This window comes from Prosopis cineraria, unplaced genomic scaffold, assembly GCF_029017545.1.
Source record: "Prosopis cineraria cultivar Desert tree isolate PC_DT_omini unplaced genomic scaffold, ASM2901754v1 PC1, whole genome shotgun sequence".
In the NCBI taxonomy this organism is placed as follows: domain Eukaryota; kingdom Viridiplantae; phylum Streptophyta; class Magnoliopsida; order Fabales; family Fabaceae; genus Prosopis; species Prosopis cineraria.
In genome coordinates, this window is record NW_026555332.1 from 55868750 (window position 1) to 55939147 (window position 70398).

The 70398-nt window shown below is 32.7% G+C and overlaps 4 protein-coding genes and 1 long non-coding RNA gene across 6 annotated transcripts; 2 read left to right on the plus strand and 3 right to left on the minus strand.

The window, feature by feature from the left end:
- Positions 1 to 15535: 15535 nt before the first annotated feature.
- LOC129307288 (uncharacterized) lies at positions 15536 to 17333 on the minus strand. Its single transcript, XR_008592334.1, has 3 exons — positions 17226 to 17333; positions 16564 to 16652; positions 15536 to 15740 (listed from the first exon to the last, which is right to left on the minus strand). It is a non-coding gene; the product is annotated as an uncharacterized LOC129307288 (long non-coding RNA).
- A 7885-nt stretch (positions 17334 to 25218) lies between these two features.
- Positions 25219 to 31405, plus strand: LOC129309038 (uncharacterized). Its single transcript, XM_054950383.1, has 6 exons — positions 25219 to 25764; positions 26554 to 26753; positions 29932 to 30142; positions 30219 to 30304; positions 30391 to 30482; positions 30562 to 31405. Exons 1-6 carry the CDS (start codon positions 25471 to 25473, stop codon positions 30813 to 30815), a joined length of 1137 nt encoding a protein of 378 aa, XP_054806358.1. The 5' UTR covers positions 25219 to 25470; the 3' UTR covers positions 30816 to 31405.
- A 475-nt stretch (positions 31406 to 31880) lies between these two features.
- Positions 31881 to 34481, minus strand: LOC129319800 (protein DEHYDRATION-INDUCED 19 homolog 3-like). Its single transcript, XM_054964875.1, has 5 exons — positions 34205 to 34481; positions 33924 to 34066; positions 33367 to 33445; positions 32959 to 33220; positions 31881 to 32398 (listed from the first exon to the last, which is right to left on the minus strand). The coding sequence occupies exons 1-5, from the start codon at positions 34278 to 34280 to the stop codon at positions 32293 to 32295; spliced, it is 666 nt and encodes a 221-aa protein (XP_054820850.1). The 5' UTR covers positions 34281 to 34481; the 3' UTR covers positions 31881 to 32292.
- A 2976-nt stretch (positions 34482 to 37457) lies between these two features.
- Positions 37458 to 42791, plus strand: LOC129291137 (syntaxin-43-like). 2 transcript variants are annotated; one of them, XM_054928335.1, is made up of 8 exons: positions 37458 to 37850; positions 39550 to 39826; positions 40312 to 40401; positions 40705 to 40782; positions 41605 to 41682; positions 41759 to 41824; positions 41897 to 41977; positions 42107 to 42791. In XM_054928335.1, the coding sequence occupies exons 1-8, from the start codon at positions 37663 to 37665 to the stop codon at positions 42212 to 42214; spliced, it is 966 nt and encodes a 321-aa protein (XP_054784310.1). In that variant the 5' UTR covers positions 37458 to 37662; the 3' UTR covers positions 42215 to 42791. The 2 variants fall into 2 exon arrangements, with proteins under 2 accessions (XP_054784310.1, XP_054784319.1); XM_054928344.1 differs by having other exon boundaries at positions 37458 to 37776.
- Positions 42792 to 47946: 5155 nt separating this feature from the next.
- On the minus strand, positions 47947 to 49732 carry LOC129318835 (probable galacturonosyltransferase-like 7). Its single transcript, XM_054963811.1, has one exon. The coding sequence runs from the start codon at positions 49252 to 49254 to the stop codon at positions 48151 to 48153; it is 1104 nt and encodes a 367-aa protein (XP_054819786.1). The 5' UTR covers positions 49255 to 49732; the 3' UTR covers positions 47947 to 48150.
- Between the last annotated feature and the right edge of the window lie 20666 nt (positions 49733 to 70398).

Below are 70398 nucleotides of genomic sequence, written 5' to 3' on the forward strand. Positions count from 1 at the left end.
TTTTATCATTGTCCATAATTTTTTTGATCATTTATTGTAATTTTTTAACACCTTCTCTTTTCCCAAGGCACCAATTTAAATTTAAATTCATTATTGTTTTATCTCATGGTTTAACTTATCAATGCTAATAACTTCTTCTCACCCCTTACAATTCCCAATTAGATTTAAATTTATCTCAGCCTTTACGGTTTTAAATTTTACCTTTACAAATTACATTTACATTTTACAATTTACAATGTAATGCAGGATGTTTGAGTTTGCACTTTATATTATATAAAGCATGTCATTATTCTTGACAACAACAACTATACAATCAATCAATTAAACTTCAGGAGTTCATTTTGTTGTATTAAAAAGTTTACATCACTTTTTTTTTTTTTTACATAAGTCTATTTTAGTCAAAGGCCAACCAATTGAAGCATCTATTAGGCAAGGTAAACATATAATTTGTAGTTTCTATTCTCTCTTTTTATTATAATGAGATTGTTTTATGGTTATTGACTATAAAATGCATTATCAAAGTAGTCTTACTGTGACTGAGTTATTTGAAGACAATTTTTTGTTGTTGTAGCAATTTACTCTCTCAAATAATGAGGTTATCTCTTGAACATTTATCTTAGTACATTTTATTCTTTAACATTATGTAATATGGAGAAAAGTCATGGTTTTGTGGGTTTGACTAATAGTGGGATCATTTTTCAAATTAAAAACAAAAAAAATGTTGGAGGAAAGTCATGGTTATGTAGATTGGATTTCATTTTTAGATTAATACATTACTTTACTTTTTGTTTATCATTGAAGGTTTTGTATATCTAAGTATGGTGTATTTTAAGTATAATTAACTTTGAGTTTTTGCTCAGGTGAAGAATATTAATCTGGTTTCGATGGCTTGAATTTGTGGATATAGGTGTAGGAAAAAAAACCAATCTCTTAAATTTAATTATTAATTTAGTAAAGGTCCTAGCACGTTATGAAATTTAAAAAATAAATCATACTGTGTTTGAGTAAAACAAAATGTACTCTCCATAAATTATTAAGAGCATTGAGTGGACACAAGAGAGGGCCGCTCTTTTAGTTTAATCTAATCCTTTTATTATTTTCAATTGTCAATTTTTGTACTCTTATCTTATTGTTTCCCGTCCACTTATAATTTTGTTCTTTCTAATAAATATTCACTTCTTCACCTTTGTCAATGCATGTCATTTTTACATTTATGTTTCCAATGCGTTAATTTTCAAGCCTCCAATGCTCAATATGATCAATCATCATTCAAATTTTTAAAAGTTCTTTTTTGTTGAGAGAACTTCAAGATAGATTGGTCAATATGATACTTAATGAACAAAATGTTGATCATATCTTGGAATTCTCACCCTACTTAGATGCAAGGAAGGAGGTCTATTACTTCATTCTGGACAAGCTTCCCCCATTTTTTGTAATTATTATTGCAATACTTTGGAGTATAGGTTTCCCCCCTTTTTGTCTTGAATATGACCATTGTTTTTTTATATGCAATTCTTTGCCTACACACTTTATTTCTTATGTACAGATTATCAGAGACAATTGAAATGAGAAATCATACAATTGAAATAAAGAAGGTTTAGACTTGAAGAACCCTATTCCTGGATTTCTAATGGAGAGCTTCATTCTCCATGTTTGATGTGTGACATATCTTTATGATGTAAATTTAAGATTTTATTTCCTGTAAATGTATTTGTGTGCCATTTTATGTTAATTATAATATATCACACCAAATTCAATGTTAAAATTGTATCACGTTTTTAATTATGCATTAAAATTAAAATAATTTAACAGAACTAAAAATTCAACAATTATTAGTTAAAGACGAGTGTAATTTGATGTATAAAAAGAAATTTGAATTTGAATTTATTTTTTTTGATGAAATTGAATTTGAATGTTATGCGAGCTATCTAAGAAATTTATATTTTCAAATATACGTTGTAAGGGGATACAAATAATTTTTTTGGGAGGAAAAGGGGAAATTATTTTTAAAGTTGTAGTTGCTAATATTAAATTATTTATGTGAAAAGAGAAAATTCAAAACCCTTTGAAAATGGTAAAGTCTGATTTAATTCCTCTCATGCCTATTGTAAATATGATGTAATAATATCAACAATAAGAAAATATAGGGAGAAGTCAAATAAAAGAGGAAATAGTGGAAGAAGAAGAAGAATAACAAATGTACAAAAGAAATATGATATAAATAATGACTGGAAAAATACGGGCACAATAACTATTAAAAATTCAATCTCAAAAAAATATCCACAAAAGATGTGAATTTGGATGGAGATTAAAATGACAATTTGACATAGAAACATGTAAAAGAAGATAGATAAAGTTTCTCTAAATAATATTTAATAATTTATAATTCATTTCATTTAATTACTGATATCAAAATTTTCTCGATACCCAATATTAATCAGATTTTCTCAATCCCCAATCATCATTCATTCTCATTCCCTTCCTTTTGTTCAAAGTTATATTATTATAATTAACTAATGTATTTGGAGATTCGTGTCTTTTCAATTATTCAGTTTAAATGAAAAGACATGTATTATTATAATTAATTAATGTATCCAAACTCGTTTTTCAGCATCTGAATGAGCCAGATTTAGAAGCCTTTTTATACAAAAATTCTTCAATTTTTTAAAAAACTCGAGCATAAAAATAGAGGTATAAATAGGTAGCTCCACAAGCTTGGTCTATAATCTTAATTCTATTGATACACATGGCTCACGAGATAATAAATCTTATAATAGAATATATATTTTAATTTTTTAATACACACATACAAGGTAACAAATTATAAAATTTAATAAATTATTATATAGATAAGTGTAGTTTAAAATTTTAAAGTAATTTTACTTACTTATTTCTTTTGTATTTTATTTACCCCCTGATTTTATTTATAGGGCAGGAAGGGTATTTGCTTTTCTCATATTTATAGGACATCTCTTGATTCTTGTACCCTTTTTTATCATTTTACTCATATTAAATGCTAGGAAGGTTATTAAATGCTGGGACATTTAATTTTAAATTATGTACATTTAATAGAGATAAATTTAAAAATTATTAAATTTTTAGATATAGTTAATGAAGTTAAAAGTTTTTCTTGATTATGATAAAAAATATTGGAAGTGACTTATAAATAGAACCGAAAAGAAATATTTTTCTTATTAAATTATAAGATACTTTTAGATAAAATCTAACATATCAATAAATCTCATTAAATACACTTAAACACTTTTTAAAAAAATATAAATTTTTAAAACTATACTTTATTTAATATATATTGAAAAGATAGAGTGACATCAATTAAATAGAGAGATAAAGAGTAATGTTAAAATAAACCTGTTTAATAAAATCTTAATATTCTCAAAGCATCATATATTTTGGAACATCAAATCTCTCTCAAAGTGTTTTACAATTTGATATGGAGAGAGTATTAAAAAATTTCAACTTTCTATTTTTTAAAAATTGAACTCATTAAAAATCTTGGGAGAATGCCAAGTGAGAACCTTATAAGAATGTTAATATCAAATTAAAAACTCCAATACTAAAACAAAATAGGAGGAGTACTGAAATTTGAGAATATCAGTATTAAAAAGTTTTAATTTGATATTAATATTTTTACAAGGTCTTTATTTGTCATTCTTCCTAAAATATTTTCTCCACTTTATTTCTTTATATTATAACTAAGGGTTAGTTAATTTTCTGTGTATGGTATAAAATCCAGTTAATTTTTAAGGCTAAAATATATTTTTAATCTTTTAACTTTATATAAGATTTTATTTTAATCTCTTAATTTTATAAAGTATATTTATAATCCTTTAATTCTATCATTATTGTTTTCATCACAATTTTTTATAATTAAACTTTTAAATATTAACAAAACATTATCAAATATTGACATAATACATTTAGTGTTTTTTAAAATAATAATAATTGGCACACAAAAATAACCATGTGAAACTAGTGGTAATAGGGTTAAGGGATTGAAAACATACTTTATAAAATTAAGAAACTACATTAAAATTTTGTATAAAATTAGAGAATAAAACATACTTTAATCTAATTTTTAAAAACAAATGCTCCATGAAACAGAGAGTATATGGTTAATTTTGTTGGAAATTCCTGCCGACTACCACTAACGATGATTGTGCATAAATATTGAGTTTAAAAATCTAAGAACGATCAAATTGTAAACACGAATAAAAATTCAATTTCAAATTTATTATTTATTTATTGAGTTGGTGATGACCTATTTTTTGGAAATGGGAAGGACCACAATAGAAGCCATGCAAAAACAACACTTAAGTCATATTAATTCTAAAAAAAAAAAACTAGTATCCTCTAAAGATAGTTCCTCTAAAATCTTGATATCTAAACTATCTCTAAGGGATGTCAAGTAAGTCAATATGCACAATTGTTGGCTTTCTCTATAAGTGTGGTTAAAGGTGTGTCGCGCCCAAATCGTGATCTTTCCGAGAAGGAAAATTAATAAATGTAAGAGTCACCATCAAAATTTTAAAAGAATAATTTTAAAAATATTTAAAAAATAAGATGATTTATAATAACCAGAACAAGGGTCGAGAGTCGATTATTTATGAAAAAGGTATTAGGTACACCATATTACCCATTCATGAGAATGATTACCCAAGTTAACTGAACAAAATTAATGTGGCCTTAAATGAAATTTAATTACTCTTAATTAATAGAAAAGGAAAAAAGAAGAAAATTGTAATTAAAAAATATTACTTATTTACAAGTTAGACTTAACATTGGATAAAACTTTGAGGCCTACGTATCCTTTAGATGGATCAAAGGCTATATAGTTTGAGGATAAAAATATGTGTCAATTTGTTAGTATTTTTTTTAAATTTTTTTAATTGGATTGGTACATTTAATTAAAAAAACTTGTTCCCTTATTTGAGGAATGCTTTAAAAAATAGAATAAAATTTCTACAAATATTTATAAAATCTCATACAAAAATTAATTTATTTTAAACCTGTGGAGATTTCAAAATCTTACACAGTATATAAATTATTTTTTAACCTATTTATATTATAAAAAAAAGGCTCATTTTTTTAAAAAAAAACATGGATGAAACAAATCAATTAGGCACAACAATTGGTGTGCTTGTGGTAGCCCATTGCCACACACAGCATGCCAATCAACTAGTTACTTATGAATATTCTAAAAATTTCACACGATATGAACTTTTTTAAAAAATATGAAAGTCTCAAATCAAGTATTGGTGTAGTGTCTGTTAAAGGAGTGTCTAATAATATAGGTAATTCTAAAAAAAAGGATCAAACCTTTGGAGATTTACCATTTGTAGCAACTTAGGTGATTATTCCAACCATCTTCACTTTATAAACACAAGAAATAACCAATCAATACATGTGCTTGAGTGTATGTGTTTGTGTGTGCTTAGAAACCATATATGTGGTTTTATGTCTTTCTATAAGTGTGTATAAATCGCAGCTAGTGAAAAGAGATGAAAAGGAATAAAAGGAGAATAAGGAAATAAAAGGCTTCACCAACAGACACACACCCATACATGTGTAAAGAAGATATCATGTTTTTGGGGAATGAAATACAAGAAAGAACAAAAGTTAAAAAAAAGAGGGCAAAGAAGAGACAAAACACACTAAAAGTAAATGAAAGAAAAGAATGACACGTCTAAACTTTCTTTAGCTGCTAACATTGAGATTCATATATGAACCACAATTACAAAGGCATCAACTTCCTTAGGGTGTCTCAAATAATAACAAAAAAGGTGTGAAGGAGGAAAAAAAACAAAAAGAATGAAGCAAAATATATATGCAGATGGTATTTCTATAAATTCACAAAATAAGAAAATTTATGATTCATAAGAATGTGTCCAGATTCAAAGAAAAAAAACAAAACAAAACTTTACTCTATAAAGCACTTCTTCCTTTTTCTAATCCCATATTACCATGCCAAGAGAAGAGAGAAAATGATTATCTCTACCTTTATTAAGCAAAATCTCTCCTTTATCTTCTCAAATTCTACTCTCTCTCTTTTTTTTCTGCCTCTCTTTTTCTGCCACCATTCTTTTGATCTTCACCTTTTCACAGATGAAAATTAAGGCTTTCATTTTTAATGATTGAATTCCATAAAATCACAATTTGTGATTAATTTTATTTAACTTTTACTATTCTAAATCAAGTTGCACAAATTTGGGAATTGAATTTCTATTTGACTTTCTCTCATTAAAAACTCATATCAAGGCAACAATTTAGGAATTTTTATTTAATTTCAATTTTTATTATTTTATTTAAAAAGGTTTTTCAATCTTTTTTTGTTTATTCATTCATTTTTTGTAGGAGCCCGGACAAAATGGGGTGTTCACAGTGATCGGCTAGTCTCTCATTATAACATCTCTAATCTTCTTGATTGTTTCTAAAAAAAGGTGGTTGTCATTATAATCACGATGAATGAGAGAAAGAACTTTTAAAGAGTCAGCATAAGCATTGACTTTTAAGAAGTTGCTAGTCCAGTGCAGGTTGAGTCTGTTTAAGATACCCAAAAGTTTAGCGACAATGTTGGGATAGTGGCCAAGATATTTAGAGAAGCCTTTTATCCAGTTTCCTTTTTCATCACGGATGATGCCACCACAAGTAGCAACCCCATTTATGCTAATGGATCCATTAGTGTCTAGTCTAACATAACTAGGTTCTAGGGGTTGACGCAGTCTGATATTGCCATTGACGAAATATCCTAATTGTATGCTGAACTGCTAATGCAAGGCAAGGTAGTTATTATGTTATCTTATTTAATTTAATTGAAATATTGTAAATTAAATTGAATTTGAAGTTCTCTTTTGTGCGTCCATGTTCCTTCAGTTTTAGTTTTTGGTGGTTACACAAATGCTGCAGGATAGAAGAGCAGTCCTGTAAGGAAAAAGAAAGAAAGAGTTTATTTTAGAGTTTTTAACTAATCCCATCCATGCTTCTTTAGATTTAGCACAATCACAGAGGATATGGATTAAAGAATCTAGAGACTTGCAACTAAAAGGGAAAGTTTCTTGTAAGGACTAGAGTCATTGAATTTGATGAATTTTGTATAGAGATGATCCCAAGCATCTTTTAAAAGAAAGGATTTAATTTTTTTTCATGTGTGGGCCATTTTCATACCATAGACCAAATTTCATGCTTAACATCACTAGAATTCTTATTAAGGGCTTTATAAGTAGACTTAACGAAGAAACTGCCATCACAAAGAAGAGTGTCATTATCTCCCTAAGGAATATATTTTTTGCTAAATTATGCATTACAAATTATGCATTATAAATTATGCATAATTACATATAATGTTAAAAACAAAAAACTTTAAAAGAACATAAAAAGTGGAATATCATTATCATATATGATATATTAGTTTCAAGGAAAAAATATCAAAAATATATAAAAGATCATATTTTTAATATATTCTTTTACATATTCCATAAATGAATTTTATTCAAAATATATGACAATCCATGGTCTATAATAATGAAAAATACTCCCTCTGATTTTTATTATAGAATACTTTCAATCATTTTACGTATCTTAAAAAAATTAATTTTTTTATTGATATCATAAAAAAAGATGTACTTTTATTTTTATCATTGGCTTTAAATCATAACACAACTACATTAAATATCTTTATGTTAATCAATAAAGGGTGGAATTAAAAAAAGTGATTTGATTATTATAAAATATTTTATATTTTAGAGTAAGTATTGCTTCTAGAAAATGCATTACAAATAGGACTAGGGAGAGTATATAATAAATAATTAAAACTGAAATATCATATAAAGCTAGTAGGTGAAAAATGCAATTTTGCCAAATAAATAAAAAAATTAAAAAAAATGTTTTCAAAAGTCAATTCCTCTGATCTCAATGATAACCATCAAGTCTTGAACCTTGTTGCTTCTTTTTCTTTCTCTCTCTCCCCATCTTAGACCTCATTCATCTCCTCCTCCTTCATCACTCACTCACTCACTCTCTCTCTCTCTCTCTCTCTCAACTAGCTCTCCTGTTGTGAATGTGAAGGAGGAAAGGTTGGGGGGCCAAGGCCCCCTCCAGCTATAATGTAGGTCCATTCTTACATGTAGAACTAAACATGTGATCTAATGCTAGTAAGGTCAAGTACTGTGTATTAATGTTATTGAGTCATAAGCTTATTGGCCTATCTTTTATATAGATAATAAATTTTATTCTTCAATCTTTGGCTACCTTTCTAGTACGCCTGGGATGGCATCACTTTTATGTTTTGGCATTCTGCCAACATCAAAGTTAGTACTTCGTTTCCTGTGGCAGCCTCATCCAAGATGAAAAAGGCAATTGGATTAAAGGCTTCTCCAAATACCATAGTTACCACCCAAGTACGACAGCAGAGCTTATGAATATCTTAGAAGGACTTAGCATTTGTTAGGCAAAAATTTTTGATAACATTAATGTCTACTCTGACTCTACAGATCATCCACTTACTGCAACTATCAACAAAATTAGAGATCTTGTTATGAGAGACTAGACAGCCACTTTTGATCACGTTTTTAAATAAGCAAATAAATGTGTGGATTAGTTGGCTTACCAAGCTCTTATCGGAAGTCCTAAAGTTCACATTTTTTGATACTCTGCCTCTTGATTGTATATATTTTTGTACGCTGATATGAGACATTATATCACATAAAACAGTTTTCCCGTGGCCTACTAATCAAAAAAACAAATTGAGTACTTCGTGTGAAATGGTATTTGTCAACTCAAAGACCCAATCACATGCACACAACCTTCGACACAAGGGAAGATAAAAAAGATCTAGATTTGATGAATATCCTAAATATATATTTACCTATTGAGTATTTTATATGGTGCAATAATGATAATTTTATTTAATTGAAAAATTTTGTCAATTATTTTGTCATGTAATAATTCAAAAATATCAAATTTTAAGTTTTTAGATGAGATAAGTGAGGAATGTTCTGATCGTCTTGATTGTTTGAATTTTTTAAGGGACATATATATTAATAATTTTTAAGTATCAATGAAATTTAACTGTTATAAATGATATACTCATTAAATAAGTATATTTAGGAAACTCACTAAATTCACATCCAAAAAATAAAATATATTTCTAGAGTGATGTAACAAATATCAACCATTAATTATCTATCAAGCATGATGTAAGTGAATTTGATATACTCTTAAAGGTATTTTAAGTAGAAAGTTATTAATTTCTATTACAATTTCATGAAGTACCTTGTATGTGTGTTGCCAGAAACATGAAATATCATTGAAAATGGAAGGGTTTACAAAAGACAAATTAAGTACAACAAACAAAATATAAACAAGAGAAACAATACCAAAAAAAAACTAAACCCAATGCAAAATGTCACGAAGAAAGAAAAGAAACAACACCATAAAACCATCTCAAATCTCATCATAGAACTAGAATGCAAGAAATGCCACGACTACTATGAAAACTCCAAGAGATTGAAAGTCATGTTGAAAAGCAAGGATAGGGGTTCACAAAACCATTCTAACAATCTCATCTCTATGTAAACGATAACTGCTATGCACTTAGTAATTTTACCACCTCCATGCATCAGATTATGCACAAATAGGAGAACCAAAACCACCACTACCAATAACAACAAACTAGCTACTAGCGGCACAAAAAAGGAACCCTTATTCATAAACCACCACATATTGAATTAATAACCTGTACCATTTTAAAATTTAATCCCAAGGTCAAAGTAATTAATTAAGTGGTTGGATTAATTAATCAAGGTAATTAGGGAGTTGTTATCAGGGTTTAGGTGGTTATTTAGGCTTATTTGACCCTTTAATGTGTTTATAATAAGGCTTGAGAGGTTATTGGGCCAAGTTAGGGCCCAAATATTGATCTTAAGTAAAGCTACCCATTTTGGGCAATTTGCCCTTTCTCATAGTTGGGTAAGCTACAGCCTTTAGAGTGATTTAAATGGGTCGTTTAAGAGTCATTTAATGCTTCAACACCTAGGTTTTTATGGTTAACAGCTTCAAATGTCATTGATGAGGTTTAGAGTTAATCTACTCTTAAATAATCAAGTTTAAACCAATGAGGCTAGTTAATAGTAGTCATTAAGCTTAATGAAAGTTAAATAAATTGATAGAAGTTAGTTATGGGACATTTTTTATTAGAGCCCTCTTATGTTCTTTTGATTTAATACCAAATGTGTAAGTGTATGGTTAAGTTATGATTGTTAAATGAATTGGTATGCTGAGGAGTTAAGTATGCATGGTTTGATTGTGTTTTATATTCATTATGGTTGTAATGTCTTGTGGCTAGTTACAAAAGGGAGACACTTAGTTGATAAGTTGTAAATGTGATAAGCATGTTATAACCTGAAGTGTTCCTAGATCCTCATTTGGTGCCGGATAGAGTTGTAATCGGAGCCATTAGTTAGAATTCTTAATTGTATGTATGTAGGCGCTTGGATTACCTTAATCAAAGGTTTATGCAATATATTAGGTGGTTTGAAAGTTAATATTTTATGTTGCTCAATTTTGTGTTGTTGGGAGGTTTCTGCTATGACAAATGCATTCCTAGTTACGGCAAATGTATTGCATGGTATGGGCCATGGCGAAGAAGGTTGTCGGCAAACACCTTAGCCATAATGAATTGTCTCTTTTTCGGGTTAGCCACAGCGGATGCACCCAAACTTCTATGACACCTAAACTTCTATGACACCTATTTTACCTTTGTTTGAATTTGTTTTAAATGCTCAACCAAATTTCCATGCTTATGAAAACTCTTATACTCTAATGTTAAGTGCCTTCAAGAATGGATTCTTTTAAGTGCACTTTTGAATAATTTTTGAGATCCCAATCTTCTAAAATAGCGTAAGGACTTGGTTTAATTAATCGTAGTCACGATTGATCCTTAATTGTAAGGGTTGTTTAATTAATTTAGTTTAGCATTGGTTAATGATGAAAGTCATTACATTAGCCCAAGCCAAGACCCTTAACAACAAACCCAAATCATTAAGATCTATTCAAAAAAAATCTCATACCCCTTAGCTCATGAGAAGAAATCAAAAACTCATGATTAATTATTGCACAAATCATCAGTCTTTTGGATAAATAACTCCTACCTCACCGATGCCAATCGAACCCTCATTCTTTCAATAACTCGGATCAAAGGAAAAAACAACTCAAACCAACAAAAAAACTAATCACACACTCACCTACTCTGGATGCCTTTCTCTTGGCAAAAACTGGCAAGAAAAGTGTTGAAAGAACAAATGTCACCAAAGAAAAAACTCCCATTGATGGAAAGAGAAAAGCTGCTACAAAGGAACCTTATAAGAGGAAAATTATATATGGCCATTCAATCGTGATTGATAACTTGCCATGCATATTGATATATTAGGATTTTTAAAACGTGATTAATATCTAAAACAAAGGTAGTAAATACACTTCCGCTCTAAATATTCTGATACTTCTTTCAATCAAGTGATCAAGCAGCTTGCCAATCATAAAGTCGCATTGGATCCTAAGTAATCTAGGTTAGGCCACTCTTATTATTAATTAGATTTTACAACTTGGGTGATAAATGGAAACATTTAAAACTAATAGAGCTATCACGAATGTATGCACGGAGGAAGGGGGTGCTTTCCCCAATTTCATTCGTCTCTTAGAAATTTTTTTATTTTACTTGTAAAAAAAATATAAAAATTAGTATTAGCCCTCTATATCTTAAGCAATTTTCAATTTTACCCCCGTGGATTTGTTTCTGGGTTCTTTTGGGAACTACGCTAAAATAAGTTAATAGAAGTTGGATATTAGGTAATTATTAACTTGATAATTTTATAGAAAGTAATAGCGCTTAAAAGATGTAAAATAAATTTGCATAAGCAATTACAAATAAATAATTATAACATTAAAATCATAATTAATTATAATTTTTATTCTCTATGAGATGTAGTCTGATATTAGAAATAAATAACAACTTATTATATAAAGGGAAAATCACATTCAGCCCTCTCCCAAAGAAATTAATCACCTATAAGAATTAATGCAGAATAAATTGTTATTAAAATGAGAATGTAACTTATTTTTTCTCAAATAAAACTTATTGTTTGTCTTTATCTGTGATTAATTTTTTTAAAACATGGCTAGATGTGATTCTCCCTTATATAAAATACATGAATGTTTTATATTATTTTATAATTTGTTACTTTCAATTATATTTCAATATTAAATAATAATTTATTTTATTTCACAAATTATTATCACAGTAATTTTTTTTTAAAAAAATAAAACTCATGTTTTGTTTTTAAATCCGTTTATTTCGAATTGTATGCTTATTACAAATGTCAGTTGACATTCATATTGATTTATCACGACACTCAAATGGGGGGTTTTTTTAACTTTAAATGTAATCTTGATTTTAATTTTTAATGTTATTCATTAATTACAAGTATAACCTTGCTTAAATTATTTTGATGTGTATGGCAAAAAATCTTTTATGCTATTCGAGAACTCCCCCCCCTTTATTTTCTGCCACCATAAATATAATTATTCATGTTTTGTTCTCATTTATCATATAGTCTTTCCTATTTTTATAGAGTCTTATTTAATTCAAAATATAAAATATTAAGTAGTTTTTGTAATTTTTTTCTCAGATATTTCATTTGTTATTCCTTTCAAAAATAATTTATTGAGTTTTTAATAGTCATCCTTAAGTCACCTAGGGCATTAGCCAGGTTATGATTAAAAAGAGTTGTAATTTTTTAAAAATTAAAATCTTAACTAATTTTATTTTAAAGCTATGAGATAGCTATAAGTATAATTAATTTTAAAATTTAATCCTTGGATGTGTGTATGGGCAACATTGTTTGGGAGATAATAACTCTTTAAACAATGTCCATGTGTCTTAAAGAATTAATATCATAATTGTCAGCCACAAAAATATTTTAAGAAATAAAAAAACTCTATTGGTCCAAGGTGCAATCAGTTATAAATATAAATGCAATAAACCCATTATCCTTATAGTTTGCAAAACTAGCTCCTCTTCTTATCTGTAAAGTTTGGAATAGTTTATTATCTAATGTTGGATGGAAGGTTGAGAAAGGAAATAAAATATCTTTTTGATATAAGTGGTCACCGCTTCTTAAGCCTCTCATCAATTATGCCCTCCCTAAAGTTGATTCTATCCTTCATGCTAGTCTGGAATAGTTTATTAGCAAGTAATATTTTGACAAGGGAGTCATATACTCACCATTGTCATTGTTTGTAAATAGTTTTACATGCGTAAAATCACATTTCACAATATATAAAGTTATCAAATTTCAAGTAACAATTAACATATCTACTCACAAATAGTTAGGCAATGTAATTAATAGTATAAATTATCCTGTTACCTCAACCTTTTGTTACACAAAATGGCTACCATGATTCAACATTAGCTCCATACACTCTATATGCATACTAAAGCTCGAGCAACAGTCAATCTACACAATCAAGCAATAATTTTCAACTATCACTCTGAACAACCTTAAAATCAATAGGTTCCAAGTACCCATAACTCTCAAATTTCTTATTTAATAACATCAAACCTTCCAAAACACTCTAACAATCCTATTTAGCATCCAAATATATTAAAATCATTATTCAACCATCCACATTGTCTAAAAACTTTCAACTTATACCTAGGGTTCGACCAAACCCTCAACAAAAATTTTAAATCACTATAAAACCTATAAACTTAAGATTATAAGCTTGATTTAACTCCTTAAGAGCTTAAATAAATCAATAGGTTCGTCCATTACCTAAGAAAATTGAATACAAGCCTCAACTATACCTTAAAGCATCAAAATTCATATAAAAGGGAGAGTGGGAGGAAAGTAGAGCTTACCTAAGGTGTAGAAGCCTAATGTGCCTCCAAGATGCCCTTAAGATTGTGCCCTAACTGCCCTTAGGTCTCCCCTGCCTCTCTCCCATTCTCCCTTCTTCCTTTCCTCTAGTTTCAATTTGTTTTTTACGAGTTTGATAAAAGCTAATTTTGTATGTGTGCTACAGTGCATGGCATAGAGAGCCCAACCATAATTTAAACTTTCTTCCATGCCATGGCCCATTTAAACTTCGACCTAGCCTTCTTCTAAGGCTATCTAAGGATCCAAAAACCATATTAATCTCCCAAAAACACCATCAAGCAATAATTTATCTAATTTAACAAAAAGACCCTTGAAAATACTGATAATTCTCAATTTGGATGTAACACTAGCCTTGAGTGTTATCCAAAAATCACATAATTCAAACAAACTAAGTGTGGTTAAGGAGTTGATCCTCTAACCAACTTAAGAAATAAATCATTTAAAACCTTAAAAATAATTATAGGTTCTACCTATAGCGCACGGAAGCAAGTTAGACGAAAATGGAATAAAAAGATGCTGTCATGACAGTAATTTATTGCTGTCATGACAGCCCTCCTGGGCCAACTTCCAGGAGGCGGTGTTCCGTCATTTGACCTCCGATTGAAGTGATTTTAAAGCTCACACGTCACATTCAAAGGGTACTATAAGTGTACCAAATTTCAAAAAGATCCAACGGTCGGATTAAAAATTAGATATGTTAAAAGATTGACTATTTTTGCTGTCATGACAGCTAAAAAGCTGTCATGACAGCACTTCCGGACCAACTTCCGGAGTGCACCATTTCATCATCTGACCTCCGATCGGAGTGATTCCAAAGCCCACATGTCACTTTTAAAGAATACTATTAGCATACTAAATTTTGAAAAGATCCAACGGACGGATTGAATTTTGTGCAGGTTACAAAATCAACACTGTAGCTGTCATGACAGCAATTTAATGCTGTCATGACAGCACCTCCAGACCAAATTCCGGAGTGCGTCGTTTCTCCGTCCGATATCCGATCGACGTGATTCCAAAGCCCACACGAAGCTTATAAAAGGTTTTACTTGTGACCCAAATTTTAGAGAAATCCAACGGTCGGATTAAGATTTGGACACCCGGATGCAAAAGTGCAGCTTTTTGGTAAAAACCATTTTCAAAATTGTCCAAATCCCATCCTAATGGTCACAAACCTGTGAAAACACTTTGGACACGTCAAATAAGATTAAAAACACTTGATAGAACATTCAAATAATGGAAAACCCCCATATATCAAAATTTGACCACCCGGGTGCCATTTCCTAAAATGGATCCCAAAATGTACAAATCATACAAGAGTGGTCACAAATCAATCCAAATACCATGTATTTATATAAATACATATGCTAAACATTTTCACTTGGCTCAGAGCTCCTTGTGGGGCCCACGCACCCCTCTCTATCCAAGCTGTATGTTTTCCCATAGCACACCATTTGCAATGCAACCACTTTGCATTTGCTTATAAAATCACATATATATCAAAATAAAGATCTGCTTGTAATAGAAACTTGGTCTACTAAGTAAATCCATCAAAACCACACACCATAACCAAGTTTCCTAGCCACAAGTCTGCAAACAGACAAAAATTCATACACAAGCACACAATCCACACATATTCACACACACACACATAATCATATCCTACTGGCACCCTAATCTTAAATACATTACAATATATTTGCTCAAAAGAAAGGGGTTGCAGTTCTTTACAAATCACAAGCAAACCCTAGCTTTGCTCTTTTCCCCGTCCACCACTGGATCCTTCGCCTGGACCTAGAATATTGAAAAGAAAGGGGTGAGACAACCACAGTCTCAGTAACAGTGAAATCTATATTGATTATTACAAAGTAAGCCATAATCAAATAAATGAATAATAAATTCAACATAGTATATAATTTAGCCATTTAAAATGCATGAATGCATGACCTAGGCCGGTATGGCCTTTCATGACCAACAGAATGCCCCCTGGCACTCTTTAACTCGCAGGTAAACCTTATACCTACTTGTACCTCCACAGGCACAAAACATAATCTAAGGCATGATCTAATCCACCGAACCGCCTATGCCCCTTCGACGTGAATCCTGAGCAGTCAAAGCTAACTCCCTCCCAGAGCCAGCCCGACTTACTCTCCATGTGAGGGCTACCTTGGCCTAGGCACTCAACCTCACACTTCATATGTCGGATTCCCTCCCCCACTGAGAGGTGTCGAACACTCAATACACTAACCACTTTAGTGCACTGAGCCCACAATACGTAAGACAACACTGAGTACTGACAGTGTGCCATAGAATATCAAAAATCCACACCTTCTCATTGGTGAACTCCCACCGAGATCATGCCTTTTACTCTTGTCTACCTTTCCTGAGTATTGACCATTCAACACTCTAAAGTAGTATAATATTTATAAATCTCATTTCCATAAAAACATTGTTATTAAACAATTAGAAAACATATTTGCACTGTAATCAAAGTAGTACCCCATAACCCCTTATAAAGCACATTTAATCTTTTAAAACATGTAATGCATGATAACTAGTAATATTTATTCAAAAATAGCTAAAACAAAGTAATAAGAAATATAAATTCCCCTGTTACCTCAACCCTTTGGTACTAAAAGGGTTCCCCTTGTACAAAATAGGGCTCGGCTTGTTCCTTACTTCTCAATAAGTTCCACCAACAATTTTCTACAACATATAAGTGATCCACATCACTTATCATGACAAATAGTATTAATGAAGACTATAACTTATACCACACAACTTAGGTCAATGAGTCATAATCCACCCTAATGGTCCATATATTAAACCAACCATTCACATAGTATCACTTAACCACCAAAACCATTTATTAGCCATCACTAGGCTAATTTTCAATTTATATAATTTTTTTAATCAATTAAAAACCTTTACTTAGTGCCACCAACTTTCACCATTAGCCCTTATAATGAAAACCAAACCTTAATTTAAATCTTATTGGGCTCAAATAGCAAAATTATAACTAAATCAATAGGCTTAAACCATTGAAGAGCAAAAACCCAATTTCTCAGGATTTATTTTGTGTCCAAAACACCTCTTTTCATCTAATTATCCACTCAAAATATTAGATCACTATATAGAAACTCAAAACATGCTCCCTAGGATCCAAAGAAACAAAAGCTTACAAGAATAAAGCCTTTGGAATCAAAATCCAAAAATCTCCTCTTCTAAAAATTGAAGAAAATCAAGAGAAAGAGAAGAGGATTGAAGTAGGGAGTTTACCTATCGTGTAGCCGAGCTCGCAACGGTCACAAAGACTCCTAGATCCGAGCCTAACTCCCTCTCTTTCTCCTTCCTTCTTCCTCTCTCTCTCTCTCTCACGTGTTTCCTTTCTTTCCTTGTTTTCTTTTCTGCGTTCTGGTGTGGTTTTTCATCTTATAAAAGCTGATTTAAAAGTTTGGGGAAAATTACAAGAAATGGCCCAACATTTTTTATTATTGCACAAAAGCCCGGGTCAACTTTGGTAATTTTTCCCATAGTTAAAAATCAAATAAAACTAAACTTTTGCTTAGTAAAATTCAAACTCTGGACCTCTATCAAATTATTCTAAATTTTAATTTAATTATAGATATTTTATTTTATTTTTATTTATTTTTTTAAATAAATTTGAGTCTTAAAATTTTTAGGATGTTACATTGGACACTTAGGATGTTACATTGGGATCCTAAGAAAACCTTTAAAAATTTCATTTGAGCTCAAACTATATTTTAAAACCAATAAAATGAGATAATGGAAGCATGGGAATCATCAACATCACTTAAAAATATTATTAAACTAAAACTAGAAAAAATTTTAGAAATTGGCCTCGTTTGCCATGGCACAAGTATTGCTCACCGCTACAGATAGCACAAAGAGCCAAGGCTTTTACTAGTCATTGAGCTAGGGTGTGACCATCCTATGTCATAGCACACATCTATTGTCACGACAGCACTCCAGGCTAACTTTTGAAGTGCACCAAATGTAATATTATGAATTTTATTAGGCCTAAAATAGTAAGAAAGTAAATATATATATATATATAATAACTAAAGTAATTAAATTTAATAAATGTTTGAAAATAAGAAACTAACTTATAAATATATATAATATTAAAATTCAGATAATTTTGTTAAGTTTTAAAAGATATAAGATCCTTCTAGAATTATCTTTAAAGATAGTATAAAAATGATAATTATTATTAAAAAAGAAAATTAAGTTTATGTTTGTAAACTAGTGAGTCTATATTTATAATGTAACATCCTGAATTTCTTAGTCTTGTGATTAATTATTAACCGAGGGTAAAGTGGTAATATTCTTATCCTATAAATTATTTGTTATAAAAAATTAAAAAAAATTAATTAATTATTAAAAAATTGGCCCCCTTAAATTTGGAGGCTGGTTCTGCCCCTGTCGACACGCCATCACTTGAGAACACCAAACATTGATACAAGCAATCTCGTGTTTCTTAAAATTTTACTGATACGCTGAGGTGGAGTTGGCGAGTTTAAATTCAGTATGGTTCTAAAGTGCAAAACAAAGTGGCAAACACTTCAATCTTTTATCCTTCTTTGTACGAGGTTGCTCCTACTTTCGCAAAGAGCTTACTTTTTTCTTTTTTGAAAGCTTGGAATCTCAATCCCTTGATATGCAATCTTTTTAATATTTTAGGCTTAGCCCTCTCTTGTGTGTTACATAAAAAGACACAGATGAAAGAAGATTCATCCATGAAATGAAACAAGAATAACATCATTGCGAGTCTGTTTATTAAAAATTAAAAATAAGTAATTTTAAATAGTTGGGAGATTGTATAAACAGATATTTAATTTATAAATTTTTTATAAAAAACAGACATTATTTTATGTTAGGTTATATTAATAAAAAAGTATTTATTAGTTAACTATTTTAGATTTTATGGTATCTTTCTTAATTTCTGTTTTATAAAAATAATTTATTATTTTAAATTTTATGATATTGTCATTGTCTCATAGTTATTTTCAAAAGCTACTCAAAAGAACTTATAAAAATAATCAAAAATATTTTTTTAGATTATTATTATTATTAAAATTTTAAACAAATATAATAAAATATTATAAAATATTTTTTCTCAAAAAAATAAACAATTTATTTATGAAATAAGATAAAACAATCGAGCCCTTGATCTTATTTATAAGTAATATTATTAACTTTTCATCACAAATTTCTTTTTTATCTTCTATTAAACGATGATGATAGAACATATGTTATTAAAACGTAGATATTTAAGAGAGACAAAATTAAAAATTTATTAATTTTTTAAACATATATAATAATTAATAATTTTTTAAGGTTTCCTTAATTTCATATTAATATTGAAAGTAATTTATAAATAAAATTAAAAAATATCCTTTCATGTGATCATTTATACAGGAATGATGTGAAATTAATATAAGCAAATGACATTAATTGTTCCAATTTATCATGGTCGGGGAATTTATTGCTAAAATTAATTTGTACTATTGGATTTATATCCACTCGTAGTTTGAGGACGCAAGTTTGGAAATGCAGCGGTGATCCGTTTCAAAGCAGAGAACAAAGATGAAACAATAGATTTGGCTGTTCCTGGGAGCCTTGCTCCGCAATACATGCATAAGCCTTAGAGTTGAAAATAAAAGTTGGGTCTGGAAGACTGGGCCTACAAGTCTTGTTTAAATAAGGGTTCGGACTTTAAAAATAAATTTTTTTTAAAGTAATCGGGCTTGGCCTTGATAAACCCTGTAAAATAGAACTGGGGGCCGGGCTGCCCTTTAAGGCCTGTTATATTATTTTTATTATTATTTTTTTTAGTAAAACACGTGTTTGAAATCAATGACCTGCTAACTTAATCCTACATACATTATATTATTATTAATTTTAATTTATTCTAAAATTAATTTAATATAATTTAATAAATATCAGTGTATAGTATAAAATTTATGATATTTTTAATTTTTCTATAATTAGTATATTTGTATATTTATAAAAAAATGAACTATTTTCTAAATGAAGATTTAAATTTTATTACTAGACTTCTAATGTATGTTATTTAATTTCTAAAAAATTATGATGATTTTAATTTTTTAAATTTTAAAATATTTTAATTTATTTATAATGTTTAATTTTATTTTAATTTTTTTATTTTTTAAAAAAGGGCTTACAGGCCTGGCCTTGAGCCCTGAGTATAAGGGTCGGGCTTGAAAAATAAGGGTCAAAATGAGAAATCGGGCTTTAGGGCTTAGGCCTTGAAGGGCCGAGCCCATAAGGATTGGGTCCGCCCGTATTCCCAGCTCTAATAAGCCTGTATAAAGAATTGACCTAACATGATTTAAGTTTTATTTAAAGTCTGATTTTTTTTTTATAAAAAAGATTGAGTACAATAACTTATGGTCTAATCTAGTCTTAGTACCCGAAGCTGAATAGGACAGGACTGATCTAGTAGGACTACGACATTGGTCTCAGTCTTGTTTAGTATTTCACTTTGTTTTTTTTTTCTTTTTCATATATAAGAAATACCAATTTATTTCAACATAATAAATTCAATTAACATTATAAAATTACTTATAATCATATAAAATTTATCATAACAACAATTATAAATCCACAATAATCTTCAATAACAACAACAAGTATTTCAATTATAACACAAATGATTCAAATTAAACAACCTTTTAACATATTTAAAGTTCATTACACCAAATTAACAATAAATTTTATCAATAAAAAGAGAAGACTAAGATTGGTCAATGCTGAAATTTTACTTAATATTTATAACTTCACAAGTATAAAATATAAAAAATTACTAATTATTATTATAAATTAACTTATTGTAATAATAATTAATAATTTAATTATAATTATATTAAATAAATTTATAGGACTGAATTGAATCAAATGATTTAGATGTTTGATCTCTTATCCAATCTAACCTAAAAAAAAAAGTATGACATTTTTAGTTTTAAAAGACTAAAGTTTATCTAAATTAAATAAGATTGAATTTATCTCAAATTAAATTGGATCAGATTGAAATTTTTTTGCCCAGCCCTAATCTTGCATGCCGTCGGGCCTCATAAGTATATAACGTCTCTTTGGTTGGGAAGCCATCTTTGATGTTCACCAAAACCGATATATAACATATTTAATATGATTAAAAATATGTGATGGCTTGGCCCAGAAGCTTTTAATTGAAACCGAAAAGTATTGCAGCTACTCCATCAAACCTCCGGAGACTTGTTTTCGTTTGCCCATTGCCAGTTACAATGATGCTGCTGCAATGGCCTTTTTTAAAAAAAAAAAACAATTCCTCGATTTTTTAATCTGCTGTTAATTTACCATAGCACCCTTAAAACTTTCAAATTTCATCGTTTGCCCCCTGTTTCTTAATCTTATATGGTTATATTTCAAACACCAGCCAGGGTTCATTTCTTTCTTACATCACGATTTAGTCATCTTACTTTATTCTCTGTATTTATTTGATAATCAATTGTTAATTTATATTATTGTTTAGTATTACAAGACTTGTTTTTGAAGATGTTATGCATCAATATTAAGAGCAGTTCATGTGCTTGTCTAAAATTACTCCCGACAAGTTAAACATTAGTGGACCCTGTTAATTTGGTTAATTATCAGCTGAGAGAGTTAATTATACTTAATAATTAGTGTATTTGAAAAGTTCGAATGCTTTACCAATATTAGGCATTAGCTTGGTCAGCTAGCGTGAGTTAGTTAAAATTATAATGATAAACAAAAAAAGAGGGATGTTATTTGTTCGCACTTAAATTGTAAATTTAGAGGTACATGCTCAACTTAATTTAATCGGCTTTTAAAATAATTAAAAACAAATATTCATGAAGCTTTAGTTATTAAGTCAATATTGTGTTTTGGCCATTACCTCTAGACTCCACCTGTGATGCTTGAATTATGAAAGTGCTTTCTAAATTAAAAAAAAATGAAAATTATGGGGCTTGAACATCAAGTTATGACCATCTATAAATAGTGGCGCCCTCTCTTATCAAAGATAATTATCATCATTAACAAAGTGCTAGTCAAATCTCAAACCCCACGTCTACTACTTTATTTTCCTTTTTATCATATAGTTTTAGTCTTTATTTTTCTGTTATATGGTCGACATAGCTCGCCACTTCTTTCTTTAGTTAATGTATCCTTGCTTCCTTGCATTTATATTAATTCTCACATTAAGGTGAATTGTGGTAAGAGAACCCAGATTCCTTGCATTTGATTAGAAGTCAAATTCTTTCATTATTTTGAGACCCTGCATCTATGGCACGCCTTGTGACACTCTCTTTTTTTGTCGGACAATCTTTTGGCACTCTTGTGGGAGTCGTGTCAGCGAAATGCCTAGAACGCATATGGATCAATATGTTGTTGGAAGGATGGACATAAGTCTTATAACTCAAAGAACGTGGCTGCGCACGCAGAACATGAAGTACATGCCTCTTGCACTCTAGTAACTGTGGGGTGATAGGCAACACTTTCTCAAGGAATGCCTTACCTACTAGCTCAGGACAAGAGTCTCAAATCCTCTCGCTCAAGCAAACCTCCTATTATTGTGTCTAATGATGTCGTGGCTTTATCTTTAACCATGATATAGAACCGTATCGATAAGTAAGCAACGACCTCACAAGCACTGATAGAGGAATTCAAGAGACAACATCTAAAAAAGCCAGCCAGAGCTCTATTGCAAACTTTAAAGGATGGGTTAAAAAACATCCCCACTATGTTGTCTAGACTGTCACAAGAATAAGCTCTAACTGACTCGCATGTTCAGAGGATAAACGGACTCGAGGGGCAGTTTTCTAACGTGCCCTTCAACTAGAAGATCAACAATAATAACCACTATAACATCTCTCAAAAGAGAAATGGTAGGTCTAATTCAATGATAGGCCTGTTCGACAGTTATGGAGGCTAAAGGACAAGACATTATGAGGAAGAATAGCCACGCCACCAAGACGCCTTTCATGAAACTCTTCAAAAGTGGCACCACTCAGCCAATGCTCTCAACAAGTCTCTCCAAGAAATGGAAAGAGATCTCAAGGCTAGAGCTGAGCTTATGAGTCAAGTCACCATTGAAAGCTTAGGGGAAGTTTGTATGAGCTCACCAAGAGGACTCTATTGCTAAGTCTTTAGGCCATTTTTTAGGCCAAGGAGAAGTAGACAACTTTACCTAAGATGTGGGAAGAAACTCGAAAGTCTATAAAAAACTTAGGGAACAATATCCAAGGGCTCTCAAAAAGAGATAAGCAAGGTCCTAGGCTAATAGTTTTTGCAACCCTGGTACCTAGACTATCAATTTTGAAACCATAGGGCCTGGCTTGTCACATTTGTTAAGTCCTGGGGTGTCATTTTTTATGGCCTTAGTACTTAAGCTATCATTACTTATAGCCCCTAGTCTATCAAACTCAAATGGCTTTTATAAAAATGAGTCATATTTTGATAGATTAAATCTCAAGATGCCAATCTCATAAGGGCCATATTCACAAAGATTGGATCCTAAGCTGCCAATCTTGCAAGAACTAACTCCATGAGAGCTCTCTCCCCAAGGTCAAGCCTCGCAACAACTAGATTTTATAGAACCAGCCTTGAGATCTCAAAACTTAAAAGGCCGATTCCAAAATTAGCTCTTGAGATCCTAAACCTTGAGAAACCTGATCTTAAGCCAGATCATATGGCCCCTAATCCTCAACTATAACAGTGTCCTCCAAGGAAAGTACTAGATCAACTATCAATCAGGATAGGAATGAGATGATCCTTCAAGACATACTATACTTGAAAGTGAGACCAATGGAAATATTCATACAAAATTGGCCTATGAAGGCTCTGGCTTATTTGTATGCAAGGAGCATTGTTTGCACCCAATTGTGAATTTGGAGGCTTAAACTCAACTCAACTTAATCAACCTTGAAATAATTAAAAATGAATAATCATGAAGCCATATCCACTAAGTCAAGATTGAGCCTAGGCTATTATCTCCACACTCCACCCATGATGCTTGAATTATAAAACTAGGGAAAGTGACAACAATGAAAGAAGTACTTCCTAAATTCAAGAAAAGTGGTGCTCATAGGACTTGGGCACTAAGATAAGACTATCTATAAATAGATGAGCCCGCTCGCATCAAAGATAATTATCATCGTTAACAAATTATTAGTTAAATTTTCAGACTCTACGTCTATTACTTTATTTTATCTTTTATCATGTAGCTTTAGTCTTTGCTTTTTTGTTGTATGGTCGGTGTAGCTCCCCACATCTTTTTTTAATTAATGTAGCTATGCTTCCCTGCATTTACATTAATTCTTTTCACTTCGCATTCTTACATCAAGTGAATTATATTAAGGGAGTCTGGGTTCCTTGCATTTGATTACAAGTCAAGTTATTCCATCCTTTTGAAAGCCTGAGTCTCCAGTATGCCTTGCAACACCCCCTTTTTGCCGAACAAGAATGAAAAAAGAACTCCAAACATATATGTTAGAGTATTTAAAGATTTTAATATAATCTCACAATCAATTATTGAAAATTTAATTAAAAAAATGATGAAGTTACAAGATGAATCAACCAACATCAAATGCTTTCTAATAATGCATTAATTTCCCGTGGTGTTATAACACAATGACACCAGTACTCTTCCTATAATAAGGAGGATTGTGTTCGAGCCAAGTTGCATAGGGTGCGTGAATTTTCGTCCTATCAAAAAAGAGTGTAAATATAAGTAGATGAGTTGGTTTTATTGGGCAGTTGTTCCCTAAAAAGAAATAATAATGCATTAATTTAAAAAATTCTCATAACGTGAAAAAAGTAAAAGTAACATCATCTTTCCTGAATTTTAAGATCATATTGGTAAGATGGAACTAAAAGTAATTAGCCTAATTATATACTTCCACACCATCTATGTATAATTTTTTAATAATAGGTTCTCATCCACAATACTTGAAATAATCAGTGTCTTTCGATTCAAAGGATTGTTTGCAAGTGAATAGGTTCAATGTGGTAAAAGTTTGGACTTTTTACTGATTGGCTGTATATCTAATCCAATCCAAGTAGCAAGCCTCAAAAAACGGAAGTAATCAAATGAGAGGGATAGATGCGTCAATTTAAAGTCCAAGGGCATATCGGTCACTCGGTGGTAAAATGTCACGAAATAAGTTCAAAACCCACATGATTTAAGGGGGTAGCGGAATTCTTCTAAAACATAAATTAAACACTGGTCTTCTCCTCATCGTCCCTTTCCTCAGACTACATAAAGACTCTTCTCCCTCTCCCAAATCCAAACCTCCCAACACAACACACAGAGCTTCATCTCCAGCTTCAATGGCTGTCTATCCTTCTCCCTCCCTCACTTGACCCTAAAACACCTTCTACACCCGGTGATTCTGTTTCTCAATTTTCACTCTGAAAACAATTTATAATTTAATCTCGCCTTTGACTATCAGTGATTGTGCTGTTCTTGTTAATTCCAATAATGTCTAACTCCGGAGGCTCTGCCTTGGCTCGAACTCGCGGTGTGGACCGCTTCTACAACCCGCCGGCTGTTCGGAGAAATCAGCAGTTGGCACAGCAACTGCAAAGACCATTAAAGTCCGATGCCCGAGTCGGTTCAGTGGAGAAGGAGACGCCTACCAACTCTGACGAGTCGACATTGTCGAGACCCAACTCCCTTGGCTCGTCTTCGCCACCCGAAACTGTTAATTTGACTAACTTGGATCGTTTCATGTCATCAGTCACTCCCTTCGTTCACGCTCAAATCTTATCTGAGGTACAAATTCAATCTTTGGTCGGCTAAAACTCACGAACAAGCAAAAAAAATTGGACTTTGTTTCGTAACAACTGAGACTCTGACCCCTTCTGTACGAAGCTCTTGACATTTTAAATATCTGCTAGAATATATCCTCCGAATCGTGTTCTTCAGGCTGCTTCGCATATAACTGTTCTAATGACTTGACTCGGAAATTAAATGACGAGGATGAAATGATAGTTTTTGTTTTTGAGAAGTGCTAAATTGATTTTGTCTGCTTTCAAATGCAATGTTAAGGAGAGAGGCAACCGGCTGCAGCCTTCCATTGGTGGTATGACATAGCGCGAGAAAATTTTAGGGGGAGAGAGAGAGAGTCGTACTATTTGATTTACTGTCTAGATGTTGGTTCCACCAATAGTGCTAATCCCATCAATGAAAGCCTTGAATCATAATTCTCTTGAAGTATATGCTTGTAACTTGAAGCAGACTGCCAAGCCTTGATGGTTGAATTCCTTTAATTGTTTGATCCCGATTAAATTATGCTGAGATGATAATTTAATACATCTGTATAAATCCTGAGTCAATGTTGCGAAACAGGAGCAGATAAAACTTTTCAGTAGTTGTTTCCGTCCTGCTGCTTTCAATAAGTTGCTAGGCTTTAGTTGTTTGTTTGACTGTGCGCCCATGCTGCTATAAGATATCACAGTTCTCTCTCCCTCTCTCTCTCTCTCTATATATATATATATATATAATTCCCCCCCAAGGATTTCATTTTTTATGTTGTTAACTGGTGGTGTTTGTGTTGCACAGCCCAAACAAAAAGGATGGGAGACTTCAGAAGTTGATGGTAATTGTTACTTTTGCCTTGGGGATCTTTGGGAATCTTTTAGGGAATGGAGTGCTTACGGAGTAGAAGTGCCGTTGTTAATAAATGGAAATGAATCTGTCAAGCAGTATTATGTTCCATACTTGTCAGGCATTCAATTATACGTTGATCTACATGTGCCCAGGTCAGTCCCTTTTGTATGTCCTCTGTCTATATCTTTTCATATGGATTAAAAAATGGTTAATTTTATAAATCTGTACTGACAAGGTTTTCCTCTATAAGTTGGTTTTTGACCTTTCTTCCTAACTTATTTTGCATCTGCATCAGCATCTGTTACAATTGTATTAGAATTAATCTTTGTTTATTTCCTACTTCAATTTGGACCATTTCTTACATGGTGAAACTTATCATTTAGTTTTTCTATGCCAATGCTATGTCTTGTGATGGTGTGCTAGAGGAATGCATATTATTATCAAGTGACGTTTGCTGATGTTGATCTTCCTATGGCCAGATGCTGTTACTGTTTTGTTGGTCTAAATATCATCTGTAGGTACATATTGTCAACTTTTGCTAAGTATCAACTGTAGGCACGCATTGTTAACTTTTGGTAACCACAATGAAGCAGTTACTGCAAGACAAGGGGTTTCAGGTTAGATGAAGGTGCAAGGCATATTAGGACCCGACAGTTAACAATTGTGGTGGTCAAGGCATAATCTTAACTTACAGGTATAGAGCTTTTGATATCTGATAGAGATGGTGAAAACCATTCTTTGCTGATCCAAAGTTGGTTATGGTAACTTATGGACAATTATTATCAATAATTGGGATTGCAAAGAAGCATGATAATGATACTTTCGATTTCTTAGGGTTTTTGGTTGTTTAAGAGTTATGAGATGGCTTATATATAGAGAGAGAGGAATGTTAGATGGGTTGTTTGATGCATGGAAAAGATGCGGGCTTCGATTTAGATCTTGCATTAAATGCAGGGCCAATGTACTGTTAGGTATATTGATTTATGCATTAATTCCTAAAGAGGAGGAAGTTACATGTGCCAAGTACAAAAACTGTATGTGTGCTTGAGGGGACATGCGATTACCTATAACGATGCCTTCTTGCTCGTTAAATAATGAAATATATTGGTGGTCCATAATGGATTTATACAACTTAAATGGGATTAGATGGAAAGTCGAGCTAAAGACAAAAGACTAAAGTTGGTCAAAGGGTAGGCAAAATTTTGTTGGAAAGGTACATGAAGAACTAAAGTAGTGAGAAATTTATTTCAGAAGGCACTATTGTCCTAGCTTGAGGTTAGCTCACACAAAGCACCATTGTCCAATCTAGTTTGACTATTGCTCATTGTTGTTCCTTGCATGAGAGGTGTCAAATTCTTTTTGGGTAGACATTTTTCTGTCTAAGGTGGGGATGCTATGTATTGCAGAGTTCTAAAGCAACTGGCTTGGGAGGTTGGGTACAACCATGGCAGTTTAGAGACCTGTGTTATCGTGAAATCATTCTATCAGTCATCAATTGAATGCTTGCCTAGGTTCAACCTGATCTCAAGTCTTTCTTTTAGGCCAACTTCATATAGACAAGGTAAATGGCTTTGGGAGGTTCTCTCACCGAGGACAAAATACTCAAGCGTGGGCCAGGAGCCTCAGGTGATAAGTGGACTAAAGGACCCTGTAACAGACATTTGAAGTTGACTGGCTCTCTGTTTAAGGGTTCAAGGAATTGTTAGGTTAAGGTGCTCTGGCTCCCCATCTTAATTGCGCGAGTATTTGGAATGCCCAAGTACGTTTGAGGTGAAGGAAAATTTTTTATACTCTTTGCTCTTCTTGAGAACATCTTCAAACCATAAAGGCAGCACCTTGGGGTAACCCCAAGGTATGCACTTAGGAATGTAGTTATTCTGCCGCTGTTGTTCCATGTGTGAAATTATATTAGGATTGAGGAGGTTAATAACATTCAACATGGGGAATATAATACTGCAATAAATTTCAAAACTATTATCACATGTATTTTACCATTTGCGAAGGACTGTTGACATTTCATTTCAAGTTTAACTTTATTGCTGCATGTACTCTAGTCAAGGGCTCTTGCTTTAAAAGCATGTTTGTGAAGCAATTAGTTATGCTTTGCAGTGCTCTAAACATTCCTAATCAAGTTGATACCCTGAAATCCCCATCCTAACATTCAAGCTCATTGATGAAACTCTTATTTTTTGGTTACTAAAAGGTTTATTAGATTTCTTGAAGCAGAGATGATAATCTATTGGTTGGTAAGGCCGCCTTTTGTGATATTTTAGAAAAACCAATCCTAAATAAGTGCTGAGAGGATAGAGTAATAACCTTTCCTTGGTTAAGTTTCTCGAGTTGGAAGTTTGATTAATTGGTCATTCATTGTGTACGCTCGAGGCCTAATGGACCCACTCGTAGGTGGAATAGGTAGTCTTTTTTTTTTTGGATGAATTCTAGATATGGCCTTCTATATTGTCAGTGCATATGGAAAATTAATGCTTATTTCTTGGAGGAAGTGGTATGTTTAGCTTAAGACATATCCATGATACAAGCTGGCCTTTGGAAAAATGTAGCAGCATTTATAAAGCGATGGTATAAAGAAGGTGCCGAAAGAGATTACATGCCAGGTTCTTAAACTACTGGGAGATTTAACTGAGATTGGTACTCAAGCAGTTATAATTTTAACGTAGCTATTTCAATATGCTTGTGCTTCTGCTGGGATAAACATGAGGGATGGAGTGACAGGTGATTAATTACTTAGCTTTGCATGCTTGAGTCTTAATGGATGTCAGAGTCAGAAAGTGCTGGCTACTGATGTTTCCGAATGGAGTTCACGTCCTCATGGTACTACCAAGGTGTGAAAGTCTACCTAACTTGACTTGTTAAGACACTGACCATCATATACAATATGAAATTAGTTCATGCCCACGTCATCCATTCATATTTGTTATTACCATATCTCATGTGCTGCATATTTATGCTAGTTTTTGCTTGTCAGTCTCTGGAAAGAGATGATTAAAGAGAAGAGAAATGTTCATCTTATTTGCTTTGATAAAATGGGATCTCATGCATCTTGTTTTGTAAATCATGTATGGTTCTCTCATATTTTATCTATATTTGTATTTATCCCAAGTCAACCTGTGATGTAAAAATTTCTTTGTGATTTTGTGATATCACTGGTACTCTTTTGTACTGAGGTAAATAATTGGATTTTTGTTTCCGGTGTACATCCTGAATGTCCCTCCCCACTTTTACTTTGAAATTAAAATGTCAACTTGCCGTCTTTGTAGTTGTTATGATGTATTGCTGTTTCACATGTAAAATAATGGAATTGACCTGGACCAGGAAGCCTTGTGAGGTCCGTGTTGATGGAGCTTCAAATTACTCTAACCTGATGAATGTTAATTCTGAGCGATTTAGTGGAATAACTTTAAGAGATAAGCCTCTGATGGCTTCTTCTAGTGATGAAACTGAGGTCTGCAACTCACCAGGGTTGCTTGTATTTGAATTCTTTGACTGGGAGCAACCCCACTTTCGCCCACCTATCTTTGACAAGGCAAGTTCATTCATGTAAGATCTGCATGTGGAATTTTCGTTCTGATTTGACACATGATTTCGTTTGTTTTGTTCAGGTTGGTAGCCTTGCCTCTCAATTTCCAGATCTAAAGAAATACAGGAGTTCTGACCTACTGCCTTCTAGTTGGTTTTCTGTGGCTTGGTAAGTGTCAAAATGTTCTTCTGTTCTCTTTTTGCGGTTCTTCCATTGATTTGTTCTCTGACTTGATGAATTAAACTTGGATTCAGGTATCCAATCTATAGAATACCAGTTGGTTCAACTCTAAAAAGTTTGGATGCGTCTTTCCTGACCTTCCATACCTTATCAACTCACCCTAGAAGTAAGTCTGTAAGTCTATCTCATTCTGCCAGATACACAATGAATGATTGAAGTCTGATTTATTTGTATCTTTCAAACAGGCAAAAGGGAGCCGCAATTTTGTGTTTCTCGTGGGGAGAAGGTTCATGGTGTTGGTGCATCTTTAAAGATTTCTCTTCCTTCTTTTGCCCTGGCCTCCTACAAACTGAGGGGTTCAATTTTGTCTCCAAATGGAGACTCTGAATGGCAGCAAGCTAACTCCCTGGTGCAGGCTGCTGACAATTGGCTTCAGAGTTTGAGGGCCAGACATCTTGATTATCAGTTCTTTGTTAGTCATAGCTCTCGGTGGAGATGATCAGGACAGGAGTCTAAATTTTTCTGTCAGAATGAGGAGTGTTGATAGTCTGCTTTGCTCCTCATCATCTTACTAACCACCTTGATTCAACCTCACCTCAATAATTATTTCAGGTTTCGCCATAGAAGTTGCAGTATACCATACAGGACTGAAGATGGCAGTTGCTGATTTGACCATTTTAGATTGATGTGTATAAACAAGTGAATGGAAGGCTCGTAGGCAATAGGAATCAGCATGCTTTGTGGGGAAAGCGTGATAGAACTGCCGTAGGTATATTAAAATTATGCGCCCCGCTTTTTATATTGTTTGGGGTTCCTCAAACTTCCATAGTCCGGGTGTAAGGATAAATCCGTCTATCTCCTCAATTTGGGTATTTTTTATTTTTTCCCTTTTTCATGTGACAATTTAGCAAAGGTGGTTTTTAGTTTAGATAAGCTACTGTCGAGAATTTCGAGTGTACATCATTAATTAGTCCTTTGAAGCTCCTATTGAGTTATCACGCTGCTGCTTGTCCCCCCCGGGGGGGGGGGGGGCTAATGCATGCTCTGCTTTGTTTGCCTCGTTAGTCAATTCATCCAAAGGTTACTATATTTCTTAATATTACAACGTAAAACTACGACTTAGCAGTTGGCGCACTGGAGCAGGGATTGCATTTATAACTTGAGATGTTATTCCTATATCAGTCAGTATACAATAAATTGCCGACTGCTATAAGAAACCAAAACATTTACCCAACTAGTATAGTATTAAATTAATTAACCCTCCTTGTGAGCTTTGATTTACTGCCGGGAAATCCAAGAAGATCGCAACAAAATAGAATACCACGAAAACGGTGCAATTCATAACAGACATGAACGCAAAAAATCTCAGCAGCATCGAGATTAGAAGAAAGCGGTGCAATTCAGTGAATGGCCATACTGATGACCCGGACTCCTCAGGATAAGGCATTCTCTCACTCTACACTCGAGCACTTGTTAGGTCGCTGTCGCAGTTGCCACAGAACACCTCTCACTTTTCAGCCTACCTCAGTCCGTTTCCCACAATAAGAGTAAACCTTGTCAGGGATGAAGTAGAATAGGACTTGGAGTTGTTCTGAGCTATAAAATTACATTGCCTCCAATGACGGTACATTTAATTCCTAATTTCTGAAGTAGTACCATATAGACAGTACATTTAATTCCTATTTTCCTATATACCTTAGCTCCCTATATACCTTAACTTGTACAACAAAAATACAGAATTATTGTATAGACTTGCTACTAAAATTATTAAACTAACCCAATGGAGACCTGACAACTAGACATCAAACTATGTCACCAAGGTGCATTCTTTACAACCGAACTTTGGTAGACCATCAGATCGAAAAAAAATTATATGGTAGACCAAGTTTGTGTTAATTTGTCAGGGGGAAAATATGATCAACCATCATTTTCATTATAGAAACTGGCTGCTGCTTTGATTGCCTTGATTGTCTTGATCAGAAGTCGGAGTCTAGGATAGTGGACACAAAAAGTTCTTGTACAAATGCACTTCGCTGTGCTTTCCCTATCTGGTCTTCGTCAGTAAAGGATTGTTGAACATCTCTGCATTCATCACAAGTATTAATAGACCATGCTACATATCTTCAGGGGAAAAAAGATAAAAATTATCCGAATTAACATCTAACACAAAAGCCCCCCCTCGCTCTTCTGCTTCCCCTGCAATAAAATGAAATAAAGACAATAGAACCCGAGAACCCCACATCCGTTTTTAGGGACTTGCATATTAAGCGAATCTTGTTTCGGCACAAATCATCATACTTGCAAGTTCACTCCTCACTAGTATATTTTGATTAATTTCAAACTACGAAGATTTATAGAAACATTTGTACCCAACTGGATCAAAGGAGCTATCGGTGACCTCATAGGAAGTGCCCTTTTTCACCTCTTTTAAACTACTTCAGTGTGATGAGTAGTATCACAAATTCAACATTTTTTTTTAATTTTATCAATAATCAAATAATAACTCCTGCATTTAAAAGTAATTGTTCCTTCCACGAAGCCACAATGACATCAAGCAACTAATTAATTTAAATTTCTTAATAGATGTTAAGTGAAACGAGGAATGCAGCATGATCACAGTCAACCGTAAGAATTCAGCAAACCTTGCTGGCACTGACTCTCCTGAGTCTACTTCTTCTATGCTTTCTTTGCTTGAAGCAGGCTGCAGATTTTCACGTTCATCCAAAGCAGATGAACAGTAAAGAAATGATAGCAATTGATCACATGCTGTCTTTGAGGTAGAAATCTCACAAGATGAACCAATAGAAAAAGACTGCCAACATCCATCTCCATCCATTAGATCTTTACTAGAAAGGGAAAGGGCTCCATAGGGCTCGAATTTAGGGTATCCAGATTTGAATTGACTGTGATCTCCAGTGAAGGAACTTTTAACACAATTGTATCCCAAGGAAGGCAATAAGTGAAACATCAAAGGACATATATTAAAATAAGAAGACAAAAGGCAAAAAAAAAAAACGAAACAATTTCTAGCAGCCAGCACAGAAAGGATATCTTAAGTATGTTTCCATGTTGTGCTGATATGTGTTCAACCAAATTCGTGCCCACCCATGTAACGCAGAGAGGACAAATCTGCAAAACACAAATGAAATCAGACATTAGCAAGTGCAATAAAAGAATATGTATTAGTACTTCGATCGAGCAGGTTAAACAGATGAATCAATTGTATTAAATATTGATGCACTTCTAGTAACTAAATTTGCTAGTTTGTGGAAGCTATTGTTGAAGCAGCCTCGGGTAGATTGTAGATTAGATTCATGGGTTAATTTCCTAATCAGGTTTTTCAGCCAAGGTCTTTTGAGTAATCACGCTATTTAGATATGTTGCTCTTTTACCGTGATTCACATTCAATACTTATAATTCATAAATACAATTGCATTATAATATGCCAGTTCTCTGAAAAAAGCAGCCAAACCATCAAAAAGACAATAAGATACGGAAAAGAAAGTGGTAATGAGATCAATCTGGTTCCCCAAAAAAAAAAAAAAAATCAGCAAACGCCAATAAAAAAAAATAAATTTATCGACCCTTTGAGATGAGATACGCATACCCCGGTCTTCGCTTCGACCGAATGATCCTCCTCAATATGACAACACAGTTCCAGAAGATCAAAATCCTCTCCACAAAATAGGCACGGATATGCGGTCTTCAGCTCGCCGTCACCATCTACTTCCTCGAAATCGACACAGGTTTCTGCTTCAATATCCACAAATAAATAAAGAACGCAAAGACACATAAAACTCATTATTTTATATGTATCACATATTCATATAAAAAGGGATTATATGATCAAAGATAAGTGAAAAAACAGAATGGAAACTACAGAATCACCGAAATGGGACTTTAGCTTCGAGCGGTAGCTTCCCGATGCAGTAGATAGGACAGGACTCCAAGCTTGGTCTTCCATGGAATTGTAGTCAGTACTTTTTGTAACGAAGGCCGTTGACGAAGTCACGAGAAAGTCTGGAGATGTGAGCTATGGATGGATTCCTTTTCAGAGCTGGCGAGGTGGAGTTTATATACTGAAAAAGGGCGAAAAAGTGGACGGAAACAGCCAGGGATTTTCTGATTGCTCGTGGATCCTTAGCCAACAAGATTTGCCCCGGCCCCGCCCCCCACCCTTTTCATTCCGACTGCAAATTCATATCCATAGCTTTATATTTTCAAAATTAAAATTATAATTTAGTTACATTCTGTAAATTAGTGTTATTTCATTATTTGCTCCTCGTTAAAATTATATCTTAATTTTTTAGTGAGTCACATTATATATACACTATAAATATGAATATTATCATCAATTTATCACTTCTTTCAATCTAAAGGATAAGGAAAAACAAATCATAATTCCCCATTGGAAGCATTCATGCTGAAAATATTTGAAGGAGACTTTCTTGTGAGTGTGTTGCGGGCTTGTCTTTAAAAGCTCTAAATATAATAATGATATGCATGACAAGTGGGATTTAGTTCTAAAGTGTTGTAATATGCTTTGTTGTTAATGGATGGTGGATCTTGGATTCATCCCAAGAGAGGATAATGTTGTAGCTGATTATCTAACAAAATAGGCTCTCAAGTTAGCCTCTAGTCTTCACTTTCTTCCGTTGAAGGAGCTCAATTCACTTCGTGTTTAATTTGTAATCTATTATCTTTACTTTCTTCGATTATAAAAAAAAAGAATAAGAAAAAATTAGAAGAATAAGTTGTAAATTACTTGTCTATAATTAATTCAACATTTTAAGACATAATTATTATTAATTCAATCTTTTAAAATTTAATTGCTATTTTTGAAAAAACTAGTGTATTTTATTTTAAGCATACGTAATAGATATTTTTTTGTTGTTACTCATTCAAAAGTAGAATGGAATAGTAGTTGGGAATTTGAAATTGTTTACATGCTCTGACTACTATATATTCAGTTTAAAGTAAAAGAAAAAAAAGATTTTAACAAAAAAAATAAAAGTTCTTTAAAAAAAAGAGAGAGAGGAAAGGAGAGGGAAGGAATCCCTTCTCAAACATCCCACCCCCCACTTTGAAAGAGAGGGAAGGGCTCCTCTTCTTTTCGCCAAACAAAAGAACGAAAGCTCTCTCATTATTTTATTAGAATGAGAGAAGAAAAATTGTATCTCTCCTCTCATCCAACCAAATAAAAATGTAACATGGAAAAACATATATGAAATTTATTAAGAAAAAACTTATATATTTATTCTTACATATTTAAATTGCTTAATTTTAATTAAACTAAAAATGTGGTTTTTTATAGATTATATATTTTATAACAAATTTTTATTATTTTTTGGCCCACCAATTTTTTATTACTTTTTATGATTTGATTGTATAAAAGGTAAGGATATAAATTTGGCCATTGACTATTTTTTTAGGAGCATTGTATAGCTTATATATTATAAGATAATGTAAAATAAATTATCAACTTTAAAAAATAAAGCATCCAGCACCCTTCATAAATTTTTATTTAACGGGAGTTAACTTCTCATATGAGGTCTACAAATTTTTGATTGAAATAACATGTGACATTCTACCTCAGTAAATAAAAGTACAAATATAGTCATTAGCTATTTTTCAATGAGCACTTAGCAGCGTCTATTATAAAAACAGACCATCCAGCACATTTTCATCAATTTTGACTAAACAAAATCTATTTTCAAACTTATAAGATCCACAACACGTTAATCTCTCTTATATTCTTATCTTCACTTTCAACCTCAGCTTGAGAATAATAGGTTCGAAGAAGAAGAAGAAGACAATGTTTTGTTTAAATTTTGATGGCAATTCTTATATGGGATCCATAAGTTTTAAATTGAAACAACATGTGACACTTCATCCTGGCAAATAAAAGGTACAAATCTAGTCAATAACTATTTTTCGAGAAGTACCTTGTAGCCCTTATTATAAAAATGGGCCATCTAGCACTTTCCTATCAATTTTGACTAAATGTAATTTATTTTTAGACTTATAGGACTCATAATGCATTAATCTCTCTAATATTTTTACCTTCATTTTCAGCCTCACCTCGAGAATAATAGGTTCAGAGAAGAAGAAGAAGAGGAAGAAGATAAAGTTTTGTTTAAATTTCTATAGTAATTCAAGCGAAGTAGCAGTTTGAATTGTGATGCCACTACGTATCAAAGAAGCTTGATTCAATTGCTTCATTTTTTATAAAAATAGTTAGTAGTTAAATTAAATTTGAATTAAGCTTTTTTGATGCATGGTGGCATTGCATTTCAACTATTAATTGGCTTGAATTATCATAGAAATTTAAATAAAACTTTGTTTTCTTCCTTTTCTTTTATTTTGTTAACATCATCCACGTGAATGTTTTCATATAATAACTATTTGAACTTTTTCTTCTTGAGTTAAGACCAAAAATAAATGCAAGAAGATTGAAAATTGACACTACGTGGATCCCATAAATATGAAAATAAATGGTATTTGGTCAAAATTGATGAAAAAGTATTAGATGGTCCATTTTTTTATAGTAAAAATTATCCAATACTCTTCAAAAAATAGTTCACAACTAAATTTGTACCTTTACTTACAGAGGTGGAGTGCCATATGTCGTTTTAGCCAAAAATTTACGGGCCCACATAAGAAGTTAACATTCATTAGATAAAAATTAATGGAGGTTATTGAATGTTTCATTTTTAAAAGTTAGGAATTTATTTTACATCACCTTATAATATAGGCTGTTTTGTGCTCATGAAAAAATAATTGAGTGCTGAATTTACACCTTTATCCTTATATAAAAATAAACTACATTCGTTAAAAAAGTACAATGCATTATTTAAGAGATTTAATATTTAAAAATATAGAGTATTATTAGAGTTTTAAGATATAATTAATGTGCTTTCTTAAAAGTGTCTATAAAATATAAATTATTTTATATACATTTTAATATAAAATACTCTATTAAATTGAAGTAGATATAAAAAATATATTAATTTAAAAATAAATAATTATTTATTAAAAAATTTAATTAAAACAGAAAAAATAATAAGCCCAACCCCGTTCATTATATTTACGTTTGTCCTTGGAACAAAAAAAAAAAAAAAAAATTAATTCATGCGCCAGGGCTGGGTGTGGGGAACATCTACTCAAATTGACGAAACTGACCCTATCGGCCCCGCTGACGGAAATCTGTTGATTTCCGATCCGAGATTTCCAATTCTTGGTTGTTCAGTTCTTTCCATTGGTATTGGGCGCTTGAATCTGGCCCCTCTACGCCAATCTTCGCTTCTCAGTACTGTGTTTACCGAATTACAGGGTTTTAGGAATCAATGGCCAGCAGAAATCGAACTGTACTATTCAGAAAGCACAGAGATGCCGTCAAGAGCGTGCGAGCCCCTTTATCTTCCTCAGCTTCTGGTTCCGGCGGTCCCGTTATTGAAATGGTGAGCACTTCACTTCTTCGTTCGAATCAATCTTCATATGCTCCTCTAAGCACCGAAGATCCGGGCCCTTCGAGGTATTTTCTGTTTTTTTAAAGCGGCATCTGGATTTGATCTATATATGCGAGTTAGTGTATTATGCTTCACGATTTTCGGTTCCAGTCACTAATTACTAGGCTACTTCTCTACTAAATACTAGGTTACACCCGATAAGTTGTGGCTCCTACGGCTTTTGGTGCACTAGTGGATTCGGGAATTATTTCAATTCGTCCCCTTATAGCAGCGAAACCATGGGGATGCTTTCTTGATATCATCATCGAACAAAGGAGATATATCCTGTGGGAATCGCTATCTATCATGTGGAATGAGTTAATTAGGATCAGTAGATTTAAGTAAAAGTTGTTAGATAACTTTCATCCTAATAGTTTATAAATAAGTGATGAGGCAGACGTAAATTTGTGAATTAAATAAGAATTTTTTCATGTTTTTCTCACAACCAAACTTCCAATTAGTATCAGAGCTTAACCTGGCACCATGGCTAGAATGCATGATAAATTCCGGAAAATGAATTAAGGGATACAAATGGACATTGTCGGATGTTGAAACTTCATGACATGAATGGGGGAACTAATGAAGACTGGAAATGAATTGTAGGAGTCAGACGCAGATCACCTTCTATCAAGATCTCCTGCCCATCAAAATTCAAGAAGAGGAAGATATTCTAATCTAGATCTGGGACATTTGCATCCTAAATCGACTGAGAAGTGCTCTATTGCCTTCTATGGACTGCAATTGTTTAGCGTTGAGTGTTCTGACAATGGAACTTCCAACACATCTACTACAGTGATAATTGCAGTATTAACAATGGAAGCAGGGTAGCTAGATGATGTATTAAATATGTTCCATTGTACCCACGATATTGTTTACTGCATAGGTGATGATAAGGATATAAAAGCTGTATCAAGGGTCCTATTGCAGTTCAAATGCACATGTAGTCTAAGGCTTCTGCTAGAGGGAAAAGTGTCCAGTCCAATACAGGTGGCAAAAGTCATGCAATTGTCATATCAAATCTTAACATTAGTGTGGGACTGTGGGTTTTACTCTAGATGGCTTTATTAATGCAAACCCACTTGAGTTGGTGTTGCAAGTGGGGAGTCGATGATGTCCTAAGTTTTAGTTCTCCACGACTACAATATAAATGACCATGTGAAAAAGGAACTAAATTTCCAAGTTTTTCTGATACTTTAGGGCAGTTATTATTTTTAAGGGGGGAATTATTGTTAAAAGGGATTAGTTGGATTAGTTTTGTGGTTGTTAGTGGAAGCTATTCTTTTTTAGACGATTAGTATCTCTAATGGCCTATAAATAAGGCATGACACAGATGCATGCGGGTGATTGAATTGAATACGAATTGTTACATTTCCCTTTGTACCAATATCTACCGCAGCAAAATAATTCTGGAAGGCAATAATTTTGTTGAGTTGATAGATTTTCTTGTGGAGTTTGGAAAGTTACTTACGGTATTGTTATAATATTGAATTCTGGGGCCCATTGCCATGGGAGATTGGGGAAGTGAGGAGCATGTAGCCCCCAATCTGGCTTCTTGTAAGTGCGGTTGTTCAGTGCTTGGCCAGTGGGTACATTTTTTGTTTTAATTTCCTCAATTGGCATGGCTTAATCCATTCCTATAGTTTGGTTGTGACATGGATATAGTTATGCCTTCAACATTGAATTTTTTTCTTCTTTAACAATCAGAAATTGTGCCTTGGCTTTCAGAGATGCATTTACTGTGGGGTTGCCACCAGCTTGGGTAGATGATTCTGAAGAAATAGCTACAAATATACAACGAGCTCGAGCTAAAATGTCCGAGCTAGTCAAACTTCATGCAAAGGCATTAATGCCCTCTTTTGATGATAGTAAAGAAGATCAACAACGGATTGAGATTCTCACCCAGGAGATTACTACTCTATTGAGAAAATCTGAGACGAAGCTAAAAAGACTCTCTGGTGCTAGTGGGTCCTCTGAGGATTCTAATGTCAGAAAAAATGTACAGGTAATTTAAAATACCATATATTACACAGTGGATAGTATTTGATTCTATATTCACGTTTTCTTTGGAACGGGGCTTCCAAAGGATGAATTGGAAAGTTAAAATTTTTCATTCTCTTTATTTAGGAGTTTGTCTAAAAGGAGTTATATGAGCTATTGCAGATTACTAATCTACTATTTTTGTTGAGGCATGCTTTGCTGGCTTTCTGTTGAATTATGGTTCCTCCCTGTCCCCAAAAGTCCTATTGGCAATTTCATGTCTCTTTATGATTTGATTTATTAATCTAAATGACTTCTATTTCCTATCTACATTGCCTCAGTTGTTCTCCTGATTGCACTCAGAACTGATTCTATCATTGTTTTGAGATTGTTCCTTGAAGCTGGCTTAAGTAATTGCTTCCATAAGATAATCATAGGATGCATATTTTTGCTAATATGCTTTGCATCATTTGCCAACTAGTATGACTCATTTTTATCAACTTATGGCAGCGCTCCCTTGCTACAGACCTTCAGAACCTTTCAATGGACCTCCGGCGAAAGCAGTCAACATACTTGAAACGGTTGCAACAGCAAAAGGAGGTTGCAATTATCATGCTTATCCTACTTCTCTTCTTTCCAAAATTATACAGACCCTTTTACTGTTTATTTAATGACTGATCAATTTATTTGTTTAGGAGCCATATTTTTTCTTCACTTTTACCCCTTTTGTTATTCTTTTAGTATCCAAATGATCAAATAGAAGATCATTATCCTAAGTCTAAATTATGTCTATCCCTCAGCTACGACAATATATTTCATTTATATTTCCTCACTGCTCAGCTACGACAATATATTTCATTTATATTTCCTCACTGATGTCTACGTTCAAATTTGATTTTGTAGGGATATGATGGTGTTGACTTGGAGATGAATGTGAATGGCTATAAATTTGGTTTGCAGGATGATGGATTTAGTGATGCGGTATGCTGTTTCATGCAACTAATTGCTCCAGCTGGGCCTAATTTTTAAGAAATCGTGTACCAAGTGCCTGTTAATGACTCCTTTTTCTTTCCTAGAGATTGTCAATAAAAAAATTAAAATGTTAAAAACTGCAAGATTTTCTTTCATACAGAGCAGCAATTTCTTCCCCCACCCTCCCTCCCACAGAATACAAAGAAAAGGACAGAATTCCCATTAAACGTTGATAGTAACTGATTTATGTTTGATATTGTACCAAGTGACTGTGGCTTTTCTTGCTTTCTTCTAGGTTGGAGATCACGTATTTTCAAATGTCTTTCTTCATGTTATTTTGCAAGTCCATTATTACGTTATTTAATAAGAACTAGCCCAAAAAATGAGGGACTCTGCTGTATGATCTGGAATGTGGAAACAAATACCTGGTATTTGAGGGGGGGATGAAGTTTTCCTGTAGGGCCTGCACTTGGCCTCAATTTTTCTTAAATTACATAATGAGAATATGAGGATTTATTTGTCATCTTCCTGGGGTCTGCCTAAAGGAGGCATTGTTGGCCTGTTTATTCTATAAATTAAACGTTATCAAGAGTGAGGTAATGATTAAATTATTATAGCTTGATTGTGTTCATTTTCTTTTTCATTTTTATAAACTAGAATTGCTTGTATTGGGTTTAAATTTAATCTTTGGGGCCTACTGTTTTTGTACTTGTCTAAGCTGATAGTTTAAAATAAACATTGTATGTGTTGTTATTGGCATTTTTTTCTTGTGCTGCTTGGAGTTCAATGCGAGGACAAGACAATTGTAACAATTGTTGGTTGATGGTTCAGGGTTTCAGTGATTATCAAATGGCAAAGCTAAAGAAGAGTGAACAATTCTCGGAGGAAAGGGAAAGAGAAATAGAACAGGCAATATGAAGGCTTTCGATTGCTTAGAGACAAATCTCTTTCATTACCCTGTCTGACAATGTGAAATGTGCTGTAGGTCACTAAATCAGTAAACGAACTGGCCCAGATCATGAAGGATCTCTCTGTTCTTGTGATAGACCAGGTTGGTGCGCCACCCTTGTATAAAATGGATTTAGTGAATGAAATGTGATTAGTTGACCTGATATTCCTGCAGGGAACAATTGTGGATAGAATTGACTACAACATTCAGAATGTTGCTACATCAGTTGAAGAGGGCTTTGAGCAGTTGGAGAAGGTTCTGTTACTGCTTGCCCTGTTACTAGTTCAAGCTCCTGATTATGCAAATTGGCTTGTATTAGCCTGCTTTTTTAGAATTTCAGTTGGTGTAAGTGTTCTCAGATAATTTTATAACATCTACTTGCAGGCTGAGAGAACGCAGAAAAAAGGAGGAATGGTTATGTGTGCAACAGTGCTTGTTATAATGTGCTTCATCATGCTAGTCCTCTTGATACTCAAGGTGATATTGTTTTAGTCATATATCTCAGAGTCAGTGACTACTTTGCCTGCCAGTTATCATGCTCATTGGCGTCCTTGGGCCATGGAGAATGAAATTGCCTTTTATTGGAATATGGTTTTATCGGCACTATGATATGCACTCCAGTCCGCGGAAGTAGGGAGATTGATTCTTTTTTAATTGTTGCGTTGTCTGAATAGTGGTTGTCACGATGGTCTGAGGACTTATCTTTATGAGAGGCCCTTGCAATTATCAAAGATTCATCAACTTCTTGAAAGGAAGCGGGTATGATGGTGTCTGGGGTATGCAAAAATATTTTCTCTCTCATTCAATATATATCTGCCTCACGTGATTGATCATCGGGAAATCTTGAGGGTGCCGGATGTCTCCTTTATAAATGTTCAAACTGGCCACAGGAAATTGGTGTATTTTTCAATTACGTTTTCTTGTAATTAGATAACTTGGCACTGTATGATTATCGTGACCCTCCACTTACACGTTCTTCTGGTGGGTTTAGTCACAAAAGCGTTCTCAATTTACGTGATGTCAACTGTTAGGGGCAAAGAAATATACATGTTGGTAGTTATTATTTGAAGTTTTGCAATTATTTTATTTCGAACGAAATTAGACTATAGTAGGCAGCTAGCATATGACCAAAATGACTTCTTCTATCATGATTACAGTATCATCTGGAGGTAAAGGCGGTAGTCAAGTACTCTTACTGTCCTTATATATATAAGAGATTTTTTAAATTTTTATTTTAAAAAAAGATTTATTTTTTATTTATAATAATTAAAGATAAAATTAAAATGTTGTGTTTTTAATTAAATAATTAATTTTTATTAATTTGTGTGATTTAGTTAAAAATAGTTTATATATAGGGATGGAAGGAGTGGAGATAAAGAAGAGAACCAGCTCTCTGACTCGGCATCTTGGGAGATCGTAAGAGCCACCGAATCATCAAACCGGCTTTGATTACATTAGTTGGCTCTTCGGAACAAAAAGAAAACATTAGAGATGAATCGGGTCCAAAGATGGATTGAGCCCGAACCAGGTGTCAATTCCTTTGAACCCACAATTCCCCGAGAAAATCATTGGATACTTTTCAGTTTTCCCCATGGTCTCATGGAATTAAATTCTTCAATTTACTCGACAGTTAAATTTTCGAACAAGATTGTGAAACTCACATCACATTTAGTAATACAATAGTGGAATCTGTGTATCAAGTGCCGCCCTTCATACACTGCCCTTCAAATGGGACATCTACGCTACAATAGTCTTACGTGTAATCCAACCTACCGTCCAGAGATGCACATAATGAAACAAAATCCAGTTTATTCTGAGTTTAGTATTCAAAACAAGACTGATTATTCAATCAACTTTATAAATATTCTAATAATCAATTAATACTAATGCAAATCCAAACATTTGAAATTAATACAACACATATTTTTTGCAATAATCATTGTACGGTTGTCATCGCATGTGGAGAAATTAATTTAACCCTGACGATTCTAATTGTGATTGGTCCCCCCCCCCCAAAAAAAAAAAACAAACAGGAATATAGATTTTTCTCACATGGTCCCCTCGAGGTAGTGAACTTCGTTGTAAAGGACAAAATCGGACTGGCAATGAACATTCATGTGTTGTTTGTCGCCTAAAACTTTAGTTTGTGGTTCATAAAAGATAATTAGATCACAAATAATCTTCTTTGTTTTTCTTCTTTTTTGCTCGGTGAAATTCACGTTTTGGCATTGTTACATATTCTTAAGAAAATCCTGGATCCAATCACTCTCGGCCAGCTATTCATCTCTAGTTCATTTGCTGTAGCTTTTGAATTCAATGTGCCCATCTCATATCTCTCACATCAATGGCCGTGCATGTTTAGCTATCAAGTGCTCCTGAACCCAAAGACGAAAGGAAATCTATGAATCTGATTCAGGGATCAGAAGAACAGCAAAGACCATGAAGGTTGAAGCCATGTCCAAGCATACCGGTTGCAATTAAAGTAGCAGCAAGCAAGCTGGTTCTCCATTTATATTCATCGGAGTGCATTAACTGCATGAGGCTAGCCATTGACAAAAGTACAGGTGTTTGATTTGCCATAAATGTAAAAACCAGCGGGGCATTAAGGTACCTTGAGAGATTCAAACAGTGGTTGCCAGTGGGTGACTGTCCTTGCCTCGGCATGCCAAATCATTCAAGGTTCACCATAGCAATTTCAGCACAAACAGGTATATCCCACGTGGAAGTAGCTTCAGCTGCATAGTGATATCGAGATTGGCGATGTGTCTGTGTGCGCGCGCACCATGGATGTGTGGAGAAGAAGAGGCCATAAATGTGAATAAAGAGAGAGTCAGAGAGATACCAGAGTTGGTGGACCACGGAATGTCTATGGTCCACCAGGACCCCAGAATTAACTCACCGACTGTTTTTAGCTGCAAGGGTTCCAAAACCCTCTTCTCTTTATTTGGCTACTTTTGTGCTTCCTCCTTTTCTTTATCTTGTTCCTTTCCTTCCTCTCATAATAATGACCAGTGAACAAACTCAGACCCTGAAACCAGATGTGCATCTTCCATAATCTTCATGTTTTTATGAGAATTTATGGAACTTATATAAGCTCCATACATATCTATATATCCTGTTCTATGATGTTTGTCTTGATTGTAGCCAAACATTTTTAGAACCTCGTTTCAGTAGCTTCCCATAGGATGACTTTCCAAAAAAAAAAAAAAAACACAGAAGCAATTGAGTTGGTTGTTGGTTTTTCAATACTTCTGTCAAGAAATTGGTTTGGTTCGATCTTCATTCCACTGACAATACTGTGGGATGTTGTTGCAGCTTGTGACTTCATGGATTTATGAAATGCATCAGCATCAGTTAAGAACCATGACAGTTGTTTATCTGGTGCTTCACATGAATAATGGTGCCTGAAAGTGACACACGCAAGCTTACATTAATATGATTGATCACTGAAAGCTTCCTTGCACAAGGGCACAATCTCACCGACAGCTCAGCTAAAAAGAATTAGAATCTATTCTTCATTCGATTGAATTTATGCCAAGTATGTAATCAACGATATATATATATATATATTAAAAAAATCATGTGAGAACATCAAATTTGAGAATAGAGAATATACTATACAAGTATGAAGGAACTATATGATTGATAACCGCATGAACAAAAACGGTTGTCTTCTTAAAATTATATATGCTATTGATTTCTCGGGGGTTTTATATTAAAAAATAAGGTTGAACAAATTTTTAGCGTTCGAATTCCATGCTTTGCAAGTAAAAGAGCATATGGCGCCTAGCAAAGAAAATCATTCGCAAAAACCACCTTATCACAACATGCCACATTAGCAACTCGCTCAAATCACAATCGGATCATTTATCTCCATAGGATTGGATCCTCTCAAGTTTAAATCCTCTAAAATTGGTAACGTTACTTCTTCTTCTTCTTCTTTTTTTCATATTTTCAAAGATTGGGAGGGGGATGCCATGTAAAAAGGTGAGGTTCTACATGTTTGTATTAAAATAGATTGCCAAGAACTACTATCTTCATCCCAAATTATAAGATATTTTTGGGTAAATTCAATATCCCAAAATATAATATTTCATTAATAATGTTTTTTTATTATTACTCTAATATTCGTTTATCAATGAAGTATTAAATGAAAAATATTTTTAAAAGTTTATATATTTTTAAAAAAAATAAAATTATAAAATATAATTAATGAATTTTATTAATATGTATGATTTTATTTAAAAGTATTTTATAATTTAAGATGAATGGAGTTATTTTTTTTTCTTTTGTTTTTCTTTTTGGCTGTCAGAACAGATGATACAGAGATGAAAGTGAAATGTGCCACATGCTGCTTTATTCAACTTGAAAAGGTTTACATGCAAAAGAAATAAGTTGGCCTAATAAAGCAACCTCTAATAACAAGATGAAGCAGAATAACAGCACCTCTTAATTCTGCCAAGCTGCTGCCTCTGGTATGCGCATTGAAGGAAAATTGTGTGTGATCCAATTGACAATGGCAAATTGTTGTCAGCATTTTCTGAGCCACGAGCAATTTCTCTTCACCAACTCTTTTTCATGAATCCATCAAATTCAAAACTATCTGCATATGGATTTGAAAAAAAATAAAATAAAATTGAACGAGGCTTCAATTCCATTCGCATGAATCAACAACCTTCACCCGCTAAAATTAAAACGATTTTTCCTCTTTAAAAAGGAGCGCTTCTTATAGTCCCACGCAGATCAAGCCATGGAAAGTTGCCAGAGACGGCAAAAGTTCAGATTAAAAAATAATTTAACATTGAAATTCATTAGTCGATTAGAGAATCACATGATTGAGATCATAAATCAGCTATCAAGAGGAATGCGCTACCAGGGTTACTCTACAGGGATCGGCCGCTCGTTACTTTGATTCGTAATACGTCCGTGTCCCCTTTCATATTCTAGAATCGTCCGAACATATCAAATCATTTCCTTAAAATGATTACTTTACCTTATGATTATTGAGTAACATTATTATAGTAGCTCCAAATCTATGTCTAGGAAAATGATCTGTCTCTATTTGGCCGCGAAAGATAAGTGAGTCAACTAAAGTATTAGTTGCCACGTCCTAATCCCTTTTCAGTACAAAATATTATTTGCCACTTACCAAAGATTTCAAAGGCAACAATTTTGCTCACGTATTCGTTACTCGAGAGAGCTCTGCTCATTGCGTATTTTGGTCTCTAGATCATACAACTAAACATTATAAAATAACCTAATCAGAGACTCATCCTTACCGATTACTTAATGCGGCGGCTTCAAGTTTTAAAGCCACGTGTAGGCTTCCAGATATTTTAATAAACCCCACTTAGACACTTGTACAGAAACAAGAAGCCTCAACCGACACTGATTCCGCTGACCTTCAAGCCAATTTTGTTGAGGGAAAAAATGAAGCGGCATAGATTGTATCAGCAATGGAGGATAAAATTTAAAGCTATGGGAGTGGGAGCAAAGGATAAAGTGAGACGCAAGAAAAAGTGAGAGCGTGGAGAAGTCATGGCTGCGAACCACGCAGTGCCTTCTTCCCTTGGAGTACCCTCATTGAATAAACCACTAAGCTTAATAGCTTCGTCAGAGAGACCCACACTCATGGGATCGTTACTGCCGCCGGCAAGCATTACCATATCATATCAGAAACGCAGTTTTCTCCCCACTAATCATAGTTACAGCAACGCATCTACTTGTCTTCCATCTTTTCCCTTCTGACCTTTTAGCATCGACATACCATGCCCCAAGAACAAAGATAATGCAGACTGTTATCATATCTACCCCCTCAACCAACAGTACATCAAGTTAATAACTGATGCAGTAAAGAACATTCATGGATGCAGCAGACAGCACCTAGAGCCTATAATGGGAATTCCTGAGAACTAACCAAGAAAGCCATAACGCATCAACATAATTATTAATTAGAACTGCTGCAATTGCAATTAACAAGTTCAAAATGTAATTATTTGGTCGTTCCAAAGTCCGCGCCTTTTTTAATTCTATAGCATAGCTTTCGCTCAAGATACTCAGATAGTTAAGAAGGAACCTAACTTTGACGGTTCAACCTAAATGCCGCCCGCAAAATGTTTCGTTTATGAAACAAAGCAAAGTTGAATGTGCCCCCTTTGTTTTTCTTTTTTCTTTTTATTTTCAGAGCTGGAAATAATCTGATAGAATACAAATGAAAAATCGCCTGAAAAAAAATAATAGTCTAATATGAAAAATTAGTAGACGATCGAAGTAAGAACTAAGAGAACAAAAGAAAAAAAAGAAAGAAAGAAAGGAGGGAAAAAAAAAATACCAAAATGAGAATCAAGTGAACAAAGGATGTGTCACAAAACAGTCCTGAAGGCTGGAGGGAATTTACCGGCAACAACCCTTGCTGCCGTCATGACGTTTCAGAGGGTGTGACCGTACAAATCGTAAGGAGCCCATAGGGCGTCGAGTGGGCAGGGCCGTTTGGAGTCCAACCTGAGCCATGGCTTGCCGCTACCGGACCAATGCAACAGGCTAACTGGACCTGGGTGCAAATCTCGACAGCTGCCTCTGACGTAATCACCACCCAGGCCGTGCTGGTTCCACCGGTGCTCGATGGGTGCCACGTGTCCTGCGAAAACCAGTAGGAACGGCGGAAGTGAACCCAGCTCGTAGATCCGATCGCTCTTCTGGATTTCCATCCATCTTTCGATATGCTTCGTGTACCGGGCTTTCCTCCATTTGACTAGATCTATAACCATCACTCCTGTGTTGAAATAGCACGGTTTCCGCCGCGCAAAAGTGGCGGAGAACCGCTTGTCTGACCAGAATCCTGCCGTGAAATACTTGGTGAAGTTGGCATGGCAGTATTCCGGTGCCCCGATTGTTTTAGAACCCAAGCTCGTACTCCACAGTTTGGATATATCATCAACCACGACTAGATCAGAATCCAGGTAAATCACTCTGCTCACGCAACCCTCCAGAAGATCCGCCAAGTAATTCCTGGCATAATTCAAGGGTTGTTCAAGCGCTTGCCTAACAGAGGTCGAGATCAGGTTCCTTACAATCTTTGGATCGAAGTAATACACCTTGAACTTCAACTGGGGGAACGTCGATTGAACTATCGACTCCAGATTTGTTTCCGACACGAGGAAGTGAAAGAAGATGCTTTCCGGGCACAAGGAATGCTGCAGAATGGAGTGCACAGCCGCGATTGAACCGCGGAGGTATTCAATGTCGAGTGTTATCGCCACGTGTACCAAAGAAGGATCGCAAACACTCATTTCCCCCGAAACCTCCCTTTGATTCGAACCACATTTATCGGCATTGCGGAATGCAGAGGCTTTCCGGAATGAAAATCGGTTTTCACTATCGGTGGGGGGCATCTGGACTGGCAAACGGAGATATCCGTCGAGGTGGGAGGATCTGATGGCTTCCGCCGGAGGAAACGATTGCAGAGATGGAGAGAGAACAACCAGAGCCATTGCGGCAGAGAAAAATCCCGAGAATCGCATGAGCCACAACATTTTGGCGCCGCAAAACCCCCTCCTCCTCTTCTGGATGGACCGGAAAAGGAAACGATCTGCCAGAATCGACGATAGGAAGGTTAGGGTTCTTCTAATGTCGACAGGGAGGAGGCAACAACTATTGAGAACGGAAAGTTATTGGAATCGGACTCTTTCCTATGCGTCTGCGTATGAGTATCAATCAGAGCAAGGATGCCGTGGGGAGGAAGCGATATCGAGAAGGGATAAAGCAGATGAGAGAGGAAGACGAAGAAGAAGGAGAGGAATCCATGAAAAGGCAGAGGTGCTATCGTGGGCACCGTCGCTCTTTTCTAGTGCTCCTCTGCTTCTTTAATTCTTTCCCTCCACTGCCTCACTCACTGTGTATCTTCTGCGGAACAAAAATATATTGACAGATGATAGTGCAGTGTCATGAAGGTGAACTGCAGGGAGGGGGGGAGAGAGAGAGAGAGCCCTTTTCCTTTCCAGCTTAGCGGTTGCGTTTTCCACCATAGAAATACAGAGCCCCAAACATAATTATAATATTTTAGGTGGGTAAATCTATAATTTTAATATTTATTTATTAAGTACTCTAATTAATTACCACGGGCGTGGGAACGAGCGAGACAAATGCAAGAAAAAAACCCCATTTTTGAGAAGCACCAGCTGTTCTTGTCTTTTTCGGAAATTACTATACTAGCCCTCAGAATTTTCCATCCTCGCTTCCCTTCTCTCTCCTCTTCTTTGCTGTCCTCCTTCTGTTCCCCTTCGGCTCTTCCCAATTCCCATCCTTCCAAGTATGCCCCTGTACAGTTTACCTTTAAATGTCTTATTATTCATTTCCACTTTTTTTTATCATATTTATAACTAAAAAATGCCCTGTATAATGCAGGGATTAAAAAATATTCACCGATTTTTTTCTTTTTTTTTGTTTGTTTTTGGCCATCATGTGAACATGTATATTTATAAGAAGTTTTTGTCTAATAGAATGCAACTCTTGTTAGGGTATAATTCAATTTGAATTCTAGAAGATCAAATGTTTAACAAAAAAAAATTATAACATTTAAGTATTTAACTAATAGCATTGTAAATTGCACAATGATAAATATCAAAACCAATTTCAATACTTATCATACAAATAAGAAATGAGAACTCATTACGTCTAAACCATTAAAATATAATTTTTATGATCTAGATTTATAATTTTTCAATGAGTGTTGTTTGAATAAAAAATTATTTTTGGACAAAATAGCAATTAATAGATTGTCTTTATTTTGGATTATATATCCATTAAAATAATTTCTAAAAAATTGAAGTAAAAAGTTGCAAATCTAGACTATCTATGTTATATGTGACTGGTCCAAAGAGAATGAGCTCTTAGTGTTTATCTATATGATGAAACACTAAAATAATTCTAATAAATATCAACTATTAGCCTTTCTTCTTGAATAAATAAAGTTTAACTCTTCCCTCTTTCATGTCATTAAAATCATTTTTTAAAGATTTTATATTAACCTCTTTGGCAATGTATTCTCTTTTTTTTTTTTGGAATATAAGGCCATGGAAAATCATGCAGGTAAAAGGAGATTAGGTCAAGTCTAGACTCAAGAGTAGACGACACTCTGAAGGCGGAACATCGAAAATTAAAAGTGTTGTACCATCGCTCGTTGCATGGTGTGCAAGTCAATTCGCACATTTGTTAAATTTTTTAAGTACATGATTTAATGTGATAACTCAATCCTTCATGGCAAGGCATCTCAATCTATTCTCTTTTTAATATATACATGTGCAATGGGTTTGTCTCTCGCAATATGACAAATCAATATTCAAACACATATGTTTATATGTAATGCTTGTATTGAGTATTTGACCGTGCTTGAAATATAATTATCTCCAATAAGAGAACATGTGTGCACATAAAAATAAAAAAAAGTTATCCACCATCATCCATATTTTTGCAATGTATGATCTTAATAGTATTCATAGCTAGGGAAAAAAAACCTTTATAACAAATCAACAAAATAAATAACTTTTTTTAGCAATATATTTAAGTTAGATTGGGTTAAATTTTATATAACATGAACATCACCACTTCCCAGTAGAAGGCAAAGCAAAGTCATAGGTAGAAAATTCTAGAAAGTATGATTGACAAGCATATTATTGTATTAATATTCCAAGTGATAATTAAATAAAAGGGCTTTTACATATATAACTTATTTTATAGAATCAAACTTAATAAATAGCTCAAAATTTGTTATATTTTACATTATGGCCGTGTTAATATTTAGTTAAGCTTTATATGACAAAACTACCCTCTTTGTAAATAATATGACCTTCTTTCAAATATTTTTTTTGAAAAAAGCCTTCTTTCAAATACTCGAAGACAGAAGAGAGCTTTATTTAATCCTCTTTCAGAAAAAAAAAAAAGAAATCACAAGATTAAGCATCCCCATATATATATAAGATTAAATGATGTTGATAAGTTTTAACTGATATACTATCATAGATCAAAAACACAAAAAAAAAACACAATAATTTGCCTAATACAGATCAAACACGATCAATAAAAAAGTATGAACATCTTAGCTTATTACAGGGAATCAAATACCTAGAATAATAATAATAAATTCTATTTTCTATCATAATAAATGATGAGATCAAGCATCTACGTATATACAAGATTAAATGGTGTTATTAAGTTTTCACTAATATAGTTTGTCAATGATATTTATATAATGTCATGGATTAAAAACATGAAAACATAATCCTTTACTCAAAACAGATCAAATACAGTTCAAACAAAATTTTAGACATTTTAACTCATCACAAAGAATCAAATAACCCTCTGCAACTAAATTTTAGGTTTATATTCATCTATACGCAAGGAAACTTAATAATGAGACTCATTTGTAGAGTCACAAAATTGAACTACTTATGTTGGGACATATCTTGCAAAAGGGTGCACTTATTAAGAGAACAAAAAAGTAATTTGTGAATATCACATTGATTCCTCTACCCACCAAGAAAGGGAAGGAATTATTGTGAAAAAATGAGAGATATGATGGATGTGTGTGCAGTGATTTGATTTAATTTGTTAAAGCTTAAAATCATTTAGTTAGTTATAGGAGATATATTCACAGACTAGTTTATGCAAAGCATTTTAATAATATATTTGTTCTATAAATAAAAAGAAAAAATCACCTTTAATTAATTTTGTGAATGGACCATATTTTAAAATATTTTAAAACTCCATCCATAATTTATGAGAATTGTATTTTTTATAGCCATTAGGCCAATTTACGCTTAAACAAAATATTTGAGCAGGCCAACATGAAATTATAACACAATAATTAGTCCTGAACCTATTTATGTTAGATTCAACTACTATAATGTCAAGGTTATCATAATCAAATCAGACTAGTAGGTTCAACCAGTTTAATCGATAATTAACCAGGTAGTTGGCCAAAAGCAAGGCAAAACTAGGGGGAGGGGAAATTGTTGGTGAACTGCCCAAATTGGTCTTGAACCGATGAGAATCAAATGAACAAGTAGTTCAAAATTATTTTTTCCTTCTCCCCTGATTTGCTAAGAGCGACATTATTTTTATTTTTTTTTCAATTTTTTTATTTTTCCCTAACATGGAAGGACTTTGATATCTAATTTATTCACTCTCAAGTCGCACACCCTCATCCCTCTGTGCCGTAAGGTGTGTTTGGTTAGAAGTTTTTGGAGGAAAGGGGAGAGGATTTGCTTCCCTTCTCTTGTTCGATTAGTGCCTAATAAAAGAAGGAGAAAGGAACCCCCATTTGATTTAAAAATCAGAGGGGAAGGGAGAACTCTAGTCCCCCTCCAATTTGAAGTTTTTTTTTTTTTGAGGCAAAAGGAAAGAGAAGATGATTAAAAATAATTTAAACATTTATTTTAAAAATTTTAGCGTACCATTAATGTTAAAAGATTATGTATTATCTTTCTTTCTCTTTTTCTTATGATAAAATAAATTGTATTGCCTTACAAAAATTAATATATAATTTGTTATGTATAAAATTTTAATAGTTTTCATTAGACTCACTAATAAAATATAATATCAATGTATTTGTTTTTAATTTTTTTTATCAATATAAGTTCATATCCTAAAAATAAAAACTTAATAAATTATAATGTAACAGTTTTTTTTAAAAAAAAATAAATTAAATTTGATAGAAATAAAATTATAAATTTATTTTTTATTTCCCTCCCCTCTTAAATCAAAGAAAGGTTTATTAAATTCTTTTCCCTTTTTTCGTCTCTTTTTGAACCAAGCACGTCCTTAATTCCCAATTTCCATCTACTCTTTTCACCTCTATCTTGCGATTATGGCCGTCCTCATCATTCTTTAAACTTCTTCCTCGCCATCATCTCAACCCAGCTTGTTGTTCATTGTCCCTTGCCTCAGCCTCACATGTTGTCATTCATACATCATCCCTGCTCGTCCTTCATCTGCTCGAGTGCTCGAGTGTGAGTCATTCATCCAACGTCGCTTTGAATCTACATAATCCTATGCGAGCGAGCATCACTCTGGATCAGCTTTAAATCTCCTCCTATCCCTCTTTCTCTCTCTAGCTTCACTGTATCATTTACTCATCAACTCTCTCTCCCTCCCTCCCTCTAATTCTGTATCTGTGCATCCCCTGTAACATCAGAGGCTTCAATCACTTGGTAGGAAGTTAATCATGAGTAGTTTCATGACATAGAAAAGGAATTTCAAAGCATATAAAATTTTTGAGCATTTATTAAGGACTTGAATTTTGGAAAAGAAATAGGAGAATTTATGCCAAAAAATAAAATACATTATAAAGATTTAATTTCAAGTAAAATATGATGATGATGATGATACATGAGAGAGGGGATAAGTCATGGGGTGTGTGTGTGCGCGCACACAGACACACGCTTATGTATAATTTAATATATATTATATATATAGATTAAAAAGAAAAAGAAAATAAAAGCCCCAGGCCCACTGAGAATATCCTAAACACACACATGCATTTTCAACAATTAATTCCCAGAGGCAAACAGCGCGATTGAGAGAGAAAAGGGGCATGTGGCGTCTGGGTGGAGTTTTAGAACTCAACCATAATAGTTTAAGGATAATTTGAGACTCTCTAGGACTAGGCAAGTATTCCAATTTTTTTTTATTCTATTTTTACACCTCCTTAGTTTTCAGATTCTTGAAGAAGAAAAAAATTTTTTTATTCTATTTTTACACCTCCTTAGTTTTCAGATTCTTGAAGAAGAAAAAAATCTAGGTTATGATCTATTTAAAATTTTTTAAATCCTTTTACTGATAGAAAATTACTTTAATCATATATCTAAGTCTATTTTGAGATTTGAGGATGTTTGATCTCTAAATATAATTTTTTCTATCTGATTTGAGAATCTTAGAGTAATGCTTAATCCTTAAAATGAGGATTTGAGATGAGCATAGGCTTAACATTAATGCTTTAGAGTTATATAGAAATTGAGAAATAAGTTTACACAAGGGATTGAGATGATTGGCGGACATTTTAGGTTGATATTTAGTCTAAATTAGCCCTATGAGTTATATGCTTATGTGACTTGTACTCTTATGGGCTGTGTACATTGACTTTGTGACGTTACCGTGGTCGTGCGGAGGCCACAAGTAGTTTCATTGAGCTTTTGAGAAAAGAGGTAACTGTATTGGTTTACTTCATATGCTTGTTTGTATGGTTGAAATTTTATTCATGCATTAAATACTTATCTATTCATAGAAAAATATTTTTAATATATAAATAGCTAAACATGATAGCCTGCATTTGTTTTATGTTTCCATAAACTGCTGTTGAGTGGAACTATTGCTACTATGATATTTCTTGAGAACCATGTATTTTTATTAACGATGTTATAGCTGATCGAAAAATGATACCACGACTTGGTTAAAAATTTTGGAAATTGATTCCATGATTGCTAGCATATGCGGGAGGTTGCATTAATGAGAAGTTATCTATTTTCAAAATGTTTGATTGCATAATTAGCCCCACCTTGCGTATAGTGGTTGGCCATTTTTAAGGTCCCTAATATCTCATATGGAAAGAATTATTGGGACGAGACACCTCTCTAAGAAGTTTTAAAGAAAGCCATTGGGATGAGACACCTCTCTAAAGAGTTTTAAAGAGAGCCATTGAGACGGGACACCTCTCTAATAAATTGCAGAAAATTGGTTTTGAATTTTTATATCATGGTAAACAATTTTGTGAGTTTAGTTTTTATTATCATAATATTTGTTTAAGATTTCTGGGTTATAAGTTTAGGTGTTTCATTCCCTCCCCTCCTTCTCTCAGTTGAGTTGCTTGATTAAGACTAGATGACTTGTTGAGCAACTAAAGCAACGTGATCAGGGTGCACACTTTCTCAACCTGATTGCACTCTAATAGGTTTGTGTTTGTTTAACTGTTGAAGAATGGATCAATGCAGTCATAATTTTCTTTGATTTTGATTATTATTTTTAATATATAATATTTAAACTATATTAATTTATTTACAAATACTTTGACCCTAATTAAACAATTGAACCAAGAATCAATGCCTTGATCAATTCAATATCCCGTCTAATTCTAATGATATTGCTAATGATACACAAATAATAGAAAAGGTGACGAGATTTATATGAAAGGGAACCAATAACCTAATGCACAATTAATAATCACATATAAAACTATCTTGAAACAAATCAATAAAGTTCATAAATATATAATTAAAAGTGAGATCAAACACTCATTTATTGTGTCCGCATGTTTTTATACACCACGTACTCAAGAAAAATAAAATATAAATCTAGTTTCTCCAATTGCTAAAATATGGACAAACTTTTGCTTTTGTCGTGCTCGAATCGTGATCTTCTTAAGAAAAAAAATTAATAAATATAGGAGTCGCCATCAAAATTTTAAAAGGACAATTTTAAAAATTTTTAAAAAAAATAAAATGATCTATAATGATCAAAATAGAATTTGAGAGTCAATTATACATGGGGAAGGTGTTAGGCACCCCATATCACCCATCTGTAAAAACGGTTATCCTAAGTTGATTAAAAAAAATTAATTTGGCCTTAAATGTAATTTAATTATCCTTAATTAATAAAAAAGGAAATAAGAAGAAAATTATAATTAAAAATATTATTTATTTACAAGTTGAACTTGACTTAGGATAAAATCTTACGGTCTGTTTGGTTTTCCTCCGTTTCACATTCAGAAAGCAAAATTTTACTTTCAGAAAGTTAAAAGTTGTTTGTGTGAAATATTTTACAGAAAAGCACATCCTGAAAGTACATTCAAACAGTAGCTAAAAGTGAATTTCTGAAACGTAACTATTTAAAACTTTTGAAAAGTGGATTTGAAAAGTAAGATATTATTTGACCATACTACTCTAAGTTTAATATCTTATTTTTTTATTTAAAAAATAGTTAATTCATTAAAAATATAATTCTCATTTTAATAATAATAATTAGATATCAATTTTTTTAATATTATAAATTGAGTAATTAATCATGTTAATTTTTAGCATTAATGTATAATAAAAATTACAAATCTTTATTACATTTTTTAAAAGTACAAATTAAAAAATACAAATAATTAGAAATTAAATTTTTAGCATTATAGATCAAAATTTATGTTATTTAAAATATTTATTATATTTTTTAAATATTTTAAATATATTATATTTGTTTAATAAAAATTATAAATCATTATAAATTAATGTCTTTTTTGATAATTGTACATTCAAAAATACATTTCACTATCATAAACTAAATAACTTTTAATATATCAAACTGACTTTTGAAAAAATATATCCAAACACAAATTTCGTTACAATAACTGACTTTTACTAAACTGACTTTCACCAAATGAACTTTTGACAAACTGAAAACTAAACGCACACTTAAGGCCTTATACCTTTAGTTTAAGGGTAGAAATGCATATCACTTTGTTGGTAACTTTTAGAAGAAAGATATTTTTTATTTTTTTAAAAAAGGTTTTTTAATTGGATTTGTGTCTTTTAATTTATAAAAAAAATTATTCCCTTATTTGATAAATAATTTTTTAAAAAAAATATTGAAATTCCTATAGAGATTTTAAAAATCTCACACAAAAATTAATTTATTTTATGCATGTAGAGATCTCAAAATCTCACATATAATATAAATTATTTGCCAACTTATTTATTTATATAAAAAATCTCTCATTTTTTTTAAAAAAATGATTTTTGAACAAATCAAATAAGCACCATGATTGGTGTGCCTGTAGTAGCCTATTATCACATAAGGCATGCCGATCGACTAATTACCTATAGAAACTCTAAAAATCTCACATGTCTAAAAAAAATACGCACAAAAAATCTCAAATCATTGGTGTAGTATGTGTTAAAGAAAGGTATAATAATATAAGGTGCTCATAAAAAAAATAAGAGATCAAACTTTTAAAGCTTTATCACTCTTAAAAATTTTGATGATTATTTCAATGTTCATCTCACGCAGAGTAAACAAAAGAGATGAATGATTAAAGTCTGTATTTGACTATGCATGTGTGAGCATTAAAACAAAACACGCATGTGACTTTCAATTCATCTATCTGTATGCATGAAAGGATACTCATGGGGATAAAAAAAAATTGATTCGTCCCCTGTGTGAAAAACTGAATCAAAGGAGGAACAAAAAAGGAAAACGAAAAAAAGAAGATAAAGTAAAGGAATGTGAGAAAGAGAGAGGGATGGGGATGAAGAAAGAAGCAAGAAAATACAAGGCACCAAAAGTAACTATATATATACACGACTGCATAATTTTTTTGAGAAAGGAGCGTGAAAAACAAAAGGATTAACTAATTCATTAATAATCATATGTCCTTCAACCTTCAATATTTTTGAAAATTATATATGTGATCACAAGTGTGAGAATATTGACTTTTCTTAGAGCATTATAGAATAATGATTAATGGATATCATCCTCTTCAGGACATCTCTATTCATTTCTAACCCTATATTATAATGAGTGAAGATGATATAAAAGAACAGTTAAATATTTTTCATCTTTTTAACAAACTCTCTCATGGTACTGTTTTTTTTTTTTTGCCTTTGTTTTCGTCCTTTGATCCACAACATTCATTTCCTTTTTATAGATGAAAATTAGGGTTGCATCTTTAATAGTTGAACCCCTCATATCATAATTTATAATTAATTTTATTTAACTTTCACCATTTCAAATCAAGGCATAAATTTAGGGATTGAATTTTCATTTATCTTTCTCTAATTAAAGACTCATATTAAGGCACAAATATAAAATTTTTATTATTTAAATTTTATTTTTCATTTTTTATTATTTTATTAAAAAACTTTTCAATTTATTTATTTATTTTTTATAAGGGTTCGGATAAAATGGAGTGTTCGCAACTTTCATGTAAGTTTTACATTTCCCTTTTATGACTTGTGAGTTTTTAAGCCAAAGTTGTGATCAAAAGTAAGTAGAAAAAGACCCTTTTAAAAAAATATTGCATTTTTTTAAAAAAAGCTATTATTTTTTTTATAATAACATTTTTTTAACAAATCTTTTTACTTTTGTTTATGCGTGAAAATATTAGCACCTTATTTTCTTTATGAACTTATAAATTGTGAAAACAATTAAAAATTATATAATATGATATTATAAAAAATACAATATAAAAAACATTTTTAAGTGTTTATAGTTATGGACTTATGGTTGAGCGTGTTTTAACTTTTTTTTTTTTGGTTTAACAAAATGAAAAAAACAAGAACATGGAAAAAAAAAGAAGTTGCAAAAATGTTGACAGGCAATAATTGAATTAAAAAAGACAAGCAATTGGCCCATAGTACTGTTAATTATACCATCCCATCAACAAGAGAATTTATTATACTTTACTATATATAATATAAGATGTTACTACTTCGTAGCAATATAAGATGCCTTGAAATTAATAATAAATCATTTTATTTAAGAATCAATGATATCATGCTTTATCTTGCTTTGTATGCAAATATAAAATAAATGCCTAATTTTGAAATGAATTCCTCTAATTTTTGTGCACTATATCGCATCTAAGTAATTTTTATAATTTATGTTATTAAAACATGTAAATGTTGGTATTAATTATAAATTTATCATTATACAACAATGAAAATCATATTATTTACAAAATAGTGAGTTGCATGGCTTCCCATTTATTTGTGATCTAATCATGTATCCGTGTAATTAGGATTATTTTACGCAGTTGAAATTACAATGATTCAATTATATTAAGTATTATGTGTTTATTATGTGTTCATGTTTTCAAGCATTTGATGGTTTTCATTAAAACTGTATGGGAGTTTCCTCTCAAGGTTAGCTTGGGTGGATTGGAATTTGAGCTATGTGTTAAGAGTTCAAAACTTTTTACACATGGTTAACTATTTGTTGTTATATCTTGAGTGCTAAGTGGGCAATGATTGAAGATGCTAATTCTTGATGTAGATGGTAAACACATAAATTTTACTTCCAAGGAGATAACTTATATATAGCAATCACTTATTCCCTGAGGTCATGTACTTATATATATGTATATATATAAAACTTTATCTATCTTTATTTATTTTGTGTAACAAATTATTGCATCCAATTTATTTTCATGTTTAAAATTTATCTAGCTATCATGTTATCCCCTATCTTTTTCTCTGTTTGGATTATTACATATTAGTTATTGATTGATAAGTTATCTCTTTTTATTGTTTTACTCATATAATTACTTAATATATATTGATTATTGTTATTTAACACTTTAAAAAAATTTGTGAAAATAACATCCCATGCAACGGGTGAGTGATCAACTAATTATGTAAAAAAAGAGTGTTGTTCAATTATCAACATGTTCCAAATGCAAGCTTATTTCTATTTTAGTGGAAATGCGAAAGAATATATTAGTAAATATAAGTGTATAATCTGATTACATTTGATATTATGGTTGAATTGGAGTAATTTTAGGTTTTTTATTTAATGAAGTTTTCTGTTATATTCATATTCTCTCAATCACATGCATTTGATTATTGTAATTGTCATTATTGTCTATAAATTTTGTATTTATTAAGATTTTTATTCTTAACCTTCGAATATATTGAATTAATAGATATGCCACTAAATAGGAAACTTCACTTGTATAATACCATATCGTTCGAAAAAGTTTTTTTTTCTTTTGCGATAATCGTTCAGAAAAGTTACATTTCAATTGGATATGGGTATCAAAATTCAATGAAAGGACAATTGTTTTAGAAAAAAGAGCTAATATTATTTGTCACCAAAAGAGCATTACGATCACTAATAGCCAAAATAAGAAAAAACTGAATACAATGTAACACACAAAACTCACCAAAAAGGAAAAAAAGAAAAAAAAAGAAACACAACACAAGAAGAAAGAAAGTAGCAATAGTAGAAAATTAACCAACCCTAATTACGTTCCAATAATTACAAAAATTGTCAATATCAAAACTTATAACAATTCTTAAATCAACAAGTAATAAAACAAATAAAGAAGATGTAGCTTGAAAAAACCATCCATACAAGTGTATTTTTCTAGAACTTGTCACTACTAACCAATTAACAACTTCATTATCTTGACGAGCCACGTAGGAAATAGAGGTCTCCTTGCTTGATTCACAAACACCTAGAATATCCTGCATAAGATCAATATAATGCCAATCATAAACTTGAGAAAGCATAAAAGGAAGGGCAATTTTGACAGCAAATATATTGTCAATTTTTAATGGTTAAAAGTCATTCGTGCTTCAATATGAAACACAATGGGATTAAAGACTAGTTCACTATTTGAAAGGTTAATTACACATAATTGCTAAGGGATTTGTGTGAACATCGATGGACTTTCATTTAAAGAAGACTCAACTTGGAGATTAAAGCAGTTGGATTAGGAGTTCCTTCATTTGTTGTGCTCAAAAAATATCTTGAAAGATGGGAGAATGCAGCTAAGCCATCTAATGTATATGATACTGCATTTTAATTCAAAATTTTAAATATGAGTCTTTTACTTACGTAGTTCTTCTTTCATTCAACTCAACTTGATGTGAGATTTTTTTTTTTGTTTTCACATAAAACAATTCACACTTGATATTCCAACATGCAAGCTATCTATCACTATATATCCGATGTCACTGTACATTGTACATGCATGTCTCTCAGAGGCGATGAGATAAGACAGCCAAAGTAATAGCTATTCCATTCCTAGTAGGTTTAGTATATCCTTACTCTCTTTTAAATAGCATCATCTAATCTAATATTTGTATGAGGTGATTCAATAAAATGCCATGAATGATTCAACTATTCAAGTATTATATGATGATATATTGCAACTAGAGCTGGGAAAAATGGGCTGAGCTCATCGGGCCTATCCATTTGAGCTTGTATAATAAGAGGGCTAGGCTTGCAATTAAAATCCTTAAACGATAAAAAGTCTCAAATGGCTTAGCCCATTTAGGCCATAATTTAAACGGGCTGGCCCTAATGAGCAGAGGGCTAACCCGTTTAAGGCTACGTAATATAGTTTTTATGTGCCTTTAGTTCTGTCTGTGGAGTCTGGACCTTGCTTGGACAAAAGTATTTTATAAGTTAAAGCCCATATGTTGAAGGAGGAAAGGAATGAAAAAAGCCTAATAATTCTGATTTTGTGATTCATTTAGTCTTCAATCACGATTCATGCACAGTCGTACACACTACTCCTGCTTTGCTCACTCACTCACACCTCACGCCCTCATGTGAACTTTATTGATGCTGTCTTCATCTTGTCAATTTTTTTCATTCTTCTTGTCTTCTCTTTCACCGCCTCACGGCTTCACTCACGCCACAATGCCTTTGATAGCTGAGAGCGTGAGACTTAAAAGTCAGAACTCATGTGAACGACTGCCTCACGGTCTCACGGAGTCATACCGACTGCCTCACCCCCACTCAGCCACGTTAGTTTCTAGATCCATCCTTAACAACGGTGAGGCTATGTCAATCACTCCTCCAATCCTCTTATGAGTCTTCGAGTTTCCAGATCCATCCTCTTTTGCTTGGGTGTTCTATTTTTCTTGGGTCGTGTCTCTTTTTACTTAAGTGTTTAGCTCGTGAAAAAAATGAAAAAAAAAACAAAAGGGCTCGAAGCTTGTAGGGCTATCCTAAAGCCTATTATGCTTAGGGCTGGGTTTCAGTATTAAGCTCTTTAAAGGAAACTCTAGCTTAAACAAGCTAGCCCTTTTAGGCCCAAGACCTTCAAGGGCCAGCCCTTTAGAGCTGAGCAAGCTTGTTTTCCCAACTTTAATTGTAAATTCTTCACTTCTTTAAATCGCTTTAAGTTGTTGATAAGCTAATGATTTAAATCAAAATAAGATTTTTAGTTTTGTTGTTAATAAGCATGCAGAAGTTCTTGATGGCCGGAGGAGACAGACTCATTTGTTTGATGAAATACTGTGTTACAGGCTTATAGCTTTCAAGCTTGACTAATACATGAAGAGATGCCTTACCATTTAGCCATGGTCTTTCAAGAAGCAAATGTCTATACAGATTAGCCTTCAAATTATATGATGTTGCATGTCTCTCGGCTGCCTCCTCTGGCATTCTTACAACTTATAAGCACTGTTTTCTATAGTGTAGCCCATTCCCACATTTGATTGATTCATAATTTATAATTAGGGGGCTCAATTTTTTTAAATGCAAATGTAAAATATTGATCCTAATCATGTCAAAATCTTGATAGTATTGTTAAAATGTTACTTTGGACACGCATGATTAAACACGTTACATAAAACAGGATGGCCCTTTATTACGAATTAAAGACAAGACCGGGATGCACGAGGGCTTATTCAAATGAGGACATGAATCATTAACTCAGCTTAATTAAAATGCTCATTTAAACTGTTGAATGCTTGAATGTCAATAGACAAATAAAATTGAAAAAATATTACTTTTATTTCCTATACTTTGTTTTAATTTTAATATAGGTCTCTACACTTTGTTTTCGATGTCACTTTCCTCCATCCGTAACATTGGTCCTTATATTTTCAAAAGGACGTTGACGTGATACAAATAGTGTTAATAATATTAACATGTCAATTAACATCATTATTTTTTTGCTTACGTGTCAAAATGATACTAACACGAAATCATTTAATAAGCAAAAATTTTTAAAAAAACCTACATTAGATGAAATAAAATTGCTAACCTGAACTTTTTAAATAATCAAAAAAAATGCACGTGCTCCTTATAGGCATTTAAAAAAATGCTTATTAAAAGTTTCATGTCATTTCAATGTTAATTAACATTCTGGTATTATTGATGCTATTTGTATCATATTAATATCCTTCTAAAAACATAGAAATTAACATTGCCGATAGAAAACAAATGTATGAATTTAAAACATAAAAAAAAAGTGGGGATTTGCAATAAAATTCAATCAAATTGGAGATCAAATTTAGTATATTTTTTCTTAAAATAAGAACATTAAATTAAACGTCATGATACAATGGAAACCACCGAGTCAACATTTTGCCAGTTGGAATGGAACACTGACCAAAGCTAGCGGTTGAGTCTCCCGAGTCGAGTCTACGCCCTAAAACATAAACACCAATGCCCTCCATGTTTCCTTCCTGTTATATAACTTGAGGATGAACGAATCTCATTTTATTGTTTAATTTTTCTTTACGTTAATTTGGAGAGATCTTGTTCTCATTCTGCTTTTCTTCTCACCCATATTTCTTTTTTTTCAAAAAAAAATCTGAATATAAATCCGTAATATAATTGGCAGAAGGACAATTGAATTGGGGTACAGTACAGCGGGGTCCGCAGAATCTATTGATACTAATTGCTCGAGGCAGTGTCGTCTAGCGTCAGAGCGACCTGCACATTTAAAACGCATCGTCTCACGGAGGCCAAGGCGGTGCCAGGAGCCCAGGCCAGAACAAAGCTGTAAAAGTCAGCTGTACAACTGAAAATATTACAATGAAATTCGGGAGATTATCAATGATTTGAAAATTTACAATTTTTATTAATTTGTATTAATGCTTATTGAGGATGAATTGCGGTTGCGGATACGTAGTATGTACTTTTGGAGACTTTCAATGGTGGATATTTTCCAAACTTTTTTCACTCATTCGATCCTCATCACCAATTTTCTCAATATCATATACAAATACAATCACATATTCCTAATTGACAAAAAAATTATAAGAGTTTTTATTATAAAATTACAAATTCTCAGCCCAAAAAATGAAAAAAAAATTTAACTTCTGAAAGTATATAATAAATATTTCAGCATTTAATTCAAATAATTTACAAATCTAAAATAACTTTTTAATTTAGTCAGAATAGACAAAATATATTTCTAGCCACCACGCGGAAAATTATATACGGAAGATAAAAATTAAGATTGTATTTTTTTATCTTGTGAAAAAATTTATGTATAATTTTAAAAATAATTTAGTTGCAGTTATTTTTACATGCAAGTTTTTTATTGAAATTGGAGGACAGAATAATAATATTGTTATAATATATTATTTATTGAGATTTATTTTATTAAGATTTTAAATTTATAGACATTTCCCCTTTAATTAAGGAATAATTTGTATTTACGAACCATTATTAGGATGGTCTGTTTTTTGGTATTTATTGGCACAATTTATGCATTCTCTTATCTTTGTGCCTTTTAAGAACATTCTTTCTTTGACAATGCTTATTTCTTTCATGGTATCTAGTTAATCAAGTTTTTATACTGGGTTTGTTGGAACTTTGTTTTGTGTAGCAAAATTCTAGCCTTCCCTCTCTCTTTGTGTTTTATTTCTTTGATAATCACTTATGAGTCTTTCAATTCGTGATTCATTTATCCTCAGCGTTTCTCCTCACGGAAGACATCGTTAACCTTTTGTCTATGCCATCGTTAACTTAATACCACATGTTCTTGAATATTAGTTACTAATTAGATAGGTTTTTTGAACCAAGCTTACTAAAACAAAATCCAAACACTGTAAGAAAGATCAATGTGCTTTACCATCACTCCGTTCTTGAAGATTAGTCACTGATTAGATTGGTCTTCAGTGGTTGAATACATCCCCCCTCTTTTGACCCAAACATAATAAACCAAACATCGTGTAAAAGATGAATTTGAATTCATTAATGGTAATAAAAAAACCTAAATTTACATAATAATGCTATCGAAAGACATCAAAACCCATATTTGATAGAATAATGCTACTAGAGAAACATCAAAACTTGTATTTGACGTTCTCTCTTCGTAGCTGTATCGGCCAAAATAATGAGTCATGTTCAAAGCTCTTCCATGAAACTTAAAGAAACTTCTGTAGCAGAGTTTAACAAAATTTTAGCCAACTTGAATGCTAGTTCATTGAGGCGCTTTCACTGTAGCTTATTCCTCAGCAATGATGGCACAAGTGTAGGATACGAGCCCTCCAACAAATTTTCCAACAGTATCTTGAATCTAAATAAAGAAAAAAAATTGTGAACAAGAATAGAATAATAAAAATTGAACTCAAATAGGAAAGAATAAGCAAGTTGAATTTTGATCGCTAAATAAGGAATTAAAGAAAAAAGAATGATCTTAAACCCCAACAGAGAATTGGATGAGAGCCCGAAAACTACAGTGAGTTATTTGAAAACCATTTAATGATGGCATCATTAATGTTAGATCTGCCTATGATTTTCTTATTACAGGTGAACATATCACCAATGGTGATATTTGGAGTCAAATTTGGCTATGGTGAGGACCAAAGAAGATCAAAGTACCTCTTTGGCTCTTGGCTAACAACGAAGTTCATAAAGCAAAGTTGAGAGCAAAAAGGGGTTTGCTTCAATTAGAAATGTGCCATCTTAGGTGCGATACGTTCGAAGATGCACTTCATCTACTTAGAGATTGCACACATGATGATGATGCTAGAGGTGCCTCATAAAACTGGAACATTGGAACTACTTCAAGTGCTTCAATAGGGAACAGTGGCTTAGGTGGAATCTTAAAAAGGAAATTGGCAAAGATTTTACGTGATAGGTACCTTGGTCTGTGCTCTTTGAATATGTATGTTGGGATGTTTGGTGTGATAGATGCAAGAAATTATTTGGGAATGAGGTTGTGGATTTAATTGGGTTAGGTTTCACTATCTTACAGAAAGTGAAATTTGATATAAGCCTAAATGGATCATCTAACACTTTAAGGAAAAACTTCAGAAGGGTTTATGAGAAATGGACCCGCCCTATGAAAGGGGAAATCAAATTTGATATGTGGATGGGTCCATTCAAGAGGGTTTTGGGTAAATGTGCTGGTGTTATTAGATATTACAAGGCAGATTGGATTCTTAGGTTTAATGCTTGTGTCCAAACACTTTCAGTGACCTTAACTGAATTAATTGGGACTGTGTATGGATTACAATTGTGTTGGAGTAGGGGTTTTTGCAGAGTTAATGTTTTCACTGATAGCACCAAAGCTATCAACTTGATCTATCGCAACAATGTTGATCAACATCCATTTCAAGATATCACCGAGCAGGCTAGAGCATTGTTTCTGAGAGAGTGACATGTCACGATTAACTTCATATTCGAAGAAGCCAATTTTTATGCTAATTACTTAGCTAGAAATGCTTCTTTTTGTTTTGATGGTTGGTATACCTTTGATCCCCCATCCTTTTATTACAATAAGGTGGTGGATGAAAAAATGAATTCCTCTTTAATTTCTACTTAATTAGAACTTTGGTGCTCTTGTTAACACTTGTTATTCAAAAAAGAAAAAAATCAAGGAGATGCAAACTGGGATATTACTGTGGAAATGCAGAAAAGAAAACGCGAGGGTACGTGAGGGAATAGCAGGCGCGCTGAGTATGTACGGTACACTTCCACCACATTCACAGCTGTAAGCATCCATGATTAGATCTTTCAATCCATGCAATTCTGGGCTGCTTCCGGCCCAACTCATCCTTGCCTCTCTAGTCTCTACTTCCGCTTATTTAATGTTTACTCCATGTTTATATTCTTTCTGAGTTCTGCTGCTTTGTTAGGCTAATCAAAAACAAAAGTCAGAAAAAGAACAAAATAATCCTCGCGCTCATTCTGTTTTTGATACGCTATTCAATACTATGACATAGCAATGGACCCCACACACGCAGTCATTTAAGTATAGCCACGGCGATACGCGTCGGTCAATAAGCAGAAAGTCTAGAGAAGGGAATAAAAGAGGGAATTAAATCATTAATTATTAATCAAACAAAAGGGAAAAGGGAGAAAAGCGGTCAGCGTGAAATATTAATAGAATAGAAAAAAAGGGTTTGCATTGGTGACGTGAGGACGTCGCCGATACAGCAAATAATAATAGAGACGTTAATAAGGTAGCCGTTGGCACTGGTTCAATCGTGACACCGACTCGCCACCCGAATGTCTGCCCGTTTTTTCTTTTGTCAAAACCTAATGAACCTTTCTTCACAAGCAACTCACTGTATTGGAAGACCCTAATCTCGCGAGACCAATTCTTAGAGAAGGAGCCGTTAAAAAAGACAACGAAAAGAAAGAAAATGGAAAATATTAATAAAGACCGAGATTAGACAAAAAGAGCCTGGGAAAAGTATGGCAGCTGGATAAACAAAATTTTCTGAATCATACCCTTTCTCAAGCAGACGGAAGTTAGCTGTTAACGGGGCACGTGCATGTACATTTCATCCTTTTCTCCATGAAGGACACTCGTTAATATTTTTCTTGAGAGGGTGGTGTTTGGTGAAATTGTGAATTACATGTACATAAAATAAAATAGCTCAGGCAATGGCGCATATCCATTCTGTTGAATGGGCATGCATTCAAGTTTGACGCAAAACAAAGAGAGAGCAAGAAAGTTACATCAGGATATTGTGTCTCCTTCACCTTTGACAAGAAGGAAACGAGGCAGTTGATTAATGGCCAGAACCATATTCATATTTCCACAGCCAAAATCCCCACTCCATAAATCAGTGTGCATTGGGCTTAGTTACACTTTGGGTTCAAGCTAGCAGGTAGCAATTAAATGCATAAAGGGAAAAAGGGTATCTGATCCTTATCTACACGAGCAAAACATATAATATGATGAAAATAAAGTTATTTGTGGGCGGCAGCATTTCGCGCACTGCGTATACTTATTGGTTACTTTACATCCATAATCATCCACCCCTTGTTCTTAAAGAAAGAGGACCGGTGATTGAGACTTGTTTACTTAATAATTTCATTTAAATTAAAGGAGTTGGAGGGTTGATCGCATCCTCGCTTTCTCAATCATGTACGCAATCGTCACTGTTATCGTTTACTTTACCAATAATGATCAACGTATTGAATTTATAAATGCTTTCTTTCAACTGAAAAATTCGTATTACGGTGAGTTGTTGAGGGACGCAATTTAATTTAGAAAAGCGAGTTCGTTTTCTTTTGCTTGGAGTGAAAGAGAGTGATGATGCGAAGGAGGACAAGTTGAAAAGGATCTGTATCGGAGAAGTGTCACTCAATTAACAATCAAGTTGAGTGCATGGGCTGGCTGTTCTCCCAGCAACGGATTTTAGGAATTGGCAGTTTAGTATTAATTTTATATCGAGACATTTGATCGACCAGAGATTGTTTCAGCGAAGAAAATGCACATCCCATGTGAAAGAACATGAAAAACTATAAATAAATACGAATTTGCTTAAAGGACATGCATGTAAGAGGGTTGGTAGAACATACATAACCTGCTCATTGAGTTGCTATTTTCTTACTCCTCCCTCCTTATCGTCTGATTTCACATCTTTTTTCCCATTAGCTACGTCTTACGTTGTTGGTCATTCATGTTTATTACATTTGAAATTGAAAAATTATGTCTGATAGATGCTGAACCGTTAAGCTTGTCGTTCTTTTTTTTCTTTTTTTTTCCAAATGCAAGTTAAGTTTGTCGTCCTAGTTGTCTTTTTCTCTTTCATATTTTTGGATAAATTGGCCTATTAGTCACAAAAAAATTGTATTAAAAAAATATGGACAAAGTTTTTAAAAATTTGAAATTGTGGTCATTTCACATTCATAAATAATGGGTTTATCATTGATATGAAAGAGATTTATTATTAAAAATTTATAAAAAATTTATTATTAATATACAACAATATATTATTAACATATATAATAAATTGGTTATAATATAAAATATAATAAATGTTGGTTGTCTAATTAGTTTGATCATATAACATGAATTATATTTACAAAAGTCTTTTTTTTGGATCAGGGGTGAGAGTTGTGCCACTATAGCCTATAGGACATGAAAAGGTTTTGCCAAATTTTTAATCCATTGTTCAAATATGGACAATTACACAGTATTTCCCATTTCCCATTTAGTTGTGACACTGTATGTTTGGATTTTTTAAAAAATTATTATTGAATGAAGTTTTAAACTAATTAATGATCAAATAGAGTTTCAAATATATTCTCCGATAATAAAATTTCTGAGCTTAAATGGAGTTTATGAAAAAAATGAGGTGTTTGAGTGATTTTTTCAAAAAACAGAATTTCAGGAACTATAACTAATTATGAAGAGGTTTCTAAACACATTTTAAGTAAGTCCTCATTTCATGCTATTCTCACGGTGAGACCTTTGCAGCCTAAATTTAATTTGAACACTCTAAACTTAAGTACTAAATTTAAAGTTTTTAATATGTAAAATTTTAATTATTAATTTTTTTTTAAAAAAATAGAGACAGTTAAAAAAATTGCCTTTATTTCATCTGAAATAAAATAATTTTAAAGTAAAATAAATTAAATCTGTACATTTTTAAATCAAATTATAAAATGGTTCCTGGAGGTAAGAGTGTATTTGATAATAATTGTTTATATTATTGATTTTGATGCCAATATTGACATTGATGTTAATCTGAATAATCGGTTACGGGTTAATGTCCGCTATAGAAATTGAAAAGGAAGGAAGAAGGGCCGTGTCCAAGTGCCGGGGGAGATTTTCGTAGCCCAATTTGTTTTAGCGGTTCAATCGTTTTGTGTTTTGAGTAGATTCGATGTACCAGAACATATAGAGAACTGGAATTTAGTTAAGGTTGGGGACCTGGCCGATCTTCTTCTTCTTTTTAATAAAAATGAAGAAAGCGAAGCAAAAATAACTT

Bases quoted from the DNA above. Each gene is read 5' to 3' on its own strand.
- LOC129309038 (XM_054950383.1), top strand. From the start codon at position 25,471: ATGTCTAACTCCGGAGGCTCTGCCTTGGCTCGAACTCGCGGTGTGGAC. The intron at 25,765-26,553 runs GTACAAATTCAA...TGTGTTGCACAG, and splicing joins ACGCTCAAATCTTATCTGAG to CCCAAACAAAAAGGATGGGA. The intron at 26,754-29,931 runs GTCAGTCCCTTT...GACCTGGACCAG, and splicing joins GTTGATCTACATGTGCCCAG to GAAGCCTTGTGAGGTCCGTG.
- LOC129319800 (XM_054964875.1), bottom strand. From the start codon at position 34,280: ATGGAAGACCAAGCTTGGAGTCCTGTCCTATCTACTGCATCGGGAAGC. The intron at 33,446-33,923 runs GTATGCGTATCT...TGTGTTTTGCAG, and splicing joins CGGTCGAAGCGAAGACCGGG to ATTTGTCCTCTCTGCGTTAC. The intron at 32,399-32,958 runs GTTTGCTGAATT...TGATGAATGCAG, and splicing joins GGAGAGTCAGTGCCAGCAAG to AGATGTTCAACAATCCTTTA.
- LOC129291137 (XM_054928335.1), top strand. From the start codon at position 37,663: ATGGCCAGCAGAAATCGAACTGTACTATTCAGAAAGCACAGAGATGCC. The intron at 39,827-40,311 runs GTAATTTAAAAT...AACTTATGGCAG, and splicing joins ATGTCAGAAAAAATGTACAG to CGCTCCCTTGCTACAGACCT. The intron at 40,783-41,604 runs GTATGCTGTTTC...TTGATGGTTCAG, and splicing joins ATGATGGATTTAGTGATGCG to GGTTTCAGTGATTATCAAAT.
- LOC129318835 (XM_054963811.1), bottom strand. From the start codon at position 49,254: ATGTTGTGGCTCATGCGATTCTCGGGATTTTTCTCTGCCGCAATGGCT.